Source organism: Cygnus olor, chromosome 1 (assembly GCF_009769625.2).
Source record: "Cygnus olor isolate bCygOlo1 chromosome 1, bCygOlo1.pri.v2, whole genome shotgun sequence".
In the NCBI taxonomy this organism is placed as follows: Eukaryota; Metazoa; Chordata; class Aves; order Anseriformes; family Anatidae; genus Cygnus; species Cygnus olor.
Window position 1 is genome coordinate 82,769,163 of NC_049169.1, and position 60,948 is coordinate 82,830,110.

Here is a 60,948-nt window from a genome sequence, read left to right on the forward strand (position 1 = left end):
CGGCTGTGATTCACCACCTGACAGCCACAGCCCTGGCAAGCCTGGCGAAGGAAAGATTGCCCCCTGCGCCTGGATGACCTCCTGCGGCGCCTCTGCTGCTGCCTGGAGAAGAAATGCCTCAACCGCTTCCTCGAGAGGGAAGGCAACGAGAGGGTACCTGAGGAGATGGATGGTGTTGTCCCCACCCTCCCAAACAGCTGGGCCGCTCAACTTCTTCCAGGCAGTGAGCACCCAAACTCTTGTAGAGAGTCCATTCCGTCAAGGAGCTTCATCCTATATACTGATGCCAATAAATAGCTTGTGTGAACAAATGCTCTGACCGTGTCTGCGCAGCACTTTGTGAGGGAACGTGGGCACTGGGTGCTGAGTGCACCGCTGCCACAGAATTAGGAAATGTTCTCCAAAAACACAGGAGCCACTGACTGGCTGAGGTTGGAAGGGACCTCTGGAGGTCACTTGGTCCAACCACCCTGTTTAAGCAAGGCCACCTAGAGCAGGCTGCTTAGGACTATGCCCAAGGCCGTGGTATTTGCAGGTCTGTCAGTCTCACTTCAGCGCCAGGTGAAACCACGTAGAAGACTAGTTTGAGAGTTATTGAAAACACTTGAGAGACAACGCAGTCACTGGTCGTAGCCAACATGGGCTCCTGAGGGGAAACTCCTGTTTAACTCAATTTCATTTTACGACAAGGTTACCCATCTAGGTGACAAAGGGAAGCCTGTTGATGTAATCTTTCTGGATTTCAGTATAGCTTTTGATGCTGCTTCTCACAGTATCCATCCAGACAAAATGTCCAGCATACAGCTAGACGAGTACATAGTACGATGGGTGAACAGCTGGCTGAAGGGCCAGGCTCAAAGGATTATGGTAAGTGGGGTTACATCAGACTGGTGGCCAGTCACCAGTGGGGTTCTCCAGAGCTCCATTTTAGGGCCAGTTCTCTTCAATGTTTTCATAAAGGATCTGGGCACAGGACTTGAATTCACACCAAGTAAGTTTGTAGATGATTCTAAATTAGGAGGAGCTGCTGACTGCCTCGACGATAGAGAGGCCTTGCAGAGAGACCTTGACAGACTATCATCGGCAATCATCAGCTGTGTGAAGTTCAACAAAAGCAAGTGCCAGATTCTGCACCTGGGAAGGAAGAGGCGATCCGGAATATACGTACAGACTGGGGGATGAGAGGCCGGAGAGCAGCCCCGTGGAGAGGGATACGGGGGTTCTGCTTGACGGCAAGTTGAATAAAAGTCAGCAGCGTGCCCTGGCAGCCCCAAGAGCCAAGCGCACCCTGGGCTGCATGAAGCCCAGCACAGCCAGTCCGGGGAAGTGATTGTCCTGCTGCCTTCTGCGCTGCTGCGGCCTCACCTCGAGTGCTCACCTTTGAAAAGCAGAGCAGAGGAGGGGAGAGGAGGGGGATTGCTGTGATGCGGCTGTGGTGCCTGTGACAGCACAGAGGATGAGTCACGGGGGGGAGCTGTCATCAGGGCCAGCAGCAGGCAGCGCCACCACACTGTGGCCTTGGCCATCGGTGAGTGCAGTTCGCACCTCCTGCAAGCCATGGCTCGCCTGATCTTCCTCGCCCTGGCGGTGCTGGGCATTGCCCAGAAGCCGTGGTTCGTGGATGATCATGTGGATGCGGATGCAAATGAGCGAATGCAGCAGCATGCAGAGCAGCTGATCGAAGGCATGGCTCAGCTGCTGCATGAGATGGAGAAGAGGAGCCAGGAGCAGAGCGGGGTGGCCCTGGGAGCCCTGCTCTTCACTGCCTTGCAGCAGTGGCAGCTCTGGACCTTTGTTGACCTCCTTGTCCTGCTCTTCGGGCTCTGCCAGTGGCTCAGGAAAAGGAGCTGTGGGCCGGGCAGCAGAAGCAAGCAGGGCAGCTACCCAAGGAAGAAGGAGAAGGAGAAGAAGAAGGATGGCGTAGAAGACGACAGCGACACCAATGACACCTGGGATCTGGGCAGGGTTTGGGCCGATCGCACCCAGTGGCCGGCACCGTACACGGCCGACAAGTGCAAGGTGGTGGAGGAGCTGGTGGACGAGCTTCTTGGTGCCTGCCAAAGACTCTCCGGGAAATCCCTCTTCAAGCCACGGCTGCAGCCGGCCATCGACGTGGGCTGCCTCTACGACGGCTGGAGTGCCCGACAGGACAGCGTCCTCTACCGCCTGCTCGTGCCCCTGAGGCCTCCCCCCGGGCACGCCTTCCACCCGGAGCTGGGCGCCGCAGGAGAGACGCCAGCGAAGAACCCCGGCCTGCGCATGAAGCTGGACTGCGCCTGCGCAAGGGAGCGGCTGGTGGGGGACATGCTGTGCTTCCTCCACCACCCCGAGGACGAGCTGAGGAGAAGACAGGAGCCCAGCCTGCTACGCACCCTCTGCACCGGCTCCTACCTGGATGTGGAGGAAACCACCCGCTGGTTCCAGGCCTTGGTGAAAGCAGCCTGGGAGCTTCTGCCGCAGTCACACCATTGGCGCCTGACGGTGCTGCCCTCCCGCCGCTCCTGCAAGATCAAGCTGGCCAACGCCTCTGAGAGCACCCTCTCCATTGAGATCACGCTTGGGGTGCGGCTAGATGACTCTGACACCTTCCTGAGCCTGGAGTAGCCGCGGCCAGCTTCGCCAGCAGCACGGCGCCGCCAAAGAGCTGCGCTGTGGCAGAGATGCAGTCTGTCGGGCACACGGCCAGGCATGCCCGACCCCACAGCTTCCACCTCAAACATCTGCAGACCTGCGCCCGTATGCTGGTGAGCAAAGGCTTTTCCCCCCATGCCCTGAAGACGGCTGTGATTCACCACCTGACAGCCACAGCCCTGGCAAGCCTGGCGAAGGAAAGATTGCCCCCTGCGCCTGGATGACCTCCTGCGGCGCCTCTGCTGCTGCCTGGAGAAGAAATGCCTCAACCGCTTCCTCGAGAGGGAAGGCAACGAGAGGGTACCTGAGGAGATGGATGGTGTTGTCCCCACCCTCCCAAACAGCTGGGCCGCTCAACTTCTTCCAGGCAGTGGGCACCCAAACTCTTGTAGAGAGTCCATTCCGTCAAGGAGCTTCATCCTATATACTGATGCCAATAAATAGTTTGTGTGAACAAATGCTCTGACCGTGTCTGCGCAGCACTTTGTGAGGGAACGTGGGCACTGGGTGCTGAGTGCACCGCTGCCACAGAATTAGGAAATGTTCTCCAAAAACACAGGAGCCACTGACTGGCTGAGGTTGGAAGGGACCTCTGGAGGTCACTTGGTCCAACCACCCTGTTTAAGCAAGGCCACCTAGAGCAGGCTGCTTAGGACTATGCCCAAGGCCGTGGTATTTGCAGGTCTGTCAGTCTCACTTCAGCGCCAGGTGAAACCACGTAGAAGACTAGTTTGAGAGTTATTGAAAAACACTTGAGAGACAACGCAGTCACTGGTCGTAGCCCACATGGGCTCCTGAGGGGAAACTCCTGTTTAACTCAATTTCATTTTACGACAAGGTTACCCATCTAGGTGACAAAGGGAAGCCTGTTGATGTAATCTTTCTGGATTTCAGTATAGCTTTTGATGCTGCTTCTCACAGTATCCATCCAGACAAAATGTCCAGCATACAGCTAGACGAGTACATAGTACGATGGGTGAACAGCTGGCTGAAGGGCCAGGCTCAAAGGATTATGGTAAGTGGGGTTACATCAGACTGGTGGCCAGTCACCAGTGGGGTTCTCCAGAGCTCCAGTTTAGGGCCAGTTCTCTTCAATGTTTTCATAAAGGATCTGGGCACAGGACTTGAATTCACACCAAGTAAGTTTGTAGATGATCCTAAATTAGGAGGAGCTGCTGACTGCCTCGACGATAGAGAGGCCTTGCAGAGAGACCTTGACAGACTATCATTGGCAATCATCAGCTGTGTGAAGTTCAACAAAAGCAAGTGCCAGATTCTGCACCTGGGAAGGAAGAGGCGATCCGGAATATACGTACAGACTGGGGGATGAGAGGCCGGAGAGCAGCCCCGTGGAGAGGGATACGGGGGTTCTGCTTGACGGCAAGTTGAATAAAAGTCAGCAGCGTGCCCTGGCAGCCCCAAGAGCCAAGCGCACCCTGGGCTGCATGAAGCCCAGCACAGCCAGTCCGGGGAAGTGATTGTCCTGCTGCCTTCTGCGCTGCTGCGGCCTCACCTCGAGTGCTCACCTTTGAAAAGCAGAGCAGAGGAGGGGAGAGGAGGGGGATTGCTGTGATGCGGCTGTGGTGCCTGTGACAGCACAGAGGATGAGTCACGGGGGGGAGCTGTCATCAGGGCCAGCAGCAGGCAGCGCCACCACACTGTGGCCTTGGCCATCGGTGAGTGCAGTTCGCACCTCCTGCAAGCCATGGCTCGCCTGATCTTCCTCGCCCTGGCGGTGCTGGGCATTGCCCAGAAGCCGTGGTTCGTGGATGATCATGTGGATGCGGATGCAAACGAGCGAATGCAGCAGCATGCAGAGCAGCTGATTGAAGGCATGGCTCAGCTGCTGCATGAGATGGAGAAGAGGAGCCAGGAGCAGAGCGGGGTGGCCCTGGGAGCCCTGCTCTTCACTGCCTTGCAGCAGTGGCAGCTCTGGACCTTTGTTGACCTCCTTGTCCTGCTCTTCGGGCTCTGCCAGTGGCTCAGGAAAAGGAGCTGTGGGCTGGGCAGCAGAAGCAAGCAGGGCAGCTACCCAAGGAAGAAGGAGAAGGAGAAGAAGAAGGATGGCGTAGAAGACGACAGCGACACCAATGACACCTGGGATCTGGGCAGGGTTTGGGCCGATCGCACCCAGTGGCCGGCACCGTACACGGCCGACAAGTGCAAGGTGGTGGAGGAGCTGGTGGACGAGCTTCTTGGTGCCTGCCAAAGACTCTCCGGGAAATCCCTCTTCAAGCCACGGCTGCAGCCGGCCATCGACGTGGGCTGCCTCTACGACGGCTGGAGTGCCCGACAGGACAGCGTCCTCTACCGCCTGCTCGTGCCCCTGAGGCCTCCCCCCGGCCACGCCTTCCACCCGGAGCTGGGCGCCGCAGGGGAGACGCCAGCGAAGAACCCCGGCCTGCGCGTGGAGCTGGACTGCGCCTGCGCAAGGGAGCGGCTGGTGGGGGACATGCTGTGCTTCCTCCACCACTCCGAGGACGAGCTGAGGAGAAGACAGGAGCCCAGCCTGCTACGCACCCTCTGCACCGGCTCCTACCTGGATGTGGAGGAAACCACCCGCTGGTTCCAGGCCTTGGTGAAAGCAGCCTGGGAGCTTCTGCCGCAGTCACACCATTGGCGCCTGACGGTGCTGCCCTCCCGCCGCTCCTGCAAGATCAAGCTGGCCAACGCCTCTGAGAGCACCCTCTCCATTGAGATCACGCTTGGGGTGCGGCTAGATGACTCTGACACCTTCCTGAGCCTGGAGTAGCCGCGGCCAGCTTCGCCAGCAGCACGGCGCCGCCAAAGAGCTGCGCTGTGGCAGAGATGCAGTCTGTCGGGCACACGGCCAGGCATGCCCGACCCCACAGCTTCCACCTCAAACATCTGCAGACCTGCGCCCGTATGCTGGTGAGCAAAGGCTTTTCCCCCCATGCCCTGAAGACGGCTGTGATTCACCACCTGACAGCCACAGCCCTGGCAAGCCTGGCGAAGGAAAGATTGCCCCCTGCGCCTGGATGACCTCCTGCGGCGCCTCTGCTGCTGCCTGGAGAAGAAATGCCTCAACCGCTTCCTCGAGAGGGAAGGCAACGAGAGGGTACCTGAGGAGATGGATGGTGTTGTCCCCACCCTCCCAAACAGCTGGGCCGCTCAACTTCTTCCAGGCAGTGAGCACCCAAACTCTTGTAGAGAGTCCATTCCGTCAAGGAGCTTCATCCTATATACTGATGCCAATAAATAGCTTGTGTGAACAAATGCTCTGACCGTGTCTGCGCAGCACTTTGTGAGGGAACGTGGGCACTGGGTGCTGAGTGCACCGCTGCCACAGAATTAGGAAATGTTCTCCAAAAACACAGGAGCCACTGACTGGCTGAGGTTGGAAGGGACCTCTGGAGGTCACTTGGTCCAACCCCCCTGTTTAAGCAAGGCCACCTAGAGCAGGCTGCTTAGGACTATGCCCAAGGCCGTGGTATTTGCAGGTCTGTCAGTCTCACTTCAGCGCCAGGTGAAACCACGTAGAAGACTAGTTTGAGAGTTATTGAAAAACACTTGAGAGACAACACAGTCACTGGTCGTAGCCCACATGGGCTCCTGAGGGGAAACTCCTGTTTAACTCAATTTCATTTTACGACAAGGTTACCCATCTAGGTGACAAAGGGAAGCCTGTTGATGTAATCTTTCTGGATTTCAGTATAGCTTTTGATGCTGCTTCTCACAGTATCCATCCAGACAAAATGTCCAGCATACAGCTAGACGAGTACATAGTACGATGGGTGAACAGCTGGCTGAAGGGCCAGGCTCAAAGGATTATGGTAAGTGGGGTTACATCAGACTGGTGGCCAGTCACCAGTGGGGTTCTCCAGAGCTCCAGTTTAGGGCCAGTTCTCTTCAATGTTTTCATAAAGGATCTGGGCACAGGACTTGAATTCACACCAAGTAAGTTTGTAGATGATCCTAAATTAGGAGGAGCTGCTGACTGCCTCGACGATAGAGAGGCCTTGCAGAGAGACCTTGACAGACTATCATCGGCAATCATCAGCTGTGTGAAGTTCAACAAAAGCAAGTGCCAGATTCTGCACCTGGGAAGGAAGAGGCGATCCGGAATATACGTACAGACTGGGGGATGAGAGGCCGGAGAGCAGCCCCGTGGAGAGGGATACGGGGGTTCTGCTTGACGGCAAGTTGAATAAAAGTCAGCAGCGTGCCCTGGCAGCCCCAAGAGCCAAGCGCACCCTGGGCTGCATGAAGCCCAGCACAGCCAGTCCGGGGAAGTGATTGTCCTGCTGCCTTCTGCGCTGCTGCGGCCTCACCTCGAGTGCTGCGCCCAGTTTTGGGCGCCAGAATGTCAGGAGGATACAGACCTACTGGAGAGAGTGTCCAAAGGAGGGCTGTGAAAACGGTGGAGGGTCTAGAGGGGAAATCTTATGAGAAGCAGCTCAAGTCCCTTGGTTTGTTCATCCCAAAGCAGAGCAGGCTGAGGGGAGGCCTCATGGCAGCCTGCAGCTCTCTCACGAGGGGAGCGGAGGGGCAGGCGCTGAGCTCTGCTCTCTGGGGACAGCGACAGGACCCGAGGGAACGGCATGGAGCTGCATCAGGGTAGGCTCGGGGTGGATGTCAGGAAAAGGCTCTTCACCATCAGGGTGGTTGGGCACTGGAACAGGCTCCCCAGGGCAGTGCTCATGGCGCTGAGCCTGACAGAGTTCAAGAAGTGTTTGGACGACACTCTCAGACTTACGGTTTGATTTTTGGATGGTTCTGTGCAGTCCCAGAAGTTGGACTTGATGATCCTCATTGGTCCCTTCGAAATCAGTTTATTCCATCATTTTATGATTTCTGTAACTTCAAAGTACAACCATTAAATTTTTTTTCCAGATTTTTTTTTTTGAAACTTGCACAATTAGCAATTTACAACCTAGAAAAAAAATGCTGTGCTTGGTTATTTTTGTTTTCGTTGGTATCACTTCTAAGTAAAAATAATTGCATGGAAATTTTGAATAGATTTTATGTGTACATTGTAATGAGCAAAAATGATTCACAGGTAAAATCCCACTTCTGCTTTGTTTTGGAGCTTCCAGTATTCTCACCAAGACAACAAAAATTTAGTGTGGACACACTCAAAATCAGAAGGTAACCAAATATTTATATTTGGCCATTCTCAACTTGCCTTGCAAACCAAGCTGTCTTTAACTGAATGAAGAAAAAAAAAAAAAGAAAAAAAATCTTTCAACATGTTGAAACAGGGAACCACACTAACAAATCAGAACTAGAATGACATTTTAGATAGTTATCACTCTGGTCAGTATTAATTACAAAATGTTTCTGAAATATCCTATCTTTAGTTATACACAACCCTATTTTTATTATTTCCTTATTGATTTACTCTTGGCTTTAGATGTCATAATTATGTTAATTAAGGTATTACCTAACATCAGTCATGGATATTCTTTTTCTTTTATTCATTTTACCAAATTTACTTTCCTAGGATGGATCAAGTTAAAAAGAAGCTAAATAAATAAATGTATAAATTTATGCTCACGATTTTTCTCTCCAATCCAGAACTACATTTGAAATAGGAAAAATGAATGGTGTGAGTCTGAGAAATGAGAACAATTTGCAGAAGAGAAGAAGAGAAAAATTGATAACTTGTTGGGCCACTATGTGCCATGGAGGATTTAGTATAAGGTTCTTCTAAAGCAAGCTCTGTGTAACAAATATTTTTCCTCATTATACAACAGTGTATTGAAATGTCCAGTGTGTGTCATGGTATTATTCCATCCTGATGAAGTGATTGTGTCAGAAATAATATGGATGTAAGGTATTTAAATACAAGTGTCACAGGCAGTCAGTATGTTCAGTGGACTGCACACTGAGCAGGATCTCAGATCTCAGGTCTACTCTTGGCTATGACACCAGCCTGCTCTGTGACTTTGGGCAGGTTATGCTTATCTCGTTTTTTTTCCCCCTTTTTTTTTTTCACTTGTGTAATTGGTCTTGTCTAGTTACATTGTGAAGGTTCTTTGGCCTAAACTGTCTCTTACAACATTTTTACATTACTGAAATAAGGAGAACACAAGTAAATATCAACACCACCGTGTAACACTGAAATACATATGATAACTCAGAGGATGTACAACTCTTAATTACGTAGTTGCTGAATTAAAAAAATGTAAGCTCACTAAAATTATTTTTACCAGTTGTATGCCAGCATCCTCAAAGAATTTGTATGATGCATACCTATGGTGACACCGTGAAACACATTATTACTTCAGTAGTTCTTAATGATCTTTTACACTTGATTTATTACATAAGCATGTAATGTGCCACTTACAGAAGTAATATAGTTGCCACTAAATTTGGTTCAACTCCTTTTTACCGTAATAGAAACTGAAGGAACATGGCACCTTCTAATTGTTCAGCACTTCACTACCCTGAACCCTTGAATAACCTTGGCAAGTCTCTATGATTCTGTGTGTTCCACCGAGAGGAAACTAAGATTATGAAATGGAAGAGTTTTTGAAGTCTATTTATTATTTATGATGTTACTTGAAGCAGCCATATAAATTATAAGTATGTAACAGTAATAATTTCAGAACCACAAAAATATAGTATATAAAAACTGTAAGAAAAACAAATATAATTTTATATATACGTATGCGCATTCTTACAAACATACACACACAAATATAAACATAAAATCCAGATAGTAACCAGACTATTAACTTACATTTTCTTCTCTTAATAGTAGGGTAGCTCATCTCACAAATTGTATTTCTGTTCGAAATGAAAGGTGCACTGCTGCCAGCATTTTGTAAGAAATAATGACACACTTTACTACCTGTAAGTGCTGACTGAGTGCTTCTGCTTTTCCTTCCCAAGGTGACTGTAACACAGATTGATGAAAGATTCGACAGGACTACAAAGGTTAAAGATGCAGACCCAGAGCTAGAAGGCAGCCCTGACACTGATGGAATACAGTACAATGAGAGTACCCCCATTATTGTCCTATCCTCTGATAACCAGTGTAATATGAAAACTGACTACAGGAGAAGGGAACAAATTAAATCCATTAATCAAGCATATCTGTGCTAAACAGTTGTTCTGAAGAGATGAACAAATGAAAAATTCACTGTTTGTTTCCGTGCTTGCTAGCACCGGAGAAGAAAATTAATTATAACACTATGGCTAAACTATTAGTTAAGTTTTTTTCTTGAAGAAACTATTTATTGCTTTGTCAAAGAACAAATGAACCTCATTAGTAAGATTAGTTTCAGCTGATCATTTTGCATTAGGACAGACTAATAATATACCCCTTAAAGATACACTGAAAGAAATAACTCTGAAGAAACAGAATACATTTTTTTTTACCTCTTACTGTATTAGACTGTTAAATCAGAAATGTATGATTTGTTATCCAGCTAAAAATCAACTCTACTTTCTTCAGTTTGTTCTGATCGAGTTAAGTGACTATAGTTAGCTGTTTGTCAGTGATTCACAAATGGATCTCTCTAGTCAAGGAGTCTCAAAATTCACTCATAAAATTCTCCATTTGAAGTGAATTATCTGAAACCTAGCTGATTCTTAAACAAAATGAAAACAATGAAGCCGAACAACAACAAAACAAAAACCCTTAACAGGGAATATTTGAATATTACCTTTCTTTCTTTCCTTTTTTTTTTTTTTTTTTTAATAAAGTGAAACGACAGTCTAATACAAACTCATTGAACCTCTTCCAAAACCTTCCATTGATGGAAGCAAGATATACAGAAGTTCTCCAATCTACAGGGCAAACAGTACAGGATGTTTTTTCTACATTGCTGTGTCATCCTTCCAGAAACTATTATTACAGTAGTCACTCCCTTTTAGAATGAACGGAAACTAGCATTCTATCAACTGTAAGCCATCGTAGCAAACTATTACTTGCAGTTGGTCAGAGAAATTACATACCTTTGCAGTACATTTATGCTGACATTTTTAATCTCTTTTTCAAAAAGGAAGTACTTCATGGTGAAGCCTCTGGTTTACAATGGGCTCTGCTACAGTGCTGGATTTCTCATGATACAAACACTTCCCATGGGGAACTGAACTGAAATCATGCAGATGAAACAGCCAAACGTCAAAGAGTAATTAGCTTGTCAATGTGCAATTGACCCGATTCCCACTGGAAGTCTACAGGCAAAGTAGTAGTTGTCAAACACTTTAGTTAATGAAGTCTGTTTCCATTGGCTTTATGTCCCATGAGTGCCACACATGGTGGGTAAACCTACAGGAAGAGCTTACAAAGTTTGAGACCTTTGAGAAGTGCTTTCTCCTGCATAGCCTCCTCATGCCTCATACTGCTGTTATTCTTCACATTTGCAGTATTGATTATGTCTGTTTTTCTGTCCAGTATCTTATTTTCATAAGCCTTGAATTCAACTGTATTTTGTCTGTGACCTCTGTCAAACATAGCTGGAATTGAACAACAAGTTATAATGTTACCAAGGGGAATGAGGAGAAAAGAGTTGTAACAGCACATGGAAACTCATAAACCCCAATTACATAGGTCTAATTTTCTTCTAAGTCCAACTAGGAGTTGCTATATCCCATGATTACTCTTCTCCTGATCCATCCAGTTGTACAATCTGTATTCTTAACTGTTGAAAGTATCAATATTAAAGATGATGTTTTGGCGCTACTATGAATGGCTTCCCTAAATTTAAATTAAAAAAAAAAAAAAAACGTTACCAGATTAGAGCCGTTTGTTTTTAATATAGCTTGTTCAACTGTAAGAAAAATCTTAAGCAGGATTGAAAATCTGACCTACTGTCTCTGCTTTCTATTGCTCAACTGTTTTAGCTGGTTTTCTCTTTCTAGAGTACATAATGAAATGCAACAGAAGTTAATCCAACAAAGGCAGCTGCTAAGACATCTCTGACAGCCACCCTTGAAACTTCACTTCAATTGCAAAAAGGCACTTGGTATGATAGGGACAAGTGATTTCTGAGGGTAATCTTCAAAATTACATCGAAGACTTAACTGTAGACCTCACACCCTTATCATATGTACAGGCATTCCTGTAGTTTAAACAAGGCAACCTGTCTTTACACTGTTTCAACTCCATTTTGGCAATAAATCCATCCAGCCTTAAGCTATTTTAGCAGGAAGGAATATATTCAATACAAGTCTCACATGGTGTTTCAGTGTTTGCCTTTCATAATCCAGCTACATGATGGGTGTCCAGAGGTTATCTTTAACCATATTTCTCTTTTCTATGACAGGATAAAATCTTTGACATTATGTCCTTAATAGCAGATGACTGCATTAGCCCCTATTCCCCAGGGTAACATTTGACAGACTGAAGTGCAAATGGTGCTATCTGGAAGGAAATGTGGTGTGGGCATAAAAGACCATGATTCAAAACCTCCCTTCTTACTCTTCCACTGCTGGAGCACTTAGCCCTAGTAAGAATTGAAGTCATCCTTTGTGGAAACTGCACTTTAAAGATTAGCCAGAAGAGCCTTCTCCTTTACTGTAGTAAATCTTCTGTGAATAATGGGGAAGTGGCTACCATAAAAAGACAATCGTTTCTTCCCCTGTACAGCCTTTGATGACTCTGGCCTATAGCTGCACTCATAATTTTGACTGATAAAAAAGTAGTTTCTACTTTTTGCGTGAAGGATGTGTACTATGTTGTATAGATTGTGCATACAGTAAACACAGACGGCACATTATAAAACTATCTGAAATCTCTATTACGGTGATAGAAGTTTCTAAGTCAAGGTAGACGAATAAAGAATGATAATAATGTCAACACTAAATATTTTTGAAACACAATGGAAATTATACTTTGGACTACTGGTGCTTAGCTACAAATGATAAAAAACATGTTTAGATTTCCTTCTAAATGATACGGGGGGGCTGTCTAAGCAAATGAAGTAGAAAATGGATAGCAGATGCTATTATATCTACAGTATTTCATAGCATCAAATTATGAATTAACAGAAGATATGTATTATTAAAATGGAAATAATTTATGTTCTTTACTCAGATTTCCTACTGAAAGTAAAAGATTAATGAACAACTGAGAATATGCAAACAGGATATTGGAATTTTGAAGACTCACAATAGATTACCAAAACAACTTAGGGTTGTTTTAATGTCAGCTTGAAAAAGACAAAATCCAAATTAAACCCCTACTAACAGTGCCACTGTATGTGATGTGAAAGGTTTGAATTAGTGGTGTAAAATAGGCAAATCCTAAAACTCTGTGTCCCATTTTAGAAAGTAGTTGCTTCATTGTTTAATGGAATCAAGTACTTTCTTCTGTTATTTTTGACAAAATACTTCAAAAGGTCTCTTCTTTTCTTTTTCTCTGAGTCAGAATAAGGCAGAAAAAAAAAACTTACAATTTTTTATGAATAGATTTTTATTTTTTTTTCTGGGCTGGAATTGCAGAGGAATTACACCATACTAGATGAGTCTTCAGACTCCCTGGAACATACCAATTTTTGTCCCCTGCCTTACCACGTTAATCTTGTTTCAGAAAATTATGTTGACTTAAGGTGTTTTAACAGGTTTGTTCATTGAAAACTCAAGGGTGCATTTTTTTTCCCTCCAAGATATATAATTGATTCTGGGAGAATGACCTCTCTTGAGGCTTTCTTTATTGTTTCTGTGATAATTTTGTGTTTCTTAAAGTGATACTCTGGACTTTAGTCATTTTGGCTGCCTGCTAGTATAACATGGAGTCTTCAAAAATCTTTTAAGACTAAATTTTTTGAGACAATCATCTGATAAACATGCTTGCATCATCGGTATTTTATCAAAAAGCTCAAGTGTTAGCAGGAAGCATAATCAACCTGACTTCAGACATTCATGATTTGGAAGCAGAAAAAAAAAAAAAGGCGCACAAAAATAGCAAAACCTTATCAGCTTTGCAATAAGCAGTTAGAAGACAAACAGTTAACGTGTTTCAGTTAGGTCTCTGGAGACTCCATATCCCCAGAAAGGGTCTTATTGCAAGCACCTGAGCAGTACCTCTGGAGTGCCCTCCTAGCACCACCATATGCATCTGTACAGACACAGAAGACAGACTGCTCCTCTTTATGTTCTCAGAGCTATGAAGAAACTCAGCAAGGCCCAGGCTTTGATCATATGAACCAAATTAAATGGTAAATACATGGTGACTCCTTGCAAAGCCTTATTCCTGACAAGAACAAGTTTAAGCTTCTATACCAGTCAACAACATTGACCACTAACTGCTCTTTGTTATGATAAAATTAACTTCTCTGTCTTCAAGACTTGTTATATTGCCTTCAGATATATCTAATCCCTAATGGTGCTGAGCTACATATTTCTTACCTTATTAAACTCTTGCCTCAATGAGCGCTGAAAGCTGAATTAATTTCAAGAACCAGCCACAATCTTCTCTATTAAGTAAGTAGTTTACTTTCTTAAAATACTTAAATCCAACTTTGACCAATGAAGGCATTTCTCCACTTCCCGTCCTAGACCTAGGATAGAGAAACATAAGAAAACATGAAAAACAGAAAAGAATTTCTCATGTCTCACAAATTATTCTATTCTAGTTAGTTCAGCAATTTGAGACAGTTTCAGTCTAGGTTGTTTGTTACTTCAACAAAATAAGAAGCCCTTTCTCATATATTAAAAGATTATTCCTAAGGAAAGAGCGAAGTTAATGTATGCTCATCTACAATATTACAAAAACTTTGCAGCCAGTGTTATCAAATGTATGATTTTCAAAAAAAAAAAATCCAAAGTTCAAAATTTTCTGCATATTAAGCCAAAATCAAAAAACAGAAGTACGAGAAAGATTTTTGTTAACTAGATTTGTTACATACAAATTAGATAACAGATAAAGAGACCAAAACAAAACCAGATTTCTTTCCCTTAGAACTTCACGTCAGAAAGTATAACTCCATATCTGATGAGAAAGGAATAGAATTCTGAAAGAAAGGTCAAATAAAATCTCTCTTCACTGCTAACTATCAGTATTTTTTCCACTTCAAAGAGTTCCTTCTACAAACAGAAGTTTTATTCTCTGGTTAAACTAAATTATCAGGGACCAAACATTGATTGCAGTTGCTCCCATCTGGAATGACTCAATTGATTTTAATGAGATAGACAGAATAACAATAGCAAAGACTACAGTGTTACAATTTAAGTCAACATAGCTCATGAGGATTTATACTGAAGAAACTTGTATCAGGATGTGGACCCCATTCACCTAGTCAAAACAAATAAACAAAACTCCCTCTCCTTGGTAAAAGGAAGTCTTTTAAAAAGAAAGGGAAGTTGTTCTTGTGAAATTTCTATCCCCTTAAAGAACTTCCCAAAATAAATCTGATTCTACCCAGTCATACGGCCCAGTCTTGTAATTTTCTGTCTATCATCTGTTGCGCTCCAGTTCACATGGTTCAGTAACTTTCATGTAACAACAGTATTAAAAATTCAGTGTAGTTTTATTCATTGAAAGTAAGCAAAGGACAGTTGAGTTTGGGGTTAAATTCTGAATCACCAGATAGATTTCAGATATACCTGTTTATCCCATCCATTTTAAGACCTACTCAAATTTCCAAATTGCATTGGTTTCTACTGCAACTAAGTGAATTTGCAATAAAGTAAGAGTTATTAAAAAAAATAAAAATAAAAGAGAAGAAAAGAAAGAGCCCATGTCTCTGGGATGAGTGGAAGCTAGCAGGAGCTCAGCATTTTGCAAACTTGGGCCGGTGCCTAACCACAGGTTTCTGAAAATCTTAATCACAGGATTTATTTCTCTGCTGTAACAGAGAATAGAATAAATGAGATTATGAAACCCATAAACTGTTCCATTTTCACTTGGTTGGATTTCTAGACAGGTAAAATAAAGATAAATGTTCTCCAAATCAGGCTTCTCACTTTGACAATCTTATTACAAATAATATAAATTGTATATGAAGCCCTCCCTCAGATCTGAGGGAAAGGGCTTTCACGTAAGGCTTTTCAAATTTATGATCAGCATTGTTGCTGTGTGTGTGTGTTTGGAATGGTAGTATTTCAAAAATTTTTTACTGGGGATAAAGATCCTCTATTTCTCTATATAAATACTAATTCTTCTTCAAAGTTTTACCACCCAAAACTCTCTATCAAGTGTGAGTTACTTCATATATAGCCCACGACTAATGCAAAATATGTTACTAGGTACGCCTAAGTTTGACAGCTTTTCCACATTTCTTTTTATTATCTGATATTGTTCAAACACTAGATCTTTGTTGTCTGCTAGACTACCACAGTATAGTTCAGTTTAGCTACTGCCATGACAGTGTATCAGCCATGGGAAAATCATGAATTTTATCTGCTTTCTGCTGTATCGTATACCTTACTCTGCCTAGTAAGTCAAAATCTCGTACTTTAAAGCCCTTCCAGAACCTCCTGGATTAATCACAATCACTGTCATTTACTGACTTTGTTATAATGACATCAATGCATGAAAGATAAACAGCAAAATCTATATAGTAGTTTCAGACAAAAAGCAAAAATCTCTCAAGCAACTGAAAGGCCAGTTTACATAGGTAAAACTCAGGTCCTTCACTAGTGCTTGACAACAACACACATTGTTCCTCCTATAATCTTTGACAATTTCAGAGGTTTAATAGTCAAAAATTAGGGATTCCATTCACGTTTCCTTTAGTTTTGATTTTTTTTAACCTCCAAACAGACTGGCTTTCAAATAGCACAGTTGTGTCTAGCACCATGAATGTTCACTATTGACTAAGAGAGAAAAAATGAAACTGTCCTTCACAGTTATACGATTCCTGGCAGTAGGTATGTTGTACAGGAGACCTCCACCAGCAAGTGCAGAACAGGACTGTGCCTTTCCCTTTCCAAAGGGGCAGGGTGATTCCTGAGAGCATGCTGTATCTTCTAAGCCTTCTTACAATTTTCTCAATTACTTCTTTGCTCACTACACTGTTTTTCCTTTAATAGCTGGTCTGCCTTCTATGTTGATAAATTGTGATCTTCTACTAAATGGTCCCAGTTCATATTATGCTTATGTGGCCATCTCCTTATTCAACAGAGTCAGTATCTTCATTAAGAGAACTGCATTCATAAGCACAGTAGAGACCACTGAAAACTGATTATACCTGCAAAGAGGGATTTACATAGTTTGAGAGGGCCTACAGGGAAATCAAGGAAGCAAAATTATGTATGTTGTTCTTGCTGAAGAGAATACTGCAAAACCCTGCAGGAACCCCTTAGAAAAGTGAAGTGTTGACAAGCAAAAGATAATAAAAAATGGTATTTTGACATGGGCCTTCTATTTTTTTTTAAACTCATATAAAAAAAAGAAAAAAAGAAACTTTGAAAATAGATGAGTGAAAAAGAATGAAATATTCAGATAAAGGTATGGGATAGAAACCGTAAATGTAAGACAAGATTAAAAGTTCTTTGAAAGAATACAGTACTACAATACTATGCAGTAAGCAGACAAGAAGATAAATAGAGCTTGTCATCCTTTTATTTAGAGCATTATTAATGGTTTAGGTTGACAAAATTGTAAAATAATGCAATTCAAATTTCAGGTACGAAAGGAAAAAAAAACATTTGAAATCACTCTGCACAGTATTAGAATAACATGGTAAGAATGCTTCCTACTTTTGGAAGCAATCATTTATCATTTTCACATTAAGTTTAGTTTTGTCCCTCTACCAATTGATGCACCCTCCCTGAAGGGGTACAAGAACAGATATTTTTCCTTGGAGAAAATAAAACAAAACAACAATGCACTAACTGTGTTGAACAAAAAGAGGACAAAACCTGAATGAGTAACTACCTTTCTGTATCATTTCAAAAATATAGACTTCATATGTATGTGCACAGATACAGAGCTTGGGAGCTGTTCAGAAGTCTGTAAGTCTGTTCCACAAATACTCGGACTGACCAAGGAAGAAGTTCCCTAATTTGCAGAGGAAGCTCGGGTTGTCTGGCTGACACCCTAAATCTGAAGAGAATGTAACAATGAATTTCTGTCATGGCAGGAAGGGAGGAGGTGCAATTATATGTAATCTGAGGACAATAAATGTAAACAAATTTGAAAACTACTTCCAATGTTGCCACAGGTAGTTAGATACAAGCAGATAAGAACGTTACATATATAAACACAGTATTATTTTAAGGAACTATTTTGGTGTATAGTAAACAAGCAACAACCCTAGAATGTATGCAAAATGAAGGACTGTCACACAGAGGTCTTGAAAGTATGGGCTATGGACGAAGGCCTATGACTATAAATACAGGTGGCTACTTATTAATCCGCCTGGACACAAACCAGATTTAGGGCGTAACAAAAAACACTAACAAAACAAGGCTTTATGCATGGCTTAATTGTGCTACTGAGACCAGTAGTTATCTTCACAGAAAAACATATATTCTGAAGAGTACTGAAATCTCCTAATAGAGAAAAACTTGAATCTTGAGGAAGAATTAGGAACAGAAGGAACTTCTGCTGAAATTGCCTACTCTTTAAAATGGCACAGAATTGCATTTCAACCTATGAAACCTGTACATATCTAACAGTGTACAGGTTTGTCTTTAGATCGTGTGTATGAATCCACAATAAAAACCACCGGTTGCGCTGGCACCCTACTTCAGCATCAGGTATGCAGAATTGATCGCTCTCATATCACATAGCAGTATGTATGTAAGTATTATTTTGGTTGTCAGTAAAGGAGAATTTTATTTTCATTGCTTGCATTTGGTCTGATACTCTGCCCTTGAAGCTCGGTTTTCATTTTAGATGCAACAGTGAATCACTGTTAGCAAGCAATACAAGAGAGATTATTTTTTCTGGCTCATACCAATGGAAGTTGGGGAGCTTTTATCTTCAGGTTTTGATTCATAGATAAGGACAGAAGATATTGTGAATTTAATAATGCAGATAATGAAAACAGAGCAGCACTATATCAGTGCTGACTTTCACTGGATGTATTACTGCAATCTCTACCTCTTACATTTCTAACTTTTCAAACAAATTAAATCAGTTCTTCACTTTGAATACCAGCTGGATTTTAACAGTTAAAAGATGACAAGATGGCCATATATTCTGTATAACACTAAGACCTTCCTTCTGGAAGTTTTATTTCTGTAACTGTGATTGCCTGAAGAACTTAACTTCCATTAGAAATAGGTAAGAGTTTGTGCGACCACATCCTAGATTAATTTTCCTTAATGCTGGAAGGCATCTATGGGCTGTCTCATCTCTGATTCACATTGAGTCACCACAGTGTCTCATGATTTCAAAGTCAAAAACTTCCTATCTAGATGTGAGATGTATTTAATCTTCAAATAAGCTTCAGTACAGCCTGGCTCTCTTCTGTCTTTATCAGCATGAGCTCAGTGACACCTGGCTCTTCATCAACATTAACAGTGTCTCCTGAGTGAATCACTAAGATATGAAATGAAGGGAACTGAAAATAAAATATGCCTACCTAGGTAGGCAGTGAGAACATGAAGTTTAGGGAAGATCATGCTGCTTTGTTAGAGTCATCTCTTTTGGATTAGACAAAATAGACAGGGGAAAGTTGCTTTTTTGTAGAATATTGTGTAGAATCATGCCAAGGTTATAAGACCTCTGCCTTGAGTCCTGACACTGAAGAATTGTTCTTTACTGTGTACTTTCCACTGTTTTCTCACATAATAAAAAATCCTACAGAGGATTTGATCATACCTTCTGCTAAGACTATTTTGAACATTTCAACATAAAGGAGTATTTTCCTCCTAACGTCCCATCCCTTCATTTCAACATATCGATTTCTCTTCTGATCCCAAGTGATGTCTTCGACAATAATCCTTCTCTCTCTTAAAAACTGAGGAATATCTACAAATATCTGAAAGTCATTCAGCTCAGGTCATTTAGTAATATTAATCATTACTAAAATTTCCAGGAGCTTTATTTTATTTTGTTTTCTCATGTTAATTGGCCTTTCCATTCTAATGAATTAACAGATAGGTAAAGAGAGGAAATGGTTTTGAAGAGAAGGAAAAAGCAGATCTTACGCAAACGCAGTTTTAGATCCGAAGTCCCTTAATTTCCCTGCTCTTGCCAGATAACCACTTCCCATGCTCCACAGAAACATAAGACAATGTCATCCAGGTCCCACGATGGAGGTTCCTCAGACTCTGCATCCTATTGCTTACTCCTGCCACAAAAATGACTGAAGTATTGCACCACTACTCCAAAGCCATTTGAAATTACTTTTACAATGTGAGATCCACAACAGATTCTGTCCCAGAAACTGCAAAAGAAAACGGGTACCCAGAGAGATATCAGACAAAACTACTTCTCAAGCACCAGTATTAGCATGCATTGGCACTGGAGCAAGCCTAGTTTCTGTATAAATAATCCTTCCCTTTTATACCAAGGACAGATGGAGATTTATCAAGAAAGTCCACAGAAGTTCTTATGTAAGCATGAGATTTTGGAAATCATTCTTTACAAGATCAAACTGCTTATCTGTTTTAAATCACAAATATTTGCAATCAGCACTAGGAGAAAAGAAAATAACTATTTAGTGTTGCATAGCTGTTTTATACAATTGAGATCAGGTACTACAGGCCAGTCATTCTCACTTCTACGCCTGGCAAGATTATGTACCAGATTCTCTTGGAAACTACACTAAGGCACATGGAAAATAAGGAGGTGATTGGAGACAGCCAACACGGCTTCACTGAGGGCAGACTGTGCCTGACACGTCTGATGGCCTTCTACGATGGGGTTACAGCACTGGTGGATACAGAAAGAGCAACTGACATCATCTACCTGAACTTGCGCAAAGCATTTGACACTGTCCTGCATGACAGCCTTGTCTCTAAATTGCAGAGAGACGGATTTGATGGATGGACCACTCCGTGGGTAAAGGAATTGGCTGGATGGTCGCTCTCAATGAGTTGTGGTCAATGGTTCAATGTCCAGGTGGAGACCAGTAACAAGCGGTGTTCCTCAGGGGGGTCAGTACTGGGACTGGCGCTGTTTTAACATCTTTGTCAGTGACATGGACAGTGGGAGTGAGTGCATCCTCAGCAAGTTTGTTGATGACACCAAGCTGTGTGGTGCGGCCAACATGCTAAAGGGATGGGATGCCATCCAGAGGGACCTGGACAGGCCTGAGACGTGGGCCTGTGCAAACCTCATGAAATGCAACAAGGCAAGTGCAAGGTCCTGCGTCTGGGCTGGGGCAATCCCAAGAACAAATACAGGCAGGCAGAGAATGGATTTAGAGCAGCCGTGATTAGAAGGACTTGGGGATGTTGGTTGACGAGAAGCTTGACATGAGCCAGCACTGTGTACTTGCAGCCCAGAAAGCCAGCCATATCCTGGGCTGTATCAACAGAAGTGTGGCCAGCAGCTTGAAGGAGGTGATTGTCCCCTCTATACTCTGCTCTTGTGAGACCCCAGCTGGAGTGCTGTGTCCAGCTCTGGGGTGCCCAGCACAAGAAAGACGTGGAAGTATTAGAACTAATCCAAGTGAGGGCCACAAAGACGATCAAAGGGCTGAAGCACTTTCCCCATGAAGACAGGCTGAAGGACTTGGGGTTGTTCAGCCTGGAGAAGAGAAGGCTCTGGGGAAACCTCATGGCAACCTTCCAGTATCTAAAGAAGGTCTACAAAAAAGCGAGAGAGGGACTCTCTATCAGGGTATGTAGTGATAGGACAAGGAGTAATGGCTTTAAACTAGAAAAGCATAGATTTAGATTAGATATAAGGAAGAAATTCTTTACTCTGAGGGTGGTGAGGCACTGGAACAGGTTGCCCAGAGAACCTGTGGATGCCCCATCCCTGGAAGCGTTAAGGCAAAGCTGGATGGGGCTTTGGGCCAGCTGTTCTAGTGGGAGGTGTACTTGCCCATGGCAGGGGGTTGGAACTGGATTATCTTTAAGGATAATCCAGCCTTGGATTAAGCCCCTTCCAATCCAAATCATTTTATAATTCTGTGATTCTACTTCAAGAACTGTGGTATTCTTTTATGAGAGATGTAACAAAAATTTGAATATTTTAGGTTCTGTTTTTTTAAACCTCTTCTTCCTTTATCAGACGTCTGGTCATTAATTTTTTAAGACCCCATGAAAGGTTTTTTTCCAGCCTATTTTCCAGAAAAGGTTTGAGCTAATCAGAGGGGACAAACTAGGAGTATCTTTTCTGCCGTTCTGCATTTTCTTCAGTACTGTATTCGTATACACAGACATACCTAGATTTACTTAAAACCTTGGAGACCTGCAAAGCTGATTTACAAATCACATGGGTAGAAGTGAGATATTCTGCCTTCTTGTCCATAAAAGCCAACTTGGTAAGCATCATATTTAAAAATGAATGGGGAGACAGAAGACAACTGCTGTTCACTGTGACTTACACATGAACTTTAAACTAAAAAATATTTGGAACTCAGATACAGGTTGCCATTTAAAATGCCACTGTGCAATTATTTACTATGATTTACTTTTCCATAATCCATAGACTGGATTTTAATATTGTAGATATAATATTGCTTGTATAAAGAGAAGACATATTTAATATTATCTATAATTCAATGTACATTATATTGCCCTTTGTTGGGGCACATACATTCCTTTTTTTAAGAATAATCTAGAACTTGGTCATCTCACAACCATACAAGACATCAGTAATGATCCAGCAAGCAAAATCCAATGTTAGCATATGTAGACTCTTTCACACAGAGAAAGCACGTAAGAGAATTATTATTAACTTTCTTTTCAAATATGCATTTCATAGTCCCAGAATATTGCAAACAGTATTTGAAGTATAACCTTTAAATTAAACCTACTGGATAACAAGGTTGCTTTATCCAAGACTTCCTTACTCAGCTTTGTTCTGCTCTTTCTTTTAAACCTCAGATTAAAGCATTTAGTTTCTGCCTATATTTAAGCTCTTAAAGCTTTCTACCTTATAACAGTGACAAAAAGCCCTGTCTCTGTCAATAAAATGTTCTGATGACCTGAACATCATTCTAGTGATGGGCTACCTGAAGGAAGCCTCAACAACCTCTCAAACTATACCTGAAAAGTGATGTAAGCATCGTACTTCATTTCAGATGCTTGTCTTGGTTCTGATGTATGAAATTGCACAATTTAGCAGAGGTAGAGAAAGAACATCTCCAGGGGAAGAAGGATTGTTTTTTATTTTTAGTTCATTATGCTGTTCTTATACTGCTAAGAACTAGCTGGTCATTTAATAGCACTGAAAGCAAAGATTAACATTCTCAGCACTGTGCCTTCACCCAAGTTTCTTTTCAAGAAATAAAACAATGTAAAAAGAAGCACTGTTTAGTGGGAATAATACCTTCAGAAGATATATATGAAAAGCAGGGATGGAAAGTGAACTATGACAGCAAAGATCAACACTACTGTCCTGAAAGGTTCTGTGCTGTTCAACATAATACTTATACTCAGTCATACTTAGTATGCTCAATGTGTGTTTACAATACACCATTGAGCACAAGAGTCATACATACTCTTTAAAGGGGTGAATTGTGAGGAAACAGCCAAGAGACAAAACAATGTGGTGGATATTAAAAAGCTACACAATGCCAAGGGGAAACGGAACAAGTTCACAAAAGTGCAATACTGCAATGAATTATTAAATATTCACTTACATACAGACATCCCCGGGTCAGACAGTCCCTGAGCAGCAAACTGGTGGAGGCTAGGAGAGTGTTCTGGGAACTATCACTGTGTACCTGCTCTTTTTTTTTTTTTTCCCCTGCTCCCTAGGCAGCCTATTCTGGTCATTCTCCAAGACAATACACTAGATTAACTGGATCCATCCAACGGTTATCAAAGGCCAGCTTCATTTTATATATACAGTCAGGCTTTTACAGAAAGTTAGCCCATTTGTTTTAGAACCACTAATAATGGTAGTAAATTCTGTAGTTTTATCTTCCCTCAACCCCCCCTTCAGGAAGGAATAGATATAGTGCGCTAGGCAAAACCCTCCAGAATGCAAGCTCTGTGTAACTTAAAGAACAAACTCTAAAGGTTCCAACAAAGGTTTTAAAACTAGAAAGAAAAAACAGTAGCAATGTCATGAAATACTCAAGTTTTTCCCATTAATCCATTCTTGAAATTAACAATAAAAACGAGCTCCAAGCAGAACAGCCAATATAATATGTACCACTGAGGTGGTTCTATGGTTATTTTTCACAACAATACCAAAAGTCTGAATATTTTTTTAAACAACTTAGGTTTGAGTAATAATCTACAGAAAAGGTCATCAAATATGCATATAGTATCACTGTGTAATCCTGGAATGATAGCTGTCCTAACTAAATAAGCATGTATTTCATAGGTCACGTTGATGAGTTGTTACTTCTTACAGCGTAATTATTGATATAATAACTGCTAAACTATCTTATTACATATTTAATTACAAACATTTAGGTTTAAACAGTTAAAGTTGTTTGTAATGGGGCCATCAAGTATCCTTGATAACCATTCCAGTGCAAGTGAGCTCTAAAGGTCTGTCTAGCCCAGTACCCTGTTTCTTCAGGGTTGCCAGCAGAAGACAGAGCACTCAAATTATACAGCTCCCAGCTTTCTACAGTTTATAGGCCTTCTGAGACAGATTAAATAACAGTACATAATAAAAGGATATTCATAAACATTAAGTATATTTACATTTAATATCCCTTGATTGTTTTTTCTATGTTTGTAATAACTTTAGATGATCACTTTTAGAACCAGTCTAACGCTACGGCATTCTATGACAATGTGATCTTTGTCCATCTGTTATGTGAATAACGGTATACTTTGTCCCATTTTACAATCACTCCCCCTGTTTTTATGAGGAAAACTTAATCATCTTCACCACAGTCCTGACTTCACACTCTTCTATCATATCCCCCTTCAGTGCTCTCTTTCAGTGTGAAGAGTCCGTCTATGTAAATTACTCATACGGAAACCATTCCACAACTTGATTATCTTTGTTGATTTTCCTTCTAGCTTCCTTCCTAGAACTTTCTAGTTCTACTAAACCACTTTTAGATGAATAGTCCTGAGAGAAAAAATATAATCTTATGGATACAGTATTAGACTACGGATTATGTTCCTCTTTATGTCACAGATCTTATGAACTATTCAGTCTTTTTATTGGCTTAATTTTGAGTCACCATTCACTGCTAAGTGAATATATTCTTCTGAAACAGAGAACATTTCTAATTCCAGCATGTGGAACATAACTGTTATAAGGTAAATTGACTTGAAATTAATATTTAAGTAACAATATGGCATGGGGTTAATTTGAACTCCTTTTAAGTTAATTGAGACCCTCACATCTGCTTTTAGATCAAACCCCTACAAAGTCCAGAAGGTAACTCTGGGTATCTCGGTTCTCCAGCATTCATCTTACAAAAGCTTAGGGAAAGGACCAGTTTACAATGGCACTTAGCCAAGAAAGTCAGGCATCCTCAACCACTGACATATTTACGGATAATAGATTTACTCCATTGTTTAACCTGCAGTCACATCCACTGTGCCAGACATAGCACACTAATGACAATGCTGTATCTTCAGAAGGAGCTGTACTTCAGTGACACTGCATGTTCATTAAATCAATTCCTGTATATGGAATTGCCATTGGTTCTCAGTAATTTTGGAGGAAAAAGAATATGCTTAATTGTCCTATAGGTGTCTTTTTCTGGAACACAAGCTTTTCAGAAACTGAGATTCTAAACTACAAGTAACGCCAAACTATGAGTAAACTTGTGATAAGAAAATCAACTGTTTGCATGATCATTTAAGTCAAAACAACCCATCTCATTTTCTATTTAATTCACATAACTGGTTATTATGAAGGTGTAAGAAACAGACAAGCAAACAAACAGTCCTCATTCGCTATGTTGCAAATAAATATTTTATAAATAAAAAATAGCCATTGAACTTCCCTAATACAGAAGCACTGTTCAATAATTCATTTTACACCCTAAAATTGGTAATGCTGAGAAATCTGGAGAGAACGCTGGATTTTGTTTTTGCAAGCGAGTGTTGACTTCTCCAGTGATAGTCACTGATTTCTGAAGCATTATATCCAAATAGCATCTATTGTGTCACCTTTCATTGCCAACCTGTCATTTATAAATGAGGCTTTTTTTTCTTTCCTATATTTGTGTCTATTGAGTAAAGAGATAAGCTTCAGTATAACTCATGTGGCATCATGCCAGAAAGGCAAATGAGAAGCATGTCAAACTAAATGAAAAAAGCAGTTGAACTCCATAAATCCAATCAGTGGATAATCTCTCTGAATTTCTGAACCTTGCTTCTGAGCCTTAGGCACTTCAGCTGGAGTCCAATGAGCCTTAAGACCTTACTCACATTCTCAGACTCAAGCCTAATTGACATACAAAACAGACTAAAAAAATCTGCTGTAGGAATCAAAAATTTGTAATGAATTTTGTGGCACATTCTCTATTTTTTTTTCCCAATGCACAAAGCTCAGTGTAGTTAGTACAGATGGGGAAGTACCACAAAACTCATTTACCTCTCTTCCTTAAGCATTTATTCAAACACACATTCATATATGATGTGGCGCAATATCAGAGTAAGTCCTAAATATTTAGCAGCTACTGATTTAGTTGGGAAAGCATTTCCAGAATCACTTTAAAACTGACAAACAAAAAGCAAACAACAACAACAAAAAATAAGGATTGTTTTCAGTTGCTTTATCTGTGGATGTATAACTTGAAAGATTGTGTGTTTTTTTTTCACTCAACGCGCAGAAAGTGTTTTCAGAATTCCCCAAGCAAGTCAGCACATTCATTCAGAGGTCTTACCATCAGGTCAAGCCCCTCCTTTACAAATGACATGAAAATAAAACGGGAATTCCTTTTGTGCTAAGTGATTTCCTGGGTCACCATCATGAGACACACTGCCTTTCCCAGCAGGTTTCAACAAAATACTCCAGTTGCTCCATTGTGGGAGGAGGTAAGGCACAGGCAGGCTTTTTCAGCTCCCCATGAGCTGATCATCAAGTCAGCTCTACCCATGGCAGCAACACAATGTTAATGCAGAAGTCGTCAGGATTCTAGTCACCAAACAATACAGACAAGAACGAACAGAAAAAGAGCACAGAAGAATTCTCCAAGGACGACAGCTCTTCTCATGAACTCACTCCAGCCTCACAGAGGCCCACGGTTTAACTATTCCATCTCCCTGGGTTGCATTTAATTTCATTTTCCACTTAAGGAATGACTGCATTTATTGATTCATGTAAGCCCATCTCTGTGGAAGAAGTGAAGCCTCCAAAATTCATCAGGGAAAAAGCTAATAAGCTTATTAGATCCAAATATCTCCCAGACATTGCCTAGTAAAGTTTTACTTCATTTTATAGTGAAAGATTCTGAAACAAAGACTACTGTAGGGAAGCCATAAATAAATAAAATGTTGTGGACGACTGGTTACAGAACTACAGAAAATAAAATGAAAAAAAAGCTCAAGTATAGTCTTATGTAAGGTTAAAGCCTGTGATGCAGCATACATTACAAGCAGAGTGCACTACAAGAATAATAGTGATATCAACCAATTTTATGTAATGAAACAAAACATACTGTATAAATGAATAACCACTGTCAAAATTCTTGTATTTTCCACACTTACTCTAAGACGACCCAGACAGTGAAGGCTTCAAGATAATTTGATTTGCAAATCTTGCAGATGCTATTTGCAATTTCCAGGTGTACTATTGCTATTACTTAAAAGGAAAGCATAATTAACAGTCATATAATTTGTTATTACACCCAATTTTTTGCAGGCCTGTGCTTTTGAAAACAAATGTGCTTAGGCATAGAAAAGGGAATGCACTTTACAGAAAAAAAACTTGACTTAGTGTTCATGGTCAATATACGCAGGAATCATGTTTAAGCAATTAATTACATTCCTGAACTCTGCTTATAAATACCTTCATGCAAATTTAATTTTGCCTCCATCCACACTATGGTTTCTTATGTTCAGATATCCAGATTCTTGGAGACTTTTTCTCCTTCTAAAAAGAAACTGTAAATTTTGTGTATATCTGTTTTCATCCATGCCTGCACAAAGACAGAACTTTGCAGACAGCTGAAGTTTTGTTCTGCAAGATTCTACACAAAGAGCAATTTTCTAACACCATCTTTCGCTACAAAACTTAGCCAAAATTACTTCGGTCCTCATGGTTGTTTTATGTAATTTTAACTGACCACTACAAATGGCTCTGCTCACAAACCAATACCAAACTCTAAGATGGCATGAACACTTTTAAACAGCCTTCAAGAAAGCAGACAAAGATCATGTGATAAAAACCTAAACTGGAAAAACCTCTCAGCCTTGCTAAGGCATACTCATTTTGCACAGACCTTCATTTCCACTGACTGAAAGACTCTTATAAGCAGTCAAATTGATCGGGCTACCCTCAAATCCCTGAATATTCATAGCTTTCAAAAATTAAATTTTGGAATTTAAAATTAAATTTTAAAATTTAGTTTTGCAATAAACAAGAGTCTGGCGTTAGAGGCTTTCAGAATCTACTTTATAGAGGATCTTCAATTAACTGAGACCATCACGATTAATTTACTGATCTTTTCAAAGGCTGCTAACCTTCCTCCCAGGAAACCATATGGCCTGCTTACAGAAAAAAAATTCTGGTGTCTGTAGACATTATATCACACATGCTGTACTATGAATTCCCTTCCATACTTGCACCTGGAGCTCAGCACACCTGTTAGTGCCCCATGTCTGCTTACTTATGAGTGGGACTTCCGAAGTCAATTCCCAGATCATCTAACTAGCAGCTCCTGATTATACATTACTATTACCTATATTAACAAGAAATATTAATGGAATCATTAGTAGTATTACAATAGACAATTAGATAAAATCAGATAAGTCTAGAGGTGCTACATTTCTATAGAACATTCTTTGTGTATCTTTCTTTTAGTCTTTATGTGCAACACCTTCTGGGGTATCACAACCTTTCATTTTTGTTTCTCTACAACAAGGACATGTTGCAATAATAAAGAAATAAAATTGAGATTGAATTTTCAAGTTTGATCCAATGTCTATTTCTAATTGAAAATAAACATTTTTTTCCATTTTCCTTGTAATTTCAAAACATGTATTTATACTTAGGCATTAGAAGCATGGCCATATGGATATCCTGAGAAACACAACAAAATTTCCAGATATATCCACAGACTGCTTATGTCTGGCAAAAGAAAGGTTGATATCTTTATAGCAAGTGCTGACTTACTAAGTTATCTATTTTCATTTATCTTCCAGTGGCAACATTCATTGAATTGGCACTGTTTATTTCCTGCATATGACCTTAATGGGAATCATTGTAAATATTCAGGAACAACAGAATCAAAACATACTCATCTACACACAGCTAAACCTTTTACCAGGCTGATAAAAAAAATACGCATTTCCTGAAAGATTCAGTTACTTACCAGGTCAGTTATGCTGAAACTTCTGTGATAAAAGACTTGACATATGCCTTAAACTGAATTCTGCTATTGATTTTTTTTTATTTTTCTGAGTTTTCATAAATAATTACTAGTGTCATAGTTCACCAGTTTAAAAAAGTATATTCAGTTCATAGGATACATTATATACATGTATTTTGAGCTCATCGTATAGTAAAACTGGGCTGCATATGTTATTTAAAAATGGAGATTACTTGGTCAAACTGTATGGTGGGATCCCTATCCAAAAATCCACAGTGGTTACAGGAAAAAAAAAAAAAAGACTGGAATTAGGCTCTCTATGAGATTAGATCTCAGTACTTAACAGATGAAAATCAGTCTTTCACCTTTTCTGTGCAGAGGAATAACACTGAAATATATACATATATATATACACACACACATTTTCACATTTGGAATATTAATATACTAGGATATTGCCATGGATACGTCTTGTTTCTGCAATTCCCAGATAAATTACTTACTTATTTACACTATTGTGTATGTTTGTTCACATATATAAATATTGATTTGACATCTATTATCTTCCCTGATTTGCAGCTCTTCACTTGTATGGTGTACAGACTTTGCACTTTTAATTGGCTCAGCCTTTCATTCAATATTTGCTTGTGTTAGCTCTGTGGAAACGAGGTGTTGCAACACTTCACATTTATATTCATGTATGTAGAATTTATATTTTTTCTGTACTAGTGTTGGTCCTTTTGAGGTTTCCAAAGGAGTTTCATCATCTTTGTTTTAAATGCATGGGACAAAAGTACCTATGGAAGGTGCAATAATGAGCTAAATTTGTTATTATACTTATTTTTCCCTTTGAAAGACACATAGCCTGAAAGTATGTACCTACCTAGGAACCCAGTGTGAAAAAATACAGTGTTATTCCCCATTAAAAGTGCACTGAGTGTTATATATTGTGTATGCACATACATCTACACAGAAAGCGCTTGTATCTATTTTTAGGTTCTCTAGATTACCAGATTTACTTATCCCTAATCCAGCCTAAACTCGGTGTGTTCACAGTATTATAAACCAGCCACCATGGGCATACAAAAATGGTTTTGGCAACAAGGATTATGTCCACAGTAAGAAGTAATTTGGCATAGACCAAAGCATCTGTGCTGAGACTCCTCAAACCTTCATTTTAGGAGGTTTTCAAAACTGACTTTAGTCTAGCAGTGCAGCCACTACACCCTTCCACCTGCAGGACCAAGCACCTGCCTTACACCTTTACTCCAAGGCTTGCTGAAGCTGTCCCACAAACCTTTCCTACCCCACCTGCAGGCACCCCACGAGGATCTTCAGAAAGCATCTGCATTTTTCTTTAACTCAAGTAAATGACCTTAATATACCCTCATTCCCATCACACCACCATTCCTTGTGTAAGGCCTCAGTCCAAGCACACACTTTCCTCAGTAACTAACTCAGTAGCTGCGACATTACAAAGGACACAGAGGCTGTCTAGCTCCCCTCACAACATCACATTTGGGCATTATCGCTACCATGGACTGCAGGGGAGAAGTTGTAGACAAGACGCTGCCACAGCTATGGCAGAAGAACACCTTGAATGGACAGACATCTGTAACACAGGGCTTTCTGTTCTTTGAAGACAAACGGAGAGCAAACTGCCTGTCTGGGAGTCCTTGCCACTCTGACTGCTCTGACCGAGGTTGAGCAGAGGGTGTGGGCCTGGGGCAAGACCACAAATTCCCTTGTACCTTATTTAGCATTCATTGCAGCTAAATCTAAGTTCTGAAAACTTTCCATTACAATTGTTATTAGTAATATGACTCTACCTATAATTCACTTCCTGATATAATAAAGTTTGCTATCAGACTAGATATTATGATATGGCATCATAATATGCTATACAATTTCATTTATCAAAGCCACTATGGCATGTGCTTTGGTTTTCCAGTTCACCTCTTTTTTCATGGACAATAAAAAAAATATTTTTTTTTTGTTACACAAATACATGCATGGTAAAGTGTAAGATGCACTTCAGCAATCAGCTTACGTGGCAAAAAGTCATCAAAACACGGCTGACTAATGCATAGTAACCACATACATTAAAGGTAAACTCAATTTTCTATCCAGAAATTCAGTTTAGTAACAGTTTCAAAGGAAAACATTTTGTTTGAAATACATAAGCTTCAAATGTAATGAATGGTCTCTCAGCTTTTATAATGCTTCCTGAAAACTAGATTAAAGTATAGTAGAAAACCTTGCAGGAATCAGTGAAATCATAGTAATTAATAGTGGAACTTTTCAAAAAGTCCAATCAAGTACCCTTCTAAAAATACTCCCTTTGCGTCATTATTCTTGTCAGTGATACCTTTAAATAAATCCCTGCTTAAAAATAATAAAAAGAAGGAAATGTATAAGTGTATACTCACTCCTGGAGTGACTTCATAAATTGATTAATTTTTGAAACATTTGACTCTGATTAATGAGAAAGACAGCTGAAATATGTGACCTGAAGATATAAATATACTTTAGCTATTTATATTGCCATTTTTCAAGCTGTCTTTTCTAAGGATTATTTAAAATTAAATATCTTATACTTTGCATAGAATTTGGCCACGTATATATACTTATTTATTTTAAATCATAAGATCAGGACCTCTTGTTTTCTGAAAACAAAGATATTGGTGTATCTATAACTGTAATTTATGTCACATCACATGTATAATACATATGTGAAATTATAAAATTATTTCAGCACCACCTCACAAACATTGGTGTAGATCTTGAACCTACAATGGCCAACAACGAGTGAATCCCTTCATTTGTACTCTAAGGGAGCTGAACTCTGTTCAAGGACTCCACCAATGCACCAAAGGAACACAAAGTTCCTCACCCACAGCTCATTATAGCGTAAGAGTATTAGCTACGCTATACACTTCTGTACTACCTTCAGCGTGTGAGAGCACTGCAGATTCCAAGAATCACATCAAAAGATCTAAGAAGAGCCTAGCATATGCAGTCAAAAGCCAGAGGTGACTCAATTTCCAGGGGCTTACTTTAAATATTTAACACCTGCTCTGACTCTGGAAAGTATTTAATATTTAAAAATAAAGTAAAAAGCCTGACTGCTGAGATTCCTTTTACTGTAGGTAACAAATATCACTGCTTTTTTTTCCTCTTATGCAAAAGTAAACCTGCAATTACTTCAAGCATAGTTTTATCTTCAAGGTTTCAGCTGCAGAGCAACAATGGTAGGAATAGAAACCAATGAGAACTGCAGGTGCTTCTTTTTAATAAAAGCTGGTGCACTGCTCTTTGGCATATTACTTTTGTTGTTGTTGTTCTGAAGACAGCATATCTACAATTAACACTTTATAAAATCTATCAATAAAATTATTATCATTGGTGATACAGATTGAGAATATACGCATATATTGAAATTGATGGGAGTTTTGCATGCAGGAAAGCTACAGGATATAGCTGCTTATAATTGTCATCTTTAAATCTAATTTCATTTTTTGTATCTTCATAAGGAATTAAAATTCCTTTATAAGGTATTTGGTATTTAAATTCTGAGGGGTGCCCAAATCCAGCAGCTGAAGCTGAGGCTTGAGATAAATAAAAAAAAAAAAAAGAAACATTTTCTAAGAGGCAGAAGTAGTTTGTGCTTCAGCCTTAAATGATCCTGATATCTGATACAATGGAAAAGCTGAAGAAGAGATTAGCCATTTGAAAAATGACCATTTCAAAGCTGTTCATTGATTTCTTAAAGGTCTATTCACTAAAAATACATCTAAAGCATAAATAGCAAAGATCTTACTGGTAGGTCGTTACTTGGACTCAAACTGCTTGTACTCTGCTGCTTCAAAACACTATAAAATATCGGTACCCTAGTAATGAGTTCGCATTTGCTATGATTGTGGGTGCCAGCTTGTGATAGGACATGAAGGCAAAGAGGTGCTACTAAAAGGACTCAGTACAACTGCATGTATGTAAGCCTCAAATCACCCTACAATCATTTTAATACTGTTGAAGATACCTCACAGATAGCATATGAGGTTTTTATTTTACAGAAAGATTATAGTCCACGCAGTGGACATAAGGATGTATCCACAGATCCAGCAGCCAGGGCCACATGCTCACAGACACAGTGCCAACGCTGGATTCAGCAGCATGGGTAAGCAAATATGGTGAAGGGAGAGGAGACAGCAACTTAGCTACAGCACGTAACTGACTGCTGGTATATTTGGATTGGTACATTACTATATCAGGATCAGATTATTATTTTGTGGTAAGCTGCTATTCAGAACACTTGATATGTTGAAGACAGATGAGGTTCTAGAAGAAAAAAAAATGAAAAAATATAAAGGTGAAATTCTTTCAGGTAGGAAAGGAAGAAAGGAAGAGAGAGAAAGGGAGGAAGGTCAGGGAGTTAAGACCAGAAAGCTTAACTACATTCTTATGATGCCTCAGGAATACTGGAATCAAGGCAGACATTATTAACAGGAGAAGAACCCACAAGCCACGTGAAGAAGCCTTTCCCTTGCATTCAATACTGAGCAGGCCTCTGATGGGTTAGGATGGGTCCAGGAAGTAATATCACGCAAAGAAAGAAGATGCATCTACTGAAACAGTGCAGAGGACAGCCGTGACAAGTCAGTCTAGGAAAGAATGGAAGAAAGGGATGGCCCAACCTCAAGAAAGAAATGCAAGTGTTGGAAAGTATTGGAGAGAGGAAACACATCCCCCACATTCACAAGGAACAGGACTAGCAGAGCTTAATCCATAGCACAGAAGGCTGCAGTTGGCAATGACAAGAATATGAAGGTCTGTAACCATGCTGGGGACCATGTCATCTCATCAGTGAGATCACTTAACTTTAAGTGTAAGTAAGTTAAGCGCCCACTCCTCAGGAAGATTATAACCACAATTGATTCTACCTAAGTGTTGAGAACCAAACAAGATGACCTCCTGTGGCCCAGTGAGCCCACTTTTCTGCAGGTTCTATTGTGCTGGTTTCCTAGGATACATTTCACATCATTTCTGACACACACAGAATTACTCCTCAAACAGGTACCCAAATACAAAGCATGAGAAATTGTGACACTAATAGTATTGACCAAGTTCTGTTTTGCAAGGACTTCTTTGTTTTAAGTGATGAATGTAGAACATTATCCCCAAAATTACTACGCAGCCTGTGAGGACAATTAATTTTTCTGAGAAATAGCGAGGTAGTTAATTAATCTGACTTAAAGTTAATTAAAATGTTACTCCTTTAAGAAAAGAGTTGGTCCATTTAGCATATGTCAGTCTTCTACTAACGACCTCAAAAAGAAAATATTATAAATTCTTGAACTTACCTTAAAACGCTGCTGAATTCCTGTATATAACCCTCAGTGCAAGAAAACTAAGTGTTAATTCTTTGTTATTATTTGCTAATTTTTACCTAAGCACAGTAAGACTACATACTGACAGGTCATTGTGACATTACAGATCATTGTCAACCAAATTTGCACACAAAACTTCTGCTGCTTGTAATATATTAAGAGTCTGAGGGAGAATGGGTAAAGGCATTAGAAATGTAATATGGGGAGGGCTCAGTTCCCTTCTCATGGAATTTATAAATCACATTCCACTTACTACTGGGCAACAGTTCCTTAAAGACTTCCTTATTATACCATTTACTCTACTGGAAGAAGCAGCACTATCAAGAAAAATGTGACTATATATACCCATAGAGATTGCAGAAACGTGACTCAGAGACTGAGCTCTCCCTTTCACCCTTATACAACAGATTGATGTCACTGATATTTCAAATTAAGGATCTTATGCATCATCAACATGCTTTGGTTGTTTCACAGTACTGTGGAGATCCAAAATAACCATAAAATCCAGCTTAACTGGCTGGCATGCTCTACTTGCTTTAGTGTGCTGGTGAACCTGCTCTTAAAAGTTGAAATAAAATATAATTTAAGATACTAGATGAAATCAAAATACACGGTAACATTACATTCTTCTTGTGTATTATTATTATATATGTTTCAAAAAAATTTTAATAGAGTAAAACCAAACATGTTCCTTAGACTATATATGCTATGAATTGGTTCTTCAAGTACAACATATAAAAAGGATGAGATAATTCTCCTGAAATGTGTTACTACAATACAAAAATACCTCTAAACTTCATTCAAAGGACTTTAAATCAGTAAGCAATGTTAACTCTGATGTGTAGTCCTACCACAAGAAAGATATTTTGAGGAAATGTGAAGGGAAGAAGAAATCTAATTAACTCTAGAACTTTTTCTTTTAAAACAGTATTTGGATATCTAAAAGATGCCAATGATCGTGCATCCTAGCACATGCTAAAACTTCAGGCTTACAAAGCTATTTTTGTAAATATTTATGTGCATAATACCCAAACTTATAAACATTATTGCTGAGAAATCTATGAATAAACATTCTGGCATTTCCAATAAAGCCTTCAACACCCTTTCATATTTTATCTTAAGGCACCTTTATCGTTTCTTATTCCATCAGTTTACTTAAACTATTTGAATACAGTGAAGGAAAAGCTGTGGTTTAAATTGCACAGTAAGAATTGGAAAGAGGGTTTTTATTTTGCTTTGGTTTTACGTCTTCAGGTTTTGTTCTTACTTTACTGGACAGGAAAGCAGACAAACTTATCTGAAACATACATACTTTTTTTTTTTTTTTCTTTCAGAGCAGCGTGGAAACCAGTAGTATTTGAAACACACAGCATTAAAATTAGTCGTTTCAAAGATACCTGAGTAACTTCGCAGAGGGAGTGACAGAGACCAAAATTTCGGCTCCTAATTTGCTCAGGTACTTTATAACATGCAATAGTGTTGTGCTGTTTTAGGTCTAGGCATCAAAAAATAACACTGATTCACAGTCTTAGCTAAAAAAAAAAGTGTCAATGTACTAATTGCATATAATTTTAACTTATTTTAGAAATATGATCAAGATAATGATTCTACTTCACATGAAAAAACACCATGGCATTTGACATTTTGGCAAAATAGTCTTCTGTTGAAGAAATGGGTAACTGTAGCCAATTAGGGTCAGTGACTGCAGACAAAGGTAAACATGCTTCAAACATACTCCTCATTTCTCCATTTCCTTGCACTGCCAGGAGCTTCTTTCACCTTCAGAGAGCCTTGCAGACACTCACCTGCCCTGGCAAAGGGACCAGACTGTCCCACCAATCCCAGCCCAGCTGTACTGAATAGTGGTTCAGGGTTTTGAGTGGAAGTACTAAATGAGGACTTCACTGTGATTTGATTTAAAGACTTCTAAAGCAGTATGACATTTTTAGGCAAAATGTTATACAGAGGATTATTACTAATAGTGACTTCATGCACGCATGCAAGGACCTGCAGTTGATTGTTGGTAATTCAAACTGAATTTCAAGTCTAAAGGAATAAGTATAAATTAGAAAGTTTCAGTATAAACATCAGTTCAAGATCTAAAGTGCTTATGACTTGAAACAAGTTTAGTTAATTGCTAATCAATAGACTGAATCCTGAGAGAGTGCTTTTAACAGGATATGGATAATAGTAAACCTGATATGCAGTCCTAGGGGGAAAAAAAGAGAAGGTAAAATATATTGTCTAGAATGATAAACCAGATTTCAGAAGCACAGGAAAAAAATAATTGTTCATGATCCATATTTCGGCTATGTAAATTTAATCTCTAAAGGTCGTGGAGCAGTATGTTTTTCTGCTTGCCATATTTAGTAACATATTTAGAAATACATAACAATGACTTTATGAAACTCGAGCTTTTTGTACAAGATGTTTTGAGGCAGTTCACAGAACAGGTACAAAGTTACAATGCTTTATATAGCAAAATTCTGCCCTTTTGGTTTTTCTGATGAATGCATATGGATATACTCAAAAGCAAAAATCAGAAGATAGGAATTAAAAATGATACACGGAAGGTGAATTTGCATATCAACTTGAGAATACAGATGGAAATGAAGGTGTATTTAATCAGGCACTTTATATTAACATTATTGATTACCTGAAGGGTTCTAGCTGTCACAGGCAAATGTCAGATGCTCTAATTAGATTACTGTACAACTTTTATAATAATTAATTGCACAGGGGATTGCATATAAAACAAATGTACTGAATGTGTCTTTGTTTTTCACTTTTTTTTTTTCCCCTCAACAGATCTTTTACATCTGCTGGACGATAACACCAAGTACAGTTTCTGCATCCATAGTTGTTTGGGGATGTTCAGTAATTTTACGTATGCAGACAGTGTGATTCCTATCTCTTTTTTACCAATGGGTCTACAAAGCCTCTCAGAAAGATTAATTACAGCTCACATCAATTTTGGCCTCTAGATGTCATGTAAAGAACATAACACCAAAGAAGAAGCAAAAGAATTTTGATTATGTCTGTCAAAGAAAGCAGAGAGAATAACAGGTAGCTACTGGAATTTTAAAAAGGGTTGGGTTTTCTGTTCACATTTTTAAAAATAACTGAAGTTCTTAAAAGTGGGGAGTAGGTAAAAATAAGTTCAATGGAAGAAACGTTACTAATTGAAGAACTACTTCTGTAAATCAGCAAGATTTGAGGAAATACTAAATGAGGTTCAAGAACTCACAGATGTCATATAACTGATATCCAAGGTTAAAAATGGTACAGAAAATACAATAACTGTCAAGGATGCAACAAAAATACAGTTATATATCTGACCTTTTGCATCAAACTCTGCCTGCAGTTTCAAGCATTTCTCAAAATATTTTTGATAACACTCGCAAAAACAATTTTCTAAATATATTATTTGCAGTTTTAAACCACACAGTAAAAAAAAAACAAAAAACACTTTGCTCCATAACAGCATTTACCTAAGGATCTTAAAATGCATTAGTCTTGCAAGTATCATATAAAATAAGTAAACAGAATTATATTCATTTTTGCAGATCAGTGAATAGAAAGTTATTGAAATGCAGGTCACAACTGTAACTCCAAGCTGATAACAAGGCCAGAAGAGGAACCTCAAAATCCTTTCCCCATCAAATTAAACATTCATTATCAAATATTAATAAAAAAATCTGACAGGAAATCAATTTTGATTCTTCAAGGAATCTTGCATGAAGGGTTTCTAAGACAGCGTGTTTTTCTGTTTAGTAAGATACTGGAAAAGTGTTAGGTGCCTGCAGGCTTAGATGCCATCAGTGAACAGCTTCTCATCTTTATTCAGGCACAGTGCATCCTAACACAAAATACCCATGTTAAGCAGAGACACAGAGAAAGTCTGTGTCCTAAATGTTGAGCCCTGCACAACAACTGTAAGACAAGCCAGTGCAGTAACACTGACCTTATCCCTGAAGACCACAGTTATTTATAACCTGTGCAGCACTAGGGTGCTCCACTGCTTCTCCACTGTATGGCTCTATCAGCCATAAATCCCTTACCTGTCCAACTGCTCGTGCATATTCCTGTCTTACATGCTTCTCCTAAGGTTATCACCAGGACTTTCAACCTGCCAACATTAAAATTTTATCTTTGTTCCTACTCACTAATGATGACTTTCAAGTACAAAAGCACAAAATGAACTAAGATCCAACTTATGCCAGTATTACCTCTTGATAATAGTCATTTCAAAATGATACCATAAATTGCTATTCAACACTACTTAGAGTATGACAGTACTTGCATGCTTCCTTAAGTATCCATTTTTAATTTTCTCTCCTTCCACTAAAATATCTTTCCCTTTTCAGTATTTTTCTTATTAATCAAAAATAGCTGCAATACGCTGGCCATGCTGATCACACTAAATAGATCTAATCCTTTAAGAATGCTGTTTCCAGGACTTAAAGAATAATGAGATTAGACTCCACTTACAACCAATACATTCTGCTTGAAATTCATAAGTACCTCAAACGCATAAATACACTCAGCCTTGATACACAACACTGAGTATTTTTAATCAATCTCTGGTATGTTTACCCACTTGTCACTTTATTTCACTTCTATTAATAGTAAAGACTCAAAGGAAAGTATTTCAATGTAAGATAATGGTCTTACCTCAAATTGTTAACTCACAAAAACAAATCCCATTCCTCACGTTACTTTTTTTCTGTTCTCTGATTCTGAGGAACACTAAATGTTAAGCAAAAACAACTTTTAAGAAAATTACCTCTTGCCTCAGCTTCTTGCAGTTGCGTCCTATCTAGGTCATCCACATTCCACATGTCAGTGCAAACTGCCAGTAGGAATCAAGAGTGGAGTTTCATGCTTTGTTTCTTACTATACAAAATTAAAATTGTGAATGATTTTTGGTGTGTGGACCATTTCTGCACCAAAACAGGTATCTTCTTTCTCAATTCCTTTGTAAGTAACGGTCTATAGCAAAAAGTTGCCCAGTCCATTGAATAAACACGGCATGACATCAGCTTAGAATGAAAAGTAAATGAAACTGTGTATGAACGAATGGTAACACTTCTACAAATGCATAGATTAAATGGTTGTAACTTGAGGTCTCTCATGATCAAAAATTCTGTTCAGGGTGGCAAGTTCTCTTCTGAACAGTCCCAAATTTCTGCTTAAATTGGCTTTTGGCACACCAAATCTTTGAGACTGAATTCAGAAGCTTGGAATAACAGTTTATGAGTGCAAAGAATTCTCTACAAGCATAAAAAGTATGGAGAAAAAATGAAAAGGTTAAGCAGGAAATTATTTAAAAGCATGTTTCTCCCTCTTCTAAGAGATTCTAACCTTGAGAAAGAAATAGTTTCTACAAATTAAACAGTGAAATACAAATGAATTTTTAAAATACCAGTTAATATTTTGTGTCTTGAAATTAATTAAATTAAAATATATTTCAGGCATACAAAGTGCCTTTTACTCAATTTAATCACTGGTTAATTTGATCTTCCATTTAATTTGATCAAAACCCCAGGAATCATATCAGCTGTATTAAAAATAGCAAAACTTTCACTCCTTATTTTGATTAATTTTCATTGCCTTAGGCAAGTAATATCGAATAATTCAATCACTGGTTATAGAACAGTGCCATTTTAATTAATTATGAAAATGAAAAAAATTGAGTAAGAACAGAGATAAAAGCCCAAGGAAGAAAATGTACTTATAATGAAAGGACAATTACAACTGAATGTTGTGTTATTAAGACATTGTTACTAAAAATTTTAGTTCTACCATTTATCATTGTAACCCACTTGCTTACTGTTCAAGCCCAGTAAGCAGCTTCATGCGTGATTATACTGGAAGTAGGAAGATCAAAATTCAATGTAAAGAACTGCTTCCTCTTGATATTTACTTGCAAGGAGAGGCCACTCATAAATAATATGCATTTTAGCCTTCTACAGAATTTCAGTCCTGCCTTGAGCTAAATCTCCTTGGACAGGTTTGTCCCTGATTTCCCACCTCTCCAGGAAAAAATTGCTGTCATAACTGTCTCACAAAGCAAAGGCAATTATTTAAACAAAGCTGAAGAGAGAAGAGGGGGGAAGAAAATATCGAACAAGTCTCTTCGTTACTTACCACCCTTCTTGTTCTGTTCTCCTTTCCTTCTCACTACCCACAGTGTCTGGTTGGAGAAGCAGAAGAGGTAATTCTGGTGACTCAGGAGAGAAAGACAGACTCCCTGAAGAAGTGTTGAAGCTGGCAGCACTCAGAAAAATGTAGAAGATTGGTACCATAATTAAGTGCTGATCAAGCAGACTGGTATTATGCAGATAAACAATACTGTAACTTATCTTCATAAATATGGCAGGAATGCCAGTGTCAGTGACACACATAAGAAACTCCAGATCCAGGGAACAAAGATGGTGGTGCTTATAATGCTAATTCAGCATTCAGGGGGGAAAAAAAAGTAAAAAAAATCCTATTTTTAATGTTGTGGTTTTCAATTTTTGTTTGGGACCTCTTCCCCCCCCCCCCATTTTTTTTTTTTTTCTTTTTAAGATTCATAATATTGACTCACCGGTCCATGAATACAAAAGAACATTCATTCAAAACTAGTGGAATTGTGAGATAGAATTGTATGGTTTTACCCAACTGGGCAGCTGAGCTCCACTACAACCACTCTCTCACTCCCCCCTCCTCAAAGGAAAAGGGGGAGAAAATAAAATGCAAAGGGCTCAAGTGTTGAGATTAAGGACAGGGAGATCACTCAGCAATTATCGTGATGGGCAAAACAGACTCAGCACAGGGAGATGACTATAATTTATTACCTATTACTAACAAGCTAGAACAGTGAGAAACTAAAAACAAACTAAAAACACCTTCCCCAATCCACCCTCTTCTACGTCCTCCCCCACCAGCAGTGCAGGGGAACAGGGAACAGGGGCTGCATCAGTCCCTGATGTTTTGTCACCACTGCTCCCTCACGGTCATTCTCTGTCCCTGCTCCACATGGGGCCTTCCCATGGGATGCCGTCCTTCCCGAACTGAGCCTGCGGGGGCTGCCCACAGGCAGCAGCTCTTCAGGAACTGCTCCCACATGGCTCTGTACCACGGGGTCCATCCCCCAGGAGCAAACTGCTCCAGCACGGGTCCCCCACAGGCGGCAGCTCCCCCCAGACCCCTGCTCCTGCGTGGGCTCCTCTCCACGGGCTGCAGCTCCGGCCCGGGGCCTGCTCCTGCGGGGGCTCTCCATGGGCCACAGCCTCCTCCAGGCCACATCCACCTGCTCCACCGGGGGCTCCTCCACGGGCTGCAGCGTGGAGATCTGCTCCATGTGGGACCCATGGGCTGCAGAGGGACAGCCTGCTCCACCAGGGGCCTCTCCACAGGCCACAGGGGAACTGCTGCTCTCTGTCTGGAGCACCTCCTGCCCTCCTGCTGCACTGACCTTGGGGGCTGCAGGGCTTCTCTCACATGTTGTCACCCCTCTCTCCTAGCTGCTGCATCTCAGTAGTGTTTCCCTTCCTTAATTCTGCTCTCCCAGAGGCCCACCCAGTGTCGCTCACTGGCTCAGCTCTGGCCAGCAAAAGGGACCCGCTGGAGCCAGCTGGAGCTGGCTCTGACCTGACATGGGGCAGCTGCTGGGCTCTGCTTACAGAGGCCACTCCCGCAGCCCCCTGTTAACAAAAGCTTGCCACATAAACCCAATACATTTTGCCACTGCCCAGTCAGTCAGGCACCAGCCAAAGTTTTGATGTTGCAAGGTTTTTTGTTGTTGCAAATTAAGGTCTGCTGAGATCTAGAGTTGAGGGGAAACATGTCTCCCCACTGCTCCCAGATTTCATTGATCCACATGATACTAAGAACATTGAAAGGACATTGAGTAATTAAAGCACTGATGAGTACCAACATTAGGTTTATTTCAAAATGATTAATCAAAATATTGATATATATTTTCCTCCTATCACACGTAATTTTTTGGCTCATAACCAAGAACCCATTTCCTCGAATAAACTGAGATATATGTCCCATGCTGTAATGACAGAAATAAACTTTTACAGTGATTTTAGCTATAGCAAGACCCAGGCCAACAGGCAATAAAGAAGTTCCCACTATTCAGCTTCCTTGAAAAAAGAGTATTCCAGAAACATCTTTTCAGACTCAATAAACCAATGCAAACCAGTGAGATTTCACAGCTAATTCTTTTTCATCTCTTTTTCTGAAATTTTTCTTCCATTGTTCAATCCAGATCACAACGCAACGAAACTGAGAATTATTAGACTGTCACTCACATTGGAATTTCTAAACTGTATAAAGCCCTGGCCTGGCAGCAGTTATCAAAACACACCCAGTTTTGTAGCAGATTCTGTTCTGCATAATGTACATTGTGGGACTAGTTGGAAAATTGACCTCTCACATGAAATACAGCTATACAGTTGTTAGTTAACCGTATTTAAATTACCATAGCCTTGACACCGTCTATTTTCTTGCTTAGCTATCCCAGCTACTCCTTTCTTTGTATCCCCAGAAAGCTCCTATTTTTTGAGATTGTTCTTTTTCCACATTCCCATCCCAACACTTAAGTGTTTAAGATTATTTTTTTTTCCAAACACAAAACCCATCACTCTGAGGACTGACTGTGATACATTTTCTGTTGTTGATCTTTCTCATAATCTAAACAGACTGCAAATGTTATTTCATCGTTGAACTAAATTTCTGAAAGGTTCCTACACAGGAAAAAATCCTTCTTAGTGACCTTACATATTAACTTGGTGTATTCAGACATTTCAAGTGAAAAGGTTTGATAGCAGAAGGAAATTTTCTCAAGAATTTAGTCCATACATCCAATTACATCTATTCTGAATTGTTCAGCTGTACCTGTATTTGTTCTGTACTTGCCTCAGGCTTAGAGCTATTCTCCAGCGCAGCATACGCCACCTTTTAGCAGGTTAAATTAGTATTTGGTCAGGTATACAGGCAATAATTTCTACAGACAGTTTATACTGAAAGGCAGTTTCAAGCCCTAAATATAAATAAATAAACAAATAAATAAAATGCTTAAAGTAATACTCAGAAGAACATTACCAAGTTTTTGCAGCACTTTTTTTTTTGTGCAATCTGCAAAGACAACTAAAAAGACTTATTTTCAATAAATAACCTTTTAAAAGTATTAGTAGATAGACTGTGGTTAAATTTTTTTGAGTATAAAAGGCAGACTAAGAGAAAGAACTAACACTGGGAAGCAGCTTTGCATCATTTTGAAAAACAAAATAACGAATCCATGTTAAGATTTGTCTTGATTTCTACACACACTTTCTCGCACCTGCGGATATGATTGTGGAGCAAACAGAAAACTTGCCTTCCCTCCTCTTCCCTAGAAAGCTAGTTCTTCCATACCTTAAGGACCTGAAGTGCTGTTAGTTTGCCATGTTTAAAAGCAAACTGTTGAAATTGATTGTTTTGAGTAACCATGGCATAATTTCCCATTATAAGCATATTTTAAAGTTGCAAAAAAGCAACAAAAAATGAATTTAAATCATTTTCAAATATACTTTTATTACTTTTCAAATTTAATTATTATAAGAACAGTATCACTATATTAAAACCTAATTGCCTTATACTCTTTCTGGCTTCATGACAATGCTCACAAAATGCTTAATATTCATGTAACATGCTACCTCACCCTGTAATATCACCATATTTATGGAAAGAAATTGTAATCCTCTTTACTGGATCAGGTTAATTCCAATAAAATATTAAATCCATTTTCTAATCTAAATGAGTTCATTAGGAGAGGCATGGTACTAAGAATACCAAACTCTCTATAGAGTTCAGCTTCATTACATTTCAGCACTGTGCATTTCCAGAGCTGTTGTACTACATTTATGAGGATTTATCTGTACTGTTCCAAAAACATTCATCCTAATTCTACTCCTTCTGTGCATGCTAATCATGAATATGTTAAGTGGAAATACTAAGCGAGCAGCCAATCTCATCCCCAGATGGGTTCAAGTTATGATTACAGAAGCAAATTTGCCATAAGCACTCTTAAAGCAGTGCCAGAGAAGAGAAAATGAAGGTTTGGAGATTCTGTTCTCCCCGAAATCCCTCCCCCCCACTTTTTTTTTTTTTTTTTTTTTTTAAAACTTAGTGTAGGTGGGAGGACAAGGGGATATTTGATAAAGAGCAGAAATGTAACATAAGAGATTTAGAGGGCTGGTATTTCAGGCCTGATGCAAACTGTTTACCTTGCATTAGGTTTTAAATGTTATGCATGAAACAAATCTAAACGATATAAAACAAACTTATTTGGGCTAAATTCTGGCACCTTCCACAAGTTTAAGGGCACCTCTCCACAAAAATAATCCCAACGATACGATGAGAACTGCTGGTTTAGTACAGCTTGCTCAAATTTCAGTCTACACAAAACTATTAACTTTATTAAACTAAAAAGCAGTGGATACAATTACTTTTACCCTGCATTCTACAGCATCACCACCAGAAGTAAAACTATTTCATACATAAAATCTGTATTTTAAAGGAAGAACTCATAAAATAAAATGCATACAACAAAAGATATTCTCAAATTATATATACTCAAGTACCATATATTATGTGTATTAATGGCACATCAGTCGAAAAGGATGACCTTTTTCCTCAAACCTTTTCTCTTAGGAAGAACTAAACCACAATCTTTGCACAGGTGATGATCCCCATATGCTATCTCACCAGCAATTCACTGAAGCCTTCAATGGCCATACCTATTTATATACGCTACAGAAATACAGGTAACAACATGGGTCAGTAATTACATATTTTTTTTTTATCTAACTACAGCAGCTCTGTACTGTATTGATAGAGGAACAACTGTTCTTAAGTAGAGAAACACTCTTTCTTTTACAATCCTCATCAGAGTTAAGAAAAGTAAAAGGAAATAAATTAGTTATGTCTTTTACTTCTGGAGAATGGATATGGGTAGCTGGTAATCTGAAGGACATCCACTTCGAATAACTTGGCCAGCATTAGGTAACTGGCCGCTGGTTGTCACTGTTGCTCCACAAAAGAGGAGCTGCAGACGTGAACTTTCAAAACGAAACCTCACAGCCCGGAGCTGCAGACTTTTGGTGGATCTCTTTACGTGGCCTGAGGTAAAGGCATCCACTGAATGTTAATAGGTTTCAAAACTGGATTGTTATGTTAAAAAGAGCAGTTTGTCAAAGACAAAGAGATCAGAAAATTGGAAGCTGTATAGTGTTATGACGGAAAACAGAGCAGGGCTGAATGTACACAGAACAAAATTAAATGTAAGTGTTAAAAGAAACCCCATTTTAATCACAATTCATTAATTCCCTTCTGAAGTCCAATATGCAATTTAAAGATGTCATTTCTATGCTGACTTAAAAGCCCAGTCATGCAAATATTCCTAAATGCAGTGCTACTCACCCCAAATAGTTCTCTTTACTTCACAGTAATTAAGTCTCTTTCTATAATCCCTGCATATTACGAAGCCGAATTCCAACTATGCAACCCTCAATGCTTACTTCTCTGAGTAGCGTCAGTAGGAAGAGTGCTTGAATTACAGTATCCACAGATTGTAGCTGCTAACACAAACCTCCCAGCGGTGCTATTCACAGTAGCAAGCAATGAATTGGCTGGCAAGAACACATCATTAGTATGTAATTGCCACAAAATCAGACTAATTCATGTGAAGACAGTCTTCCTCCACTTGTTCCCTAAATTCTTATGAATAACTCTCCTTCTGGAGATAAAGAGATGATTAATTATTCTATTTTAAACAGAAAGCATTGTTTTTAAAGTCAATGGACTTTAAGCTTGCAAGGGATTCTGAACAATATGTCCCAATTTGTCTCATTGAGAATTTCATTTTGGCTCTAATACAATTAGGTTACAGCATAAAAAGGACCAAGTTTCACAACAATTTGCTTTGCATTTTCTCTTGAATGAAAAAAATATATATATTCAGATAGAAGTGAGGATTAATTCCAGGTTGCCAGTCATGGGCTCCTCTTTAGTCAGAAAGAAAAAGAACTGTAGTTTGAGATTCCTTGACATAAGTGAAGATCAAGTTTTTAAGACAAAGGAGCATTGATTAGGCTGCCTTTTTGGAGAATATTCTTGAAAACATGAACACAACATTCTACCAAAAGCAAAGAGCATGTATTAACACCTGCCATTCTAAATAGTAGTACCTGCTTAATGGGAAGGAATATACTTTTCACTGTGATATATTTATATCTCACAGTTCAGTGACCAATTAATAGACAACTAACAGTGACATGAAATACACCTCAAGGGTATTTCCAATGCTATCCAGTAACACGTATCTTCAGATAGTTCCTCTGAACAGTTCATTTTGCTTGAGTATCTTATGGTTTTCTCTTAGTTTCACTATTTGAATGAGCTATTTATTCATATATTCACAGTTAAATCAAACTTCATTTACCCCATCTATATTTTTGAAATAATCAGTATTAATTTCCATCACAGACAACATATTTCTATGAGCCCAGATGGTGCCTTGATTAACTGTGCAAAAACTCCCATTCTCAATGTTCAAACATTATTTCTTTGAGTTCATAAGGTCACAAAGCACAAAATAAATTAAAAAACAGAAAGCTGAAAACAAAAGTGGTGAGTGATGGAATCCCCACAGTGACTGAGAAAAGAAGGATCCTTTAACTATGCTTCCTACTCCACCACACACAGATTTCCGCCCCAAGACAATGTCAGCTCCAGTTTATCAAAGGAGCAGGGCTCCCGGAACAATCCAATGGTCGGATTTGTGTTAATGGCTTGTTAAAAAGAAACCTTCAGTTCAATGGTGCTGTGAAATAATTTTTGTGTTTATTGAAGACGAGCTGATAATCTGTCCCATATGCAGGTAGGGGGTTCCCTTTTTACATTTCTGTTCTGTGCCCTACATCTGTATTTTTTAATACTTCATTCCTGTTACTTCGGAACCACAAAAGAGTCAGCAGAGCTGCAGAGCAGTTATCAAATTTTGCAGTGCCTTTCAAATGTGTCTGAGTACCCAACAGAGAGTATATTAAGGAGATTATTCAATTATTGCATAAATTGGAGTCTTCTATTGCAGCCTACTGCAATCATAGAATCTCCATTTCTTAAATTTAAATAATAAAAAAAAAAGAGTAAGAAGGTATTTTATTTGTAAGTACAATAATAGGGGAAAAATTACTTCAACCCCAGAAAGCTATTTTAAAACCCTTTGTAAAGTATGTGAATTACAGGTTATTCACAACCTGATTACATTTCATTATATTCAATAGTAGTTAGTTTTCTTCTGATACGATGGGGTTTCTAAAAATGCCCTCTTAAACAATTTGAGATAGGGAGACCAAATTTCTATAATCAGGCTTTTTACCATGATACTTTGAAAAAGGAAGAAGCTACCGCATGTGGACAAGTCAACTTCTACATGTTTTTTTTGGAGGAACTCTCAGTAGGGGTTTATACACACCTTGCTCATCAACTCCCTGAGAAGGTACATCAAGACCAAACTGTGACATCAAATGGAGAGAGAAATCCACACAGGGTGGATTTCAGAGCTGAGCTGAAGAATACCTTCCCAACAGTGAACTGGTGAAGGGTTGCAGAGTCCAGTAAGGCTGGACACCCTGAAGCTAGGCTACCTACCTGGGGGGGGACACAAAGGAGTCTCCCTCTCCAGAAACCAGGAGACACCTTTGAGACAAAAAAAGCTGTTGTAGTCATATTATTGCAGATGTACAGATACTTTTCATTCTCAGTATTTAAGGATTTCAGTGTCATTAATCCCTTCCAAAGAATACACAGAGGAGGGGAAAAAAAAATGAAAAACAAAACAAACAAACAAAAACAAAAAAAACAGCATCAGCTCTCAAGACACCAAGTGCACTTCAGTTGCCACTTCAGTTTAGGCTACACCTCCTTTGACAATTTTGTCCAGTGATACGCGGACCTTGATTTTATTAAATACAGCTACAAACTTCCTGAAGCTAATTAATTATTAGTTCTTTTGTACATTCTTCTTTTAAAGCAAACATGTATCATATTTTTAAACCTTACTTCAGTGCAGCCACTAAGCAGATACTTAACTATTTCTTTGTACCAGGAGAAGATCTGGACAGCTGATACATGTAAGTGAAAACCCAGACAGCAATTCAATTAAGAGGCCAAAATGAGCATAAAAGCTTTTCCTATCAGGATTTCAAGAGCTGACATTTTTAAAGAACATTTTTAAAATTATGGCAAGCATTTCTGTTCAGAAAACAAGCTAGAGTCAAAAACTACCATTAAGGTCAGTTAAGATCAACTGTAATCTTTTATCAATTCACTTTGACCCCGTGTTCTCAAGGGGCTGCTCAGCCCCCCAAGACATTTGGCAACACATTGCATACAGCTATATACAGTGACAAAGGCAGAATCCCATATACCAGTAACCCACCCATTTTCCAGATGCATCCCTCCTGGCAGGAGACTGTCCTGATGTATTTTGCACTCACAAAATGAGAGAAGGTGAGTATTTAAACCCTCCAATTGCTTCTGAATGACTTACAAATCCTACCAAAAGAGAAAAAAAAAGTCCTGTTGGTTGTGCTTTGTGTTTCCTCTCTCTCAAAAACCTACATGTAATTTTAAAAACTCAGGTCACTATTGAAGGTGTTCAGATGCTCTTTTGCATTTCTGCTACAGTAATTCCTCTGTACAGTGGTGAACTGTCAGAGAAAGGGTCTTCACCTTTATCCCCATGTCAGAGAAGAAGGAGAAAAAGAAAAAAAATATGGTGTTTCTGTTACTTTGCTTATCTGTGTCTGCCGACCAGATAGACCCAGAACATCAAAGGTGTTTTTTTTTCTTTTTTTTTTTTTTTTTTTTCAAAAAGCAGCAAACTACCAGCTTCTTAAAAGCATTTGACCTGAGAAGAGGATTCATTTAAGTCAGCCTATTGAATGGTATCTACAGAGTCCAGTCTGGATAAGCAGAGCAACCAAAATGCAAGTGAAGAAATCAGTGCAGCAGGGTAGTGGAGGAGGAGCAAGTAGTGATGGAGTAAGATTTCCTAGTGAACAAAAAGGGGCATATATTTCATTCTGGCGGGAACGATTTTCTAAATACGACTAATCATTTACATCATCAATTAAAGATGAGACTTCAGTGCAGTCACTGATGAGAAAAAACAAGCATCTTTATGAGTTTTCAGTACATTACTATTTATTTTCCATGCAAAAAAATGGATACATAGTCCCAAACAGTACAAGAGGGAATAGAGGAGAAAGAGACCGTAAGGACATGTGAGACTGTAAAAAAGAAATGTAAAAGATGTAGAAAAATGTACTGTTGGCTGGCAGCCACTTGCATGTTTCACTATACACTTACTGTTATTTCTAAAAAAATGCTTTGATTTGCAGTTTAAGAGTGTTCACCAACATTTAGGAACAGAAGCATCACTATACAACTCTTGGAGAAAAAAAATAAAAACAAACACTGCATGATTTTCCTTATCAAATCAATCCATTTTGGAAGGTTGTGGTGAGGTTAACCACCACTCCTACTAGATCTTCTCAAAATTAAATTACTCACAAGCAGCGAAGATACAGAGAAACCATCATTAAAATGGTCACAGAACTAACAGAACTACTTTTGCTGATACACTTGCTGATGGGAGAGGAAAAAATAAATAATTGGGGGGGGGGGGGGCGGAGCAGCACCACAGATGGTGTCAGCCAGGTTCAACTGTAAGCAACAGAGAACCTTAACTCTGATTTCCTTTTCTAGGTCTAGTTCCTTAACATGTTGCTGTAATTCAAAGTGACTTCTATAACATAATGGTTATGTTTACACCAGACAAACTCTATCACAGTTTTTATCAAATCCATTAGAAATATCCCTCTGAAGCAAGGACAACTAGTCTAAGCAGGTAGTCACGTACTAGTCTCCCTCATTTTCCAGAAATAGATGTTCTTCAAAATTCTCTCTCTTCTATTTATCAGGTATAAACATAACAATAAGTTTTAGAGACTATTTTAGGACTTAACGTCAAAGATGCTCAGTGGAACTTGCAGAGTCTCAGCTATCTGAAGCACTATTGAAATTACCTTGTTTAGATATTTATGAAAGGTTACCTGTGATTGTTACTCTTGTTTCCTTGTTTCCCTATAAAACAAACAAACAAAAAAAAGTATATGAACATGAGATTACAGTTCTCCTTTTAATATAAATTTCTATAATTGTTCAAGTAAATGTATATTTTATACACATAACTGACATTAAAAATCTTTCAGGAGTACCATCATCACTCAAGAACTTAAGGTGACATGACTGTTTTTCGCCAGGACCTTACCATTTCCATTCAAAGGTAGTACTGTTTTCGATATTGTCTACAAAGTTCAGCATTTAATAGCTACAGCCTTACAAATACCACTGAGAGAATGGACTACATCTGCTTATGTACCAGCTGAGAATTGTACACCTATATTAAATTGTCATGAATAATTCACAGCCACATGGGACTAAGTCTGAAAGAAATTCTAGGGGGAGCCAGCATAACTGGATGGAAACAGATGGAAACTCTTAAGCAGGCAAAGAAGAAATACAGTGGCATTATCAGAGGCCTTCCTTGTTGAACATAGCTTAAGCACCTTCACCCTCTTTCATTCCAGTCCTGGGACAGTCACAGGACATGAAGACATCCAGCGAGGTGGCAGCCTTATATCTAAGATGCATCCATCACTGATCAAACTGCATACTTAACAATGCTTAATACAATAACATAAATGCTACAGAGAAACTTGCCTGGGTCTTGGAAACAGCACGGCCATGTCACTGTTTTTTGACGGCTGCACTTGGGATGCTGTCCCAAGATCTCTTTTGCACTAGCTGCCATGCAGATGAGTTCTTCAGCTTTAGCTGAGCAATGCTGGCTACACCTGGCGGTACGAGAGGAAGGTGTTTCCCCACATCCTGGGAACTCACTGCTTTCCACAGGAAGCCTTCCTCTACTCTTGTTTTTAAAACCCAAGGAATTATGACTCTGGTGCGAGAGACTGCGTTGCTGTTCTGCGTGCACTGTCAGGCAGACAAACTGGAGCTCAGGACACCTTGTATTTACCCAGCAGATATAACATATATGGCAGACTACCTCTTGAGATACACACAACACTCCCACGTGGATTAAAAAGAATTCCCTTAATCACTATGAATGAAATTCTGTGATTCTGTAAAATAGATCCATGATAAGCAGATACAATGTAAACTAATATATATATTATATTGTATAGTAAAATACACAGTAAAATACATAAAAGGTAAATATATGTATTTTGAGAAATAAGACACAAAAATGTAGTCTCTTCAGCACACAAAAAGTACAAAAAAGGGAGAGGAAAAAAAAGTAAATGAAATTCCACACAGTAATTGTAAATTGTAAAGCTGTGAGAGGAAATAAGAATCCAATACTTGTATTATTCTTTATGATTCTATCTAGGATTAGGAGCAATATTTTTCTTGAAATATTTTGCAAGAAAATTGACTTATTCAAAGGCAACTTTGCCCAGGGAATACAAGACTTGGTCTGAAAGTTGGTCATGACAATGCTTCAGCCTTTCCCTGCTGCATGGCCTTGGCAAGTCATTTCACCTCAGAGCACTTCTGGCTCCCGACCCCTCTTTTTCTCCGCTGTGTACAAAACAAGCCCTTCAGACACCCAGTACTTAAGAGCCCATACAGACATAAGACCAGGTACCAATCTCAGCTTCAGTTTCTAGGCACTGCTGTAGTACCATTAAAAAGAAATGCAGCTAAACGAGAAATACTCTTTTTGCCTACTGTTTGGCAGTATTCTGAGGCTTTACAGTTACAATTTGAGGCTCAAAAAAGCAAAGCAGTCCACAAAAGCCTTCTAGTTTTTGATCTCAGGCAATTCTAGCTAAACACAGTTTATTACAGAAATGAATTACATGAATTCACCAGCTCATGTTTACTTTCATGATGAATTTTTATGTGATTAACAGTGAAATAACAGAATTAATTTAAAACGTTGATCTTCTTAAAGTACTAGTTGCTTATAGAAAAAAAGACAAACCTGCATCTGGCACATGACACAACCATCAACCACTACCCAACCATCAACCATTATACAACCAGTGATGTATCTTGCTATGCAAAACAATACAGAAAAAGCTCAAAAAAGCTAAACCAAAATGTAACCTGTTTTCTCAGACCGAACTCATAAGCTTTTTGCTAAAATTCGGAAGCCAGACTTAGTGGCAAGCTTCTGAAAACTTGCACAGCTCTGATAAGAAAGGACATCTCTCATAAATATTCATTAAAAATTACCCTTTCTGGATCATGAATTTTTCAAACAGACACTGGTTTGACCTCTGCAAGGAACAAAACCCAGCCCATAGGAGAATGTCTCCATTTTCCAACAAAAAAAAAAAAAAAAAAGGGCTTTTCTGGGTAAGCATCTACTTTGTACACTACATGAGGTTGCAGGTCAATTACCTTTGCAATCCAAGCATCCGAGCATAAATATTAAATTCAAATTACAGTCTTTAAAATCTGAAGTGTTACCTTCTTATTTTCTTGAAAAATTGATTGTGAGGCAAGACAATGATTTCCATTTTAAACAATTTTCTAAACTAGCATCCCCATTCCTCAGCCAGTTCAAACAAGACAGCTCTAATTGGTAATCTTAAAGCACTTCATTAACAACTCCTGGGCTGGGAAGGCTGGAATATGTTTGTAGGTCTTCTCAAGCTGTTTTGTCCTGCTAGCTGTCTGGAAAGTGGGGATTCCCTTTGCATTATTGTTACCCCACTGGATAAAACACAAAGCTTACTCAGTACCATCAGGTAAGAGACGCATAAATGGATGCTGAGATAGCTGCACCCAACACGTGTTGTGCTGCAGATACCCTCGCTGGGTATGCTGTCTCCCTAAAGTCTGTTTCACACAAGCATTTCAATCTCTCTAATGTTTTGCTAGTTGCTGGTAAAGACTTGCGATACCCATTTTCAACAACCACCATCATCATAATCTTGGTAGCTTCAACTTTTTGCTATCATTTTTGCCCTAATATCTACCTGAAGCACAGATAAAAATACCATCAGTCAGTGTAGACATGAAGAGTAGGCTTTACATCTCAACCCCATACACAAAGAAGTGGCTCAGAGAGAAACAGGTGACTATCCTATACAGCTGTATTTCAACTTTGCCGGTACAGAAGAGAGAAATATTGTGCTTTTTATGGATTACCATATAAGCACTGTAATAATTTCTCCTTAGAATCTTACAATTTTAAGGCTACTTGAACACCAAGGATGGAAATGAGAGATTTCCTCCTATTATTTCTCTAAGTTGTAGGTATCCACGTAGGAGATGTGTTAAGCAGAAGATATAGATCATTTTTTTTCAGATGCTCTATTCAATTCCCTCTCTGGCTTCTACACAGGCAACCCTTGCAAATGGAGTTCTAAATGTAACAGGACTCTAGCTAACAGGGAAAAAAATTGGCAGGCTGGAAATTTTAGATTTTGGCATGCTTTTGTAAAATTCAGCTTAGCACGCTGCTCTCAGGCAAGATAATTCATTTAAGCAAAATTGCACGATTTGCTGCTTATGCTGAACATCCTTCCAGCGCAGAAACTTAAAAGGACATGTTAGTAGGATTTAAGCTATACATTCATACAATTTTAGCAACAAAAAAAATTACATTGGAAGAGTATGAACTGTATCTCTGCTAGCATGGTAGAGACAGACATCTGTCTGCATCAGCACACTACTAAAACCTATGCACACTAGTTAGCTACATTCTAAAAATGCTTGGAAAATGTTGAGCACTGAAGGTAACCTGTAGAAACTTGAATCTTTCTTACTTAATTCTTCGGTTTTACATGCATTTCTTTAATTTGTTTATGACAAAGAAGTATGTACACTGTGAACACTGAAGTAGACTGGTTTGTTTAGTATAGAAGACAGAAATCTGTCAGTGACTTTTATTGCATTTCACATTTCAGTGGTTATGTACAGGGAGGGAGAGGGAGAGAAAGGAAAGGAAAGGGGGAGGAAATGAATCCACCTGGTTGCCAAAGATTCAAGATGTGGCAAACAATGTATGCTCCCCTTTTCAAAGGCAAGGTGCATATGTATACATATAGGCTATTCATTATGAACAACAGAATTGCTATTTGCCTATTTCAAATGGAATCCAAATGTGCCAAGCACAGCAAGAATACTGAGAGCAGAGTGCTTAATATTCTAGCCCAGCTCACTGAAAAAAGCACTGAATTGACAGAGCAGTGTTCTGTAGAGCAACATGATGTGTCTGCTTTAAATGGAGAATAATGGATTTAAGTTTAGTGCAGAACTAAAGGGCTCAATTACTATTCATGAATTCTGAAATGTTCTACTACAGAAACTCCTTTTGCATGAAATGTTCATCAGAATCAATGTGCAGAACTACAAAAAGTAAACCTTGCCCCCTCACACAATACAGTACTTACCTAGATTTGTGCATTTACAAGGAGCGCTGCTGTGGCATTTATCTAAAACCACCTAGACTACTATTTAAAATAAATATGCTTCAGATGGTTGTTGTAGGGAAAGCTGCTCTACCAGGGCCATTTTCTCTAGCTCTTAGACAACCGCATTTCCATTTGCCTAGCCTAAGGTGTGCTCGGTGCTTCACGAGAACAGTTTTCATGAGGTCTGAAGGTAGGCTTTTGGCCAGCAAAGCAAGAAGGCTAATTTCCAAACCCTTTGAAGGGTTTCTGCAACTACCTGTGTTTTTATCAGAAAGTGTATTAACACTGAAACTACAGAAGTTCCAGAAATTGTTTTGTGTTTTCAGTGTAATTATTCAAAAGCATACTCCTTGTTCAACGTTTATATCCTCACCCTTCCTGTAAGGTCAGAACCACCACGTACAAGTGGGGCAGCTCAGTACTTCACTTGAAATACAGGCTTTATTCCACAATTAAAGTCTCATCGGCTTCTACTGTTCTAGTCTATAATTTTTTTTATAAAATGAGTTGTCATCAGTTGCTAAAATGCAGGCTGAGAATCTGTCATCTATCTTGCACTGTATAATACAGGCATGTAATGATATCTCTTGGAATTATTCTTGAATTTCAAGCTCATGAATGTTCAAAAGTGGTTGCCCTTTGCAGTATTCAATTTAATTAAGGCTAATCACGGAGAAAATGTTTACTCTGAAGGACAGAAAGGTAGCACAATATGACTTTAATATATGAAGCTATTTGTATATCCCTTCTTACTATGTTCAAACCCTATTCACCCTCATAAACTCATATATTTTGTATTTCTTTATATCTTAGGGCAGACCAAATTAATCATCTATCTACTCAGAAAACATCTGCCATTCAATATTTATTAGCATACAAATGATGCTAATTCTTCAAACATCAGTGTTTTCTTCATTATAACTGTGATTTGCACAAGATTTTTTTATTTTTCCAGATGCATTTTCTTTCTAAAAGTCAAAAGTTTTGTTTGTTTCCTGAGTACACAGATGACTGTGTCAGTCCTGAAGTCAGCTTCTAGAGGCTTTGTGTTAACAAACTACTTCTGTTTGCATATTCCATCCCTCAAAGTAACACACGCATAATTTTATCATCGTTCTGCGCCATCTGGAGTATATTGATTGAACTGCAGTTTTAAAATGAGGTCTGTGGAGTATTTTGGTTGCTTGTATCTGACCAACACATTTCAAAGCCTCTCAATTAATGTGTATGAAGTTTTGTTAGGACTTTACCCGTAGTCGTGTTAAAGTATGAACTTCAGTTTGAAAACAGGGTGATTTTTTTTTTTTTGCTTGCTTGCTTTGTGTTGTTTTTTTTTTTCCAACATTTTCTGCTGTTTTTTTCCACTATAGCAAGCAAGAGTTCTGTAGAGGAAAAACAAATCTGATGCCTGTCACACAGGTGATATCCCTTAATTTTCATGGTTCTTCAACCAAGTGGCACAAACTCTGAACAAAAGAGGTGATGTTTGCTGCTTTACACTTCCACGTCCAAAGAATTACAAGAAAAATAAAGCCACAAAACACCTACGAAGAAAATGTAATAAATTCATGACACTGATCCAGGGTCATTTGACAAATAAACTTGAAAGCTATATAAGTTCCCAATAAAGATTTTCAGAAAACCAGAAAAGAACCCATGTTTGGAGGAAGAAGGCCAAGAACAGAGCAGGTGAAACTATAATGCACCTGCACTGCTGGCACACTAGAAAATGTTGAGTTGAAGCCTTTGATGGATCTGGGGATCTACATGAGCTAGGCACAAGATTCTGTTTTCCAAAAGGGCTCCCAAATCCAAGGCAGTGAGAACCAAGCCTAGAAAACTTGTGAGGGTGTCGTCCTAGCTAAACTTCATCAAGGCTACGTGACAAAGTGATTTGACTAGAATTTGAATTTTTATAGAGATTATATTTCAAAATGTATCTGTTGCAGGTGATCACACAAAGGGTTGAAAGATTGGCTTGCCATGGTGAAGTACACTTGACATAGTGGAGTATATTCTTCAGTAGCTAAGAAAATACGATTTATACATGGCAATTTTTGCATCTCACAACGTAGGACCAAATAGGGCCGCTGTGTTACCTTATTCAAATTCTTTAATGCATCTTGGTTAAATGGTGACAAAGACTAGACTCAGACAATTTATTTTATGCAATCTAATGTCACTAGGACTACACTTGAGATTACTTTAGGTAGCAAAATTTATCAGGGTTCATCCAATTGAAACAGTATAGATTAACTCTGTTACCATAGAAACACATGATTTTGGCATTGCAAACACAAGAACAGTACATCTAGCCTGGTATTTCACTTCCTACTAAGGACTATCAGATTCTTCAAGGGATGATTAGAATAATTTATTAGAATAAAACATGTATCATATGCAATGCTCTATAAATTTCAGACTATCAAAACACAGTGTTCATGGGGTTATCTAAAACTGGTGTAATACTACTTTATACTATTCTATCCACATAGGAAAAAAAACACACAAAAATTACAATCATGAAATGTATGCAAGTAAATTAACTTCCTGTATGATAAGACTTCAGATCTCTCTTTTGCTACTGGAAGCTAATTGTATTTATTTGGACATCTTTCTGACATCTTCAAGCACATTTTATGAAAACAACTTGACCTTGCAAACAACATAAACTGCCTGTTAAATTGTGGCGGTAGCCCAACAATTTTTCTCTTATATTTCCTTAAACCTCTGATTAGTGCTTGAGTTTGCTGATTTGCAACAATTTGATGTATTTAACAACATTTTTTCTGATACCTATGGCAGTGATAATTTCCTTCCCTGACCACACACTTTTATTCCATCTCTTCACGTGCATGCAAGACACAGAGAAACTCACAGATGTTTAAACCAGAAGCAGTCATTTTGAGAATGGTGTCTGGTATTATGTGCAAGGAAGCAGTAGCATTTATTTCAGCCATTCCTGTGTCAAATTCAGCTCATGGTTGAACTACATTGTATCTTTCAGAAAGACACCCCACTGGCAGTTTAAACACCCTGTGTTAAAGAGGTTTTACCATATCTCTCCTATTCCAGTGGTTAACTGCTATAACTGCCAACATCGTCTTACTATTAGTTTCAACTTAACTGCCTAGTTTTCAGCCAGTGCCTGTTTTTATGTCTTCATCTGGTAAATTTTAGAGACGTGTAACCTCATCTTTACAGATAACATGTTAATGGCTTAGAACAACTTTCTTATTAACCTGCTTTTCAACTAAATTATACAAATGTGTTATTAAACATATTCAAAGATCAAGCTATTTTTTCACTCTACAGATTGCAAGCAAAATGTATACATATATACATTAGAAAGAACAAGATACTGTTCGCAGTAACTCAGTGGAACTGGAGTCTATGTTTTACCTCTGTAACGCCTTCACATTACGGAGATACTCATTCTACAAAGAAATGTAACTCGGAAACTGCAAAATATTGAGACAATCTTCACTGAACTAAATGTAGTCTTTCACCGCATATTAGATGTCACTTTCTTTTCCCCTTGGGTATACCTTACTGGTATTAAACACAGATGGAAGGTTACAAGTGAGCAGAATTACAGTATTTCTTTTTCTGTGTGCAGTTTTTTTATTTTATTTTTATTTTTACTGTTCTCATATGATAGCTCTGGATATAAAGTTCTTATGTATTATACTATATTTTTCAACGTAAATAGAGGAAAATTCAGGCAGATGAAGCATTTCAAAATGTGCTACACTTTGTAAGCAATATAATCCACGTATTTAACTCAACATATCAGTTCCACCTGAACTCGATGACTCTTATTAAACATGTCTTCTGTTTAATTCTATTGTTATTTGGGATCTAGAACAAATGATAACTGCTCAGTGAAAAATACACTAAACATCTTTAAAAAGTATTCTGCCTTAGTAAGAGACGGGAAACACATTATTCAGAATTTATTCTCTTTAGAGTATATTTAATATCTTCAACATTTTCCTTAGTATCTTGGGTTTCCTGTAAGTCCTGTATCTTTCCTGCCCCCAAATCTTTCCATGGCAAGCCATACAGAAGCGGGCAGACCTAGACCAACTGCCCACCCAGCCACGCTCACTGCCCCTCCTGAGCAGAACAGGACAGGGGGAATAAAGTGAAGAGGGCTGTGGATGGAGAGGGAGACCTGGAGATCACTAACCAAATACTGTCCTGCACAAAACAGGCTTGACCTGGGGAAAAACTACTTTAATCTAATGCCAGGTAGAACTTGATAGTGAGAAACAAAGACAAAAAAAGCAACACCTCTCCTTTTCTTGTCTCCATTCTCCACTTCTCTGCCTTCCCTCCCCGAGCAGCACAGAGGGGTGGGGGATGGTGTCTGAGGCCGTAACAGTTCTTCCCTGCTGATCCCCTTCCCTCATCCAGCTCCACAGGCTGCAGCTCCTTCAGGACATACCTGCTCCTGCGTGGGGTCCTCCACGGGCTGCAGCATGGATACCTGCTCCACGCAGTCCTCTACCCAGGCTGCAGAAAAATACCTGCTTCTACAGGTCCTTCTACAGGGCTGTAGGACAACCTCTGCTCCGGCGCCTGGGGCATCTCCTACCCTCCTCCTTTCCCCTTTCTGTCTGTGCAGGGCTGCCCCTCGCACCGCGGCGTTTGCCCTCCCTTCCCCAGGCTGCCCCCGAGGCGAAGCGCCGCCATCTTGGCTCCGGGGCCTGGCCGTGCTCTGCGGTGGGGCAGGTACCGGGCAGCCCAGGTCCTGCCTCACGCAGCGGCCCCGCGGCGAACGCCTTGCAATCTACAACCAAAAGCAGGCGTTCGTTAGTTCTTATAAATAATTTATTGCATAATAGTAACATTATATATTTGCACACACAGCAGTTAATTAATAGCAACTGCAAATAAATCAGTAAATCTGGTGGAGGCTTCTCTAGAAGTTCAGCAAGATTAGGTCCCAGATGTTGAGGCTTCCCCCTGGCCTATTTTGCAGGATTTTACATATCTTGCTGACCCGTCTTGGAGGAATCATCTGCTAAGGAGATGATTCTTGGATTTGTTTCCTGGTTTCTGGAGTTGTCTAAAATTTCCTGTCCCTCACCAGCTCCCCCTCACCTGAGTATTCAGTGATTCCATGCCAGTGCTGAAGCACAAAAAGGACCATAATCCAGAAGCACAAAAAAAAAAAAAAAAAAAAAAAGTAGGTTCAGCTTTGATGAGGTTTCTCAGTTGGTATTAAACAGAAGTTACAGTGAAAATCTGTGTATAAAGACATATTTGTAAGATTGTTCTCTCCCTCATTCTGCTTTCTACTCATGAGCAGGAGGACTACTTTAGTTCTGTTTGGGACCAGAGAGTGAAAGAAGATGGATGGCAGGAGATGGAGGGCAAGGAAGACCAGGGATGTTAAAGGCCAAGTTCTATACCTGCTGTTACCAATTGATGGTTTTGGTATGAGTTTGTCTTGCAGCACATGTGTTATAGTTAAGCTGCAACGTATATGTGAATTGTGAAACTTTAGTCTTGACTACAGGGTCAGAATGTCTTTCCATTTTTAAAGATTACTAGGCTGGAAGGAAGCTTAAAACTAGTAAAAAATTTTGTTGCATTTTTTGCATGACTCAGAAAAGATAAGTAAACCAAAAAAAAGAGTCCCCATTTTATGATCAATATCTGTACCATTTATGATTAATATTTATATGATTTATATGAACAATATTTTATTATTTATCTTGTTTGTTTGTTTGTTTGTTTGTTTATTCCCTCACATTTCTTATACCTCTTATTACCACTGGATTTTTTAAAAATTAGGTTGATGTCCCATTACCTTTCCTATTCAGAATGCTCACATAAACAGGTCCTATATTATCTACACAAATAAGGAATATTTTTTTCTACAATCATGCATCTTGTCAAGATGAAATATAAGTAGAA

At 39.3% G+C, this 60,948-nt stretch overlaps 3 long non-coding RNA genes across 3 annotated transcripts; 1 reads left to right on the top strand and 2 right to left on the bottom strand.

Annotated features, from left to right (window-relative positions):
* Positions 1–10,592: 10,592 nt before the first annotated feature.
* On the bottom strand, positions 10,593–14,238 carry LOC121074415. The gene is made up of 2 exons (XR_005822321.1): positions 13,954–14,238; positions 10,593–11,061 (listed from the first exon to the last, which is right to left on the bottom strand). It is a non-coding gene; the product is annotated as an uncharacterized LOC121074415 (long non-coding RNA).
* A 19,804-nt stretch (positions 14,239–34,042) lies between these two features.
* On the top strand, positions 34,043–40,927 carry LOC121078486. Its single transcript, XR_005824608.1, has 4 exons — positions 34,043–34,148; positions 35,797–35,918; positions 37,271–37,339; positions 40,656–40,927. It is a non-coding gene; the product is annotated as an uncharacterized LOC121078486 (long non-coding RNA).
* Positions 38,396–40,927, bottom strand: LOC121078530. Its single transcript, XR_005824630.1, has 3 exons — positions 40,613–40,927; positions 39,249–39,314; positions 38,396–38,591 (listed from the first exon to the last, which is right to left on the bottom strand). It is a non-coding gene; the product is annotated as an uncharacterized LOC121078530 (long non-coding RNA).
* Positions 40,928–60,948: the final 20,021 nt, after the last annotated feature.